The sequence below is a fragment of the Rhamphochromis longiceps genome, linkage group LG15 (assembly GCF_057381845.1).
Source record: "Rhamphochromis longiceps isolate RC_006_pf linkage group LG15, R_longiceps_female_GT1.1, whole genome shotgun sequence".
NCBI classification, from domain to species: domain Eukaryota; kingdom Metazoa; phylum Chordata; class Actinopteri; order Cichliformes; family Cichlidae; genus Rhamphochromis; species Rhamphochromis longiceps.
Genome location: NC_140571.1, coordinates 22,161,384 through 22,230,214, shown reverse-complemented (window position 1 = coordinate 22,230,214; position 68,831 = coordinate 22,161,384). Strand labels below are relative to the sequence as shown.

General features: G+C 41.6%; 4 protein-coding genes and 2 long non-coding RNA genes across 7 annotated transcripts; 3 read left to right on the top strand and 3 right to left on the bottom strand.

The window, feature by feature from the left end:
• Window positions 1-529: 529 nt before the first annotated feature.
• LOC146652644 (multifunctional protein CAD-like) lies at window positions 530-2,107 on the top strand. The gene is made up of 5 exons (XM_085382692.1): window positions 530-656; window positions 743-898; window positions 988-1,089; window positions 1,615-1,709; window positions 1,955-2,107. Exons 1-5 carry the CDS (start codon window positions 651-653, stop codon window positions 2,052-2,054), a joined length of 459 nt encoding a protein of 152 aa, XP_085238818.1. The 5' UTR covers window positions 530-650; the 3' UTR covers window positions 2,055-2,107.
• A 6,772-nt stretch (window positions 2,108-8,879) lies between these two features.
• On the bottom strand, window positions 8,880-38,462 carry LOC146652643 (multifunctional protein CAD-like). 2 transcript variants are annotated; one of them, XM_085383265.1, is made up of 44 exons: window positions 38,220-38,461; window positions 36,961-37,100; window positions 36,656-36,785; window positions 36,379-36,521; window positions 35,919-36,060; window positions 35,650-35,821; window positions 27,188-27,373; window positions 26,951-27,060; window positions 26,608-26,750; window positions 26,338-26,469; window positions 25,132-25,365; window positions 24,819-25,040; window positions 24,538-24,726; window positions 23,883-24,007; window positions 23,168-23,301; window positions 22,684-22,796; window positions 21,924-22,088; window positions 21,755-21,840; window positions 21,342-21,588; window positions 20,942-21,040; window positions 20,515-20,739; window positions 20,136-20,318; window positions 19,834-20,052; window positions 17,012-17,179; window positions 16,729-16,911; window positions 15,919-16,023; window positions 15,229-15,477; window positions 15,038-15,119; window positions 14,579-14,745; window positions 14,235-14,399; window positions 14,029-14,160; window positions 13,638-13,839; window positions 13,356-13,546; window positions 13,088-13,228; window positions 12,909-12,998; window positions 12,040-12,178; window positions 11,301-11,494; window positions 11,123-11,197; window positions 10,757-10,969; window positions 10,457-10,582; window positions 10,215-10,370; window positions 10,023-10,124; window positions 9,378-9,472; window positions 8,880-9,132 (listed from the first exon to the last, which is right to left on the bottom strand). In XM_085383265.1, the coding sequence occupies exons 1-44, from the start codon at window positions 38,299-38,301 to the stop codon at window positions 9,033-9,035; spliced, it is 6,696 nt and encodes a 2,231-aa protein (XP_085239391.1). In that variant the 5' UTR covers window positions 38,302-38,461; the 3' UTR covers window positions 8,880-9,032. The 2 variants fall into 2 exon arrangements, with proteins under 2 accessions (XP_085239391.1, XP_085239392.1); XM_085383266.1 differs by lacking the exon at window positions 20,942-21,040 and having other exon boundaries at window positions 38,220-38,462.
• A 373-nt stretch (window positions 38,463-38,835) lies between these two features.
• On the bottom strand, window positions 38,836-39,130 carry LOC146652642 (uncharacterized). Its single transcript, XR_014907546.1, has 2 exons — window positions 38,999-39,130; window positions 38,836-38,904 (listed from the first exon to the last, which is right to left on the bottom strand). It is a non-coding gene; the product is annotated as an uncharacterized LOC146652642 (long non-coding RNA).
• A 6,494-nt stretch (window positions 39,131-45,624) lies between these two features.
• On the top strand, window positions 45,625-51,485 carry LOC146652641 (inositol polyphosphate-4-phosphatase type I A-like). Its single transcript, XM_085382951.1, has 3 exons — window positions 45,625-46,233; window positions 46,299-46,509; window positions 47,557-51,485. Exons 1-2 carry the CDS (start codon window positions 46,021-46,023, stop codon window positions 46,350-46,352), a joined length of 267 nt encoding a protein of 88 aa, XP_085239077.1. The 5' UTR covers window positions 45,625-46,020; the 3' UTR covers window positions 46,353-46,509; window positions 47,557-51,485.
• Window positions 51,486-52,859: 1,374 nt separating this feature from the next.
• LOC146652640 (uncharacterized) lies at window positions 52,860-56,151 on the top strand. Its single transcript, XR_014907604.1, has 4 exons — window positions 52,860-52,997; window positions 53,716-53,815; window positions 54,910-54,954; window positions 55,513-56,151. It is a non-coding gene; the product is annotated as an uncharacterized LOC146652640 (long non-coding RNA).
• A 9,680-nt stretch (window positions 56,152-65,831) lies between these two features.
• Window positions 65,832-67,417, bottom strand: LOC146652639 (uncharacterized). Its single transcript, XM_085382016.1, has 2 exons — window positions 67,375-67,417; window positions 65,832-66,607 (listed from the first exon to the last, which is right to left on the bottom strand). Exons 1-2 carry the CDS (start codon window positions 67,415-67,417, stop codon window positions 65,832-65,834), a joined length of 819 nt encoding a protein of 272 aa, XP_085238142.1.
• Window positions 67,418-68,831: the final 1,414 nt, after the last annotated feature.

Genomic DNA, 68,831 nt, shown 5'->3' with positions numbered 1-68,831 from the left:
ATAAGGACAAATATAAAGCAGAGATGTGTTTCTGTTAGAGGAGTTAACCTGTGGAATAGTTATGACAGTGATTTAAAAAGGTGTAGTTCATTTTCCTTGTTTAAAAACATGTTTAAAAATAGAGTAATAGAAAAATATATAAATCAAGAATGAAAAGAGCAAAAAGGAGAAAAAAAAACAACCTCTTGATTCTTTTGCTTTGATGTAGTTACTTATCTAAGGTGGAAAGTTTTTTTTTCTTTGGTTTTTTTTTTTTTTGTTTGTTTGGTTTTTGCTTTGTTTTATTATTTTCTTCAAGCCCTGTGTACAGGAGCTGCATACAAAAAGATATTTTGTGAAAAGGGTTGGCGTAATAAGCAAATGCTTCAGCCAATACCTTTTGATTAGCCTTGTCTCATGCTTTCTTTCTTTATGGTAGATTTTTGTTCTGTTTTCACTGTTTTTTTTTTGTTTTGTTTTTTTTTCACTGTTTTCACTGAGATTTGAATTTGAATGCTAATCAATAAAATCAAAATCAAATCAATTCTCAGAGCGCGTCCCGTCAGTGCCGTAAGCCGCTGATCAATGCTGGCGACGGTGTCGGGGAGCATCCCACTCAGGCCCTGTTGGACGTCTTCACCATCAGAGAGGAGCTGGGAACGGTCAACGGCATGACGGTGAGCGACATGATTCCTTTTTAATTTAATCTTCAGCCAGAATAAAACTTTACATGAAAACATGTTAAAACTGTGGCGTCTGTCAGATAACGATGGTTGGAGATCTGAAACATGGCCGAACGGTTCATTCCCTCGCCAAACTGCTGACCCAGTACCGCATCACTCTGCGTTACGTGGCTCCCAAAAACCTCCACATGCCAGCAGAGATCGTCAGCTACGTGGCCTCAAAGGGCATCAAACAGGTGAGGACTAAACATGGTTACACAGCAAAGAGGAGTTTTCACAAATATGTACTAAAAACTGCTAATTTAAAAAACATGTTTGTTTGCAGGAGGAGTTTGACAGCATCGAGGAGGCTCTGCCTGACACCGACGTCCTCTACATGACGAGGATCCAGAAGGAGAGGTTTGCATCTGAGGAGGAGTACAAAGCCGTAAGTTTCATTTCACCGACGGGTTTTATTTTGTGACACAGATACTTGCATATACTCACAGCGCATCTGTAGTTAGGCCTGGTGCTTCCTGCCTCATGCTGGCCCGGTAATCGTTTTTGATATCGTTCAGTTGGTCTCATGGTGACATTTTCCCTAATCCACTATTCTGGACTGCAGACTCCACTGACTACATCTGGTGAAGCTGGGGTTTGTCTGCATTTGGAGTTCATCTTTAGTGGAAAGCAGCTGATTTGTTCAGTTATTCGTCACAAAGTTCTTTCCAAATGAAATATTTCTAGAGGCAAAACTATTAAATAGAATTGTCTTAAGAAAACAAGAAGATATGCGAGAAAGAAGGCGTTCCCTCACCCCTCTACAGATGTAAGCGTGTGGGGAAATATGGAAGTGGAACCCTTTAGCTAAGCATTCATAGGTGCAGACAGAACCAATCAGCTCAGGTCTCATGTGAATGGATGATCCCGGAGTATTTGTGATCTTTAACTGTGACTCTGTTGTTTCTCTCAGTGTTTTGGTCAGTTCGTCCTCACTCCTCACATCATGACTGGAGCCAAACAGAAGATGGTGGTGATGCACCCGCTGCCCAGAGTCAATGAAATCAGGTGAGACGCGCTCAGTCAAATGTGTGACAACAATATCAGTTCCAGCTGTGTTGTTTAAATGTTGCTTGAGCCCTTAAATGGGCTGCAAAAATGTAACGTTTTGTGTACAATGTCTAATTTCAGTACGATTTCTTTTAACAAACTTAAATTTCAACTGAATTTTATTTTAACCCACCTTACATTATTTGCTATTGTGTTGATTAAGTGGACTAATGATCTGTTTCTCTTTGTTATTTCTCTCTCAGTGTGGAGGTGGACACAGACCCGAGGGCGGCATATTTCCGTCAGGCGGAGAATGGCATGTACATCCGAATGGCCCTGCTGGCCACCGTACTGGGCCGATAACTCAGTGTGCTGCTTCTTTGTCAGTAGTAATATACCTATAGCTTTTTTGCCCCCCCCCTTCTGTTTCCCCCCTCCCCTATCCCCCTCCGCGTCCATGTGCGTGTGCACATGCGCGAGAACGGACTTTTTGCACATGCATGTGGGTCCAGGGGTCATATGAGTTCACATGTGTTTAATAGCGTATTATTTAATGAAACCATTATGTGTTTTAATTAAACTCTTTTTAAAGGATTGTATAGGTCTCAGAGTTCTGTTATTTAGACATAGATGATGTAATTTAACTACTTTAGGGGTATTTTAACTAGTTAGGAGCATTTTGCTTTTTTTAGTGCTATTTAGGAGCAAATAGTTTTCAAACAGAGGGCCGCAAATAACAGGTATCCCTTTAGAAATAAACAGTGATACTTCTAAAAACCGTGTATTCCCACACAGCATTTAATTTAGCTAGTTTAGGAAGATTTCACTTTTCTAATAGTTTCACAGGTTAATAGTTTTTAAATAGAGCACCACAAACAACATGTATTCTTTTAGAAATAAACTGTGATACTTCTAAAAAACATATTCACACCTAGCCACACTCTGTAACAGTTAGACAGAGGGTGTTGCAGCTAGGCTCCCAACAGTCTGCAAAAGAAGTCATGAAGCAACAAAAGAGGCTCCCTTATCAAGAGCATCCCAGCCCAAAGGTGTTTCTTCACAAATGGTTAATTCCATTATCTTATCATGTCAGAGGCCAACAGAAACCGTGTCCAACAGAGTCTCCAAAGGCTTTCCACCTTTCTTCTTTACATCGTGCTCTTTTATCTCTACATCTCAGAGATCAACTGAAAGTAGCTCCACCTATATAAAAACACCCCATCAGACACACAGTATTTTCCTCAGCACTTCACAACTGCCGCAAGGTATATCGTTTTAACTTGAGTCTCGTTTTAACTTGCGTTGGAGCCGACTTTGCTACCCGCACAGAGCGTTTCTGACAGTCAGGCGCTGCTTATACAATAGAGAAAAGCAACAATGCAGAGTGTTTCTCTGCTCCAAGAAATCAAAGGGCCTTTCACAAGGTAAGCATGTCTGTTATACCCAGGGCATAAATGTCTGTATGTCAGTGCTGATTATTCAAACCCTGTTTAAAATGTGACACATATGTTGTCCGAAAACATTTCCTCTAAATTTGCAAAGTTACTGATTTAAAAAAATATATATTTTCTAATTTTTAGTTGCATGTCAAACATATGATAGACTCTAGAGTATATTTATATAGCTAAATTCACAATGGTATAACCGTGCTAAATAAAAGAGGCCCAAGCACCAATGCACTCTAATCCACTCAGCTAAACTGTATGTTGATAAGTACATGAAGCGTACCTCTACCTCTACAGCTGAAAACAGTTTGTATCCGCACTCTGAGGGTCTGCTGAATTGTTTTTAATACGGCACTTTTTGACGAACAGATGATGAAATCCTCTTTATTGGAGAAACTGTCCCTAAGCTATTGTTGCTCATACTTACTGAGGTCCCTAGCTACTTCCTTACTATGTCAGTAAACTTTTTTGAAAAGGAAGCTGTTGTAGATTTAAAGAAACATCTTAATTGAAGCAAAAGCAAAAAAAAACTGGAATGAATTTTATGTGACTGTTCATATTAAAGCCAACAACAAGTGAAAATCCAAAAACAGCTCCAAACCTTTGTATTAATGATATCCCCCCTCTCTGTGTGTGTGTGTGTGTGTGTGTGTGTGTGTGTGTGTGTGTGTGTGTGTGTGTGTGTGTGTGTGTGTGTGTGTGTGTGTGTGTGTGTGTGTGTGTGTGGCTCATACAATGGTATAAATGTATTCTTTGCGATACTTTATAAATATGAAGCTAAAGATTTTGAGTTCGTGCACATTGTGAAGCAAGAATCTAAATATTTGTGTCACAATGATTTCTATAAAAGCATGTTGTTTATGGGGATAATGCAACAAATCTTTTGTGCGTCCTATCAATGATAATTGAAGAGGAACCCTGGCTCAGGACATATTCATGACAAGTGACAGCGCAGACAACTACTAATGAGAGAACATGTTTTATCATCATAAACACGGTGATATGAAGAATCGTTAAAGTGTCACTTCAGTAATGTTGACTCATGTTTTTAATAATGACTTTAAAACACTAAACTCTAATTTCTGTGGTTTGTTTTAAGTTTACAGAATATAACATGTGGTAAGACGACGAGTTTTACTTCTCACTGTCCGTGTTATGTGTATCTGTCACGGTTCTGGGTCGGTTCGACCCAGCATTCTGTGTTTATTGTTATTATAATCATTTGAATTCTATGTTTCTGTTTATTCATGTTTAAGGATTTGTTCTTGGGTTGTGTCTCACGTTAGTTTAGTTCAGGTTCCATGTGTCATTTTCTGTCTGTCTCTTTATGTCGAGTCTGCGTCTTAGTGTGATGGTTTCTTGTTCCTGTTTTATTGTGAAGGTCTGCGTCTCATGTGAGTGTGTTCAGTTTTACCTCTGTCTCGTCTTGTTGATTATTCCCAGCTGTGTCCACCACCTGTGTGTAATTCCCCTGTGTTTCTCTGTGTATTTAAGTCGTGTCCTCTGTCATTGTAGTTGCTGGTCTGTCTGTGTATCCACCATGTCTCTCCCGTGTGGTCTCCCTGCTGTCCATCGTCATTCTCCTCTGCTCGTTCTCATTCTTGTCCAGGTTTGTGCTCTGTAGTTTAGTTCGTGCTCCATTTGCTGTTTGTCTATATTTATTTCATATTTAATAAACCACCCTCACCCCTTTACAAGTGCCTGCTTTTGGATCCTCCTTTATTTTCCACATGGCTCATCTCTCTCGCCGTGACAGTATCTATTTATCATGTATGCTACTTTGCTCTGTGGACTGTAAAATGTTTCATTGTGTTCATGAAATAAACCAGACTTTCACTGTCTGCATCTTTTACGGTTTTTCTGCTTTTGTTCACTCCAAGTTTGACAAAACCTCCATGTATCCAGAGTTAACTCACTAACAATGTGGAGCAGTCACAGTGTATTTAGCTGCTTTTTCCCTGAACACAACCAACTGAGAGAAACGCCTGTAGTCCTCACTTTGGTCATTTGAACGCTGAAGGAGATTTGTTCAATAGACACCTTATACAAGTGTTTCCTGCACTACTATGTTCTATTTAAATCCAGATTCCTTTTATAGTTTGCAGTGAAATTTGTTAAACCATTGCTTAATGGGACAGAAGTACAAGTCACTCTTTACCAGAGATGGGCAGTAACGCGTTACTGTAATCTGATTACTTTTTTCAAGTAACGAGTAAAGGGATTACTATTGCAAAATCGGTAATTAGATTACCGTTACTTTCCCGTAGGAACGCTGCGTTACTAAAACCGTGATTTTTTTTTTTTTTTTTTTTTTTTTGCAAGAATGTCTCATGACAGTGACGTAAGCGAGTGCGCCGTTAGTGACAACAGCTGTGTGCAGATCAACAATGGATCACATATCGATTGTGGGAGAGTATGAGCGTGCAGCGTTTAAAGCGTGGAAGTACTGAACTTATTTTGAGTTTGATTCCATAAAAAGTGACAAAAACATTAGCGTCTGTTGTGCGTGGGAAGAAAACTTCTTTTTACAGCGAAAAAAACCCCTAAACTTCCAAGCAAGCACGAGTGCGCAACGACGTAATGGCAAATTCACAGAGAAACTCGCGGATTCTTCAACTGACCGCGGCACACCTGCACCAGGGTAAACCTCCGCCTACCCCCAGTCCTGCTTTACAGGTGAAAATCGAGCAACAAGACCGCTGAGTCTTTGACTTTATTTATTTTCTGCTGTCTTTTACTTGCATCTATTTGAAAGAGTGAGTGTAAACACAAAAAATATTTTATTTTATGTGCTGGAATGTGTAGAAAATAGGTTTAAATGTTAAACTAATTTATTCAAGTCAGAATGTTGCATATAATTAAATTTTTGCTTGATGCATAAAGTTAAAAGATTAAAACTGATAAAACAAGTTTAAAAAAAAGAGACTTTTCCATTTGATTACATTTTGTATGATGGATTATGCAGAAAAAGTAGAATTGGGCTGAAACATCTATCGCTTTATCACCTCTTCAGGTTGTAAATCGTGTTTTTAAAAAGTAACTAAGTAATTAATTACTTTTGAAAATAAGTAATCAGTAAAGTAACGGGATTACTTTTTGGGGGGAGTAATCAGTAATTAGTTACTGATTACCTTTTTCAAGTAACTTGACCAACACTGCTCTTTACTAACACATTTGTAGATGAGTTTAATGCTGAACAACACAGCTAGCAGTCTCACACACTCTTTAGGTTTTTCAAGTTATGTGTGTAAGGGTTTAGTCTATCAAACCTTACCCTTTTCTCCCCAGTATCACAACAGTATGACTCCCAAAGTACGGCTCAGTAAACAACCAATGATTCTAAAGCCAGAACAGAAATATACAGTTGGAAGATGAATGATTGCGTTTTTATGATGCGTAGTAAAACGACCCCCTCTTCTTCTTCTCTGTGTTGTTGTTCGTGTGTGTGTGTGCGTGTGTGTGCCTGCCTTAGAAGTCAAATAATGCATTAGCCATACTTAAAAAAAAACATCTGAATTTCATTTAGAACTGAGATTGTAAGTTGTAAGCAGAAATCTTATGCACAGCCAGAAACATGTTTCCCCACTTTCACAATGCGGAGGTGACAAATCCACAACCCCCAACACACGGTTACACGCGGGTGTGAAGGGCAAGCTTTACTTACACAGCCTCACACACAGTAGATTTTTAAAGTTTTTGGGTACAGGGGTTTAGCCACAGATGCAACATCCACTTTTGATAAAGATCACTCCACCTGTTTATTTCTTAAGAAATTAAGCATCTTTATTAAGCTCTTATTTATAAATGTCTACACAATAATAGACACCGTGTGCTCTGAGACATTAGTCTTCTGCTTCCATCGGTTTGCATTTTAAACTCCCAACCTTTCAGTTTGTTATGAACGACTTATATTTCTAACATTTTGTGATATAAAAGTGAACCATGCGACTTTTTTATTTTCTGTTTGATGGAAGGACTTAAGACACGAGTTATTTAAACAATTCTAAATTACAGTGTGATGGCCATAGCACTTTATGTGGGCCAAAAGTGTTAAGGATAATGTTTATCAATGTAAAATTGCAAAGAACTTGTGAATAGATTATAACATTTTGTAAACAGTTACCTCAGAAGCTGTACTGGCAGTTCTATGTATGTAAGGTAAAACTATCCACAGTGCTACCACTTAAGTAACTAAACACATAAAGTCACCCTTACCAATAATCCACTGCTCCTTGAAAAAGTAGCACAAACAGACAACTGACTGAGCAATGATAAGTAGAGCTACCCGAGGCCGAGACTCAAGCAGAAGAAAATTAAAAGTTGTTTTTGTGGCTCGAAAAATTAAAGAAAGTATGTTTAATAATTCAACAAGACCCGCACCTTCAACACATGTGCATTTAAATTTTGGAACAGGCTCAACATTGCTGCTGTTCAATAGTTTTTATTCGTTCGAAAAAGTCATTTTACGGCTTTAATGTTTCCAGCTGATAAGGAGAATGAGTGCATTTCAAATGTGCGTCCAAAGGCTTTAAACATCTGCTTTGTCTGTAACTCCAGTATCAAACTACAGAGTATTGTTTTTACTAAAATTCAACATTTGCAGATGAAAATTTGGCTGCTTTTTGTTTTTTTCACTGTAACACCCACCTCAACGCCGTTTTTAGGATATTATTGGTGATCCCACCTTTTTCATATTTATGCTTTTGGCACTGAGGGTATCTAATACGCATGTTGTCACTGTGTTTTTGTACTACCAGCTGTGAGGGCTCTGCTTTTGCTTTGAGCAGTCTGTTTTTATTTTGTCTCGTGATTGTTTTTTTCAAACGAGATCCTCGTCAGTTTGATTTTGTTACCACAAACTTTGTGTGAAGTTCACAGAGGTAAAGAGATTTAAACACCCCAGTTTAAGGAGGCAGGCAGGGGTTGGACCACCTGCACAGGACAGGTGAAGCAGAGAGTGTCCGGGGAGATGTGCAACAGAAGCAGAGGGAACATTTTACAAGATGATAAATGGCAGATTTAGATGATTAAGGATTTGTTGACAAGATTAAAAGACACGTCCGTCAGAGTTCAACAACATTACAGTTTGATTAAATAAAAAAGTTTTTAGACTACACAAGGGTCATTTTCTCCTCTGATCGTAAGCATATTAAACATGTCAAGAAAGAGAGTATAAAGAAAAATAGTAAATGTGTGTCTAATTAAACTCTTCCTGTGAACCTTATATCATCCTTTAATATGTTTGGTGTTACAAACTTGAAGCACAGAAAAGATCAGACATTAATCTAATCAGTTTTCAGCCTTCATTCATATTGAAAAGTTGAAATCTTCCCTGCTAGACCCAAGTGCAGCGTTTAACACCGTTGGCCATAACATTTTATTACAACTATTATTAAATGGAGAGTCCTCTTCACACACTGAGGTTAATTATGAAGCTCCACAGGCTTCTGTGCAAAGACCAGTTTTGTTTACATTATACGTGCTTTAGAAAGCATAGCATACATTTTCACCGCTATAGATATGATACCCACCATTATTGGTTAAACTGCCGGGATGTCTTAGACACATAATGAGCTTTAATTTTCTGCTTCTAAGTTCAGAAAGAACTGAGGTTATTGTAACGGGGCGTAAAAATCTTAGAAACACTGTGGCTAACAAGATCCTTACTCTGGACGGCATCGTCTTGAGCCGCCTGTTGTAGTGATTTGGTACATTATAAGTAAAATTGAAACATACAATCCCATGGCACAACATCAACATTTATTTATATACAAAAATAAAAATGCTTTTTCAGAAAAGAATTGTAACTTCACAATTCATCACCGATTACGTGGGTAGGGTTAGGGATATACAAGCTATAGGTATATTACTACTGACAAAGAAGCAGCACACTGAGTTATCGGCCCAGTACGGTGGCCAGCAGGGCCATTCGGATGTACATGCCATTCTCCGCCTGACGGAAATATGCCGCCCTCGGGTCTGTGTCCACCTCCACACTGAGAGAGAAATAACAAAGAGAAACAGATCATTAGTCCACTTAATCAACACAATAGCAAATAATGTAAGGTGGGTTAAAATAAAATTCAGTTCAAATTTAAGTTAGTTAAAAGAAATCGTACTGAAATTAGACATTGTACACAAAACGTTACATTTCTGCAGCCCATTTAAGGGCTCAAGCAACATTTAAACAACACAGCTGGAACTGATATTGTTGTCAGACATTTGACTGAGCGCGTCTCACCTGATTTCATTGACTCTGGGCAGCGGGTGCATCACCACCATCTTCTGTTTGGCTCCAGTCATGATGTGAGGAGTGAGGACGAACTGACCAAAACACTGAGAGAAACAACAGAGTCACAGTTAAAGATCACAAATACTCTAATCTTATTTTACTGCAAATACTCCGGGATCATCCATTCACATGAGACCTGAGCTGATTGGTTCTGTCTGCACCTATGAATGCTTAGCTAAAGGGTTCCACTTCCATATTTCCCCACACGCTTACATCTGTAGAGGGGTGAGGGAACGCCTTCTTTCTCACATATCTTCTTGTTTTCTTAAGACAATTCTATTTAATAGTTTTGCCTCTAGAAATATTTCATTTGGAAAGAACTTTGTGACGAATAACTGAACAAATCAGCTGCTTTCCACTAAAGATGAACTCCAAATGCAGACAAACCCCAGCTTCACCAGATGGAGTCAGTGGAGTTTGCAGTACAGAATAGTGGATTAGGGAAAATGTCACCATGAGACCAACTGAACGATATCAAAAACGATTACCGGGCCAGCATGAGGCAGGAAGCACCAGGCCTAACTACAGATGCGCTGTGAGTATATGCAAGTATCTGTGTCACAAAATAAAACCCGTCGGTGAAATGAAACTTACGGCTTTGTACTCCTCCTCAGATGCAAACCTCTCCTTCTGGATCCTCGTCATGTAGAGGACGTCGGTGTCAGGCAGAGCCTCCTCGATGCTGTCAAACTCCTCCTGCAAACAAACATGTTTTTTTAAATTAGCAGTTTTTAGTACACATTTGTGAAAACTCCTCTTTGCTGTGTAACCATGTTTAGTCCTCACCTGTTTGATGCCCTTTGAGGCCACGTAGCTGACGATCTCTGCTGGCATGTGGAGGTTTTTGGGAGCCACGTAACGCAGAGTGATGCGGTACTGGGTCAGCAGTTTGGCGAGGGAATGAACCGTTCGGCCATGTTTCAGATCTCCAACCATCGTTATCTGACAGACGCCACAGTTTTAACATGTTTTCATGTAAAGTTTTATTCTGGCTGAAGATTAAATTAAAAAGGAATCATGTCGCTCACCGTCATGCCGTTGACCGTTCCCAGCTCCTCTCTGATGGTGAAGACGTCCAACAGGGCCTGAGTGGGATGCTCCCCGACACCGTCGCCAGCATTGATCAGCGGCTTACGGCACTGATGGGACGCGCTCTGAGAAGGAGGAGTCACGTGCATAAGATATTAAAAACTCATCTTCAAACTAAACAAGCATCAAAAAACACACAACAGGGTGCTGCTGCAGTTACTTTTATGACCAATTAGTCTTTATTTTCTGTTACGTAAAGAAAACTTTTAATAAAAAAAAAGTATCCATCTAAAATCCACCTCTACTGCTCCAGGTGTTGGGTGACGCAGCACGAGGACGTCAGCGTAGCCACTCATGATCTGGACAGAGTCCGCCAGCGATTCTCCCTTCAGCGAGGAGGAAGTGGCCTCGCTGGAATGGACGACGGAGCCGCCCAAACGCTGCATGGCCGCTGCGAAGGAACTGCTGGTGCGAGTGCTGACCTCATAGAATATGGAGGCCATTACTTTACCCTGAACAGGAAGGCATGAGGAATGAGGGATTACTTTAAGGTACCTCATCATTCTATAACTTTGGTCATGTTTGATACGAACATCCACCATTGTAACAGCACATAACTGAAATTAGTGAATAGTGCAGTAACATGAGGCACGTTTAGGAGATACCTTGAGTATTTCCAGGCTTCGTTCCTTCTGAACCATCAAACGTAAAGTGTGAGCAACATTGAACAGGTGTGAGATCTGAAACAAACGAAGGACACAAAAATAAGCTTTTGTTCAGACCCGAGATCTTGTTTTAAACCTGTCAGCATTCCCAGAGTGTGTTTCATCTTCTTCGGCGTACCTGCTCCTTGCTGAACTGTCTGACAGACAAGATGTGCTGTCCCACCAGTGGGTGAAGCAGAGGAGACATCTGCAGGTGTGACACCTGACCAGGAGGCACCTGTCCTGACCCAGACTGTGGGGACAGCAGCCTGGACAGTGGGGGAGGATGGCTGTACCCGTCAACAGCAGCGGCTGGTGGGAGCATGACCATCTCTGTGGGGATAAGAGTCGCAGTGTATCAATGACTGGAACACAGCAAAGGTGTTTCACTGAGAATCAGCAGGAGAACATCAAACAACTTTAATTAAACTTGTTTTTATACGGCAATGAACAGTTTTGACATACTTGATTAATGGACATACCAGCTGAACATGTGAAATGATATGATAACATCTGCTTCATTTTTTAACCCCTCTTTCAACTTATTGATACCTTTTGCCTAAAGAAGGCTTTAAAAATCCCCTGTTAAGGCCAGTGTGGCGAGAATAAGGCACGGCGGGACCACGGAGTATCATTCGGCGCCATCTTTATTTACATCTCACCACAACCCACCCAAACCCCTGAGTCCCCGTGTTTTTAACTAGGCGGGCGTGATTAAGGATGCCGTGCAGGTACGTCCGCCCTCCCTGCACGGCACCGCAGACCACACCCCACCACAGCCAGGCAGGCTGATAATACACTGGTAGAAACATTGGGAGAAACCCTCGAGGTAAAACAAAAAAAACTGCTGTTCCAAAGCATTCTGGGAGCTGTAATACCTGGTGGCAGGCCGGGATCAGAGGCACGGTGGATGCGGGGCGGCAGCAGGTAGCGGCTTTCTCCACCAATGCGTCGTGGGCTCGCAGCTCGAGTCCGCACTCCATCCCGGGGTGGAGTTGGACGCCGACGCTCAGGAGTCTGATGGAGCAGAATTAATGTAAACAAAACACATGAAGTAATCCCCACATAGAGGAGTTCAAGAAACACTCAAAACAGTTCTAAGTACAGGCTTTAAATGTTTTTGTTTGTAATTAAACTCTGTTAGCTGTACGTTCACCAAATTCTGTGAACTTTTTAGATGTCATCTACGCTCATAAGAAAGAAGACCGGGGATATAAGCACCGGAAAAGAGCTTCCTCCAAACGGTGGCGTCTAAGACCTCTTTCTTAGAAATAAAGTGAGGAGCTGCTTTTCCTCCACATTTCAAAAGGAACAAGTTGATACCTGCTGTTTGCCTCCTACCAGACATTTCAGGCATGGAAGAAACACCAACTTTAATCACTGATCTGAACCTCTCGATTTTGCTTGCTGTGTCTTTTACAGCATTTTAAACTAATTACATCTAAGAAGTTCTTTTATTCAATTTGTTGAATGAAATTCTAGTGTTTTCTTTCAGTTACGTTTACTTAGCATCAACTAGCCGATATCTGCTGCTGTGTGCACGTTCTTCATGGCTATGGCTGCTAAAGAAGTGTGTTAGTGTTGGCAGATAACTTCACTCTCTTCTTAAATCTGGTCAATTTTGGCTCCAAAAATAATCATGGCGGTGGCCAAAACACCAATGTGATGTAATATTATTGTAGAGTCTTTATCTTACAACAGAAAGCATGGAAGGCAGCTGCATTATTACCGCATTCACTTTTATTACCATTGGAGTTTCTTTGACAGGTTCTGGAGGATGGGTGGAAGAAGTGGGCCAAGTCTTCACATCCTCACCGTAACCTGGAGGCACGAGCACCTGAAGGAGACAGGACACGTACTTTATTAGATCAACTACATTTATTCTCTTTGTTTTCTTGTTCAAAAGCAAAACGCACGAATGCTGACCTGGCCGTCGATGTAGGCCACCTCTCCTCGCAGGACCACACGGCGGACTTTACCTTTCACCTTCATACCTTCGAAAGGAGTCCACTTAGACTTAGTGAACTGCATGGCCTGAGGAATAACCCACTCCTGCTCCAGGTCCACCTGAAAGACACGTAATTGATAAATAATTAGGAACATATTTCATCAGAGTACGGATAGGCTGCTAATTACTGCATCAAAATAATGTCTCCTTAAAATGAATTCCCTTTAATTGTGTTTGTCTGTGTACCTCCACGTAGGTGTTTTCCTGAACGGGCAGGTTGAAGATCCTGCGTGGATTGTCATAAAGACGTCTGGTAATATCATCCAGAGTCAGACGTCCATCACTGACGGCGGTGAGCAGCAGAGGCAGCATTGTTTCCAGACCGGGGTAACCAGGAGGAGGACGCTCACTGTTCTTCTCGTCTACAGAGTGAGGAGCTAGCAAAACAAAACAAAAACCGTACAGTTCAGGAAGGTCAAAGACAAGTCTGTCTGCATGATCGGTGACAGAAAATGAATGCTCTCTGACCGTGGTCTGTAGCAAAGCAGTCGATAATGTCCAGATTTTCCCAGAGTGTCTCCATGTCCTCGCGTGTTCCCAGCATGGGTCGAACCTGCGCTCGACCGTCGCCGATCTGCGCCACATTATCCTCACACAGGAAGAGGTGGTGAGGGGCGACCTCGCATGTGACCTGGATGCCCTTCTGCTTTGCAGCTCGGATTACCAGGATCTGAAAACCATTAAGAAGTATTAAAACTGTAGGAAAGAATCCAAAAAATTAAGATAAGATGCACTTTAACAGCCAAAGCAATCGATAATAAAACAGACTAAAAGTAAAATACCTCAATAATCCACTGAAATAGTTTAAAATAAAGTAAAAGTTGCATAAAATTAACAACAATAAGAAACAGCTCTTTACCTCCTCTTTCTTGGCCACGTGACAGATGTGGACTGGCCGCTGGTACAGCTGGGCCACCATGAGGATCGCCGCCACCGTCTGCTTCTCAGCGTGAGCCACGATGGGCATCTGCTTGGGCCATTTCTCAAAGTGCTTTAAACAGATCCACACGGTTAGGGCTGAAGCATCTCTAATGGCCTTCCAGCAACACTTAAAATCCAGCCTACCTCCATCCACAGGGAGACGTTGTCCATCTTGAGGGTGGAGTATGTGTCATTCAGGTACATCTTCAGACCGGCGGTCTGGCTGGCGATGGGCGGCAGGACAGCAGCGTTGTCCGTGGCAGCGCCCACATACAGGGCGTAGTCGCAGCGGCTGCCTGCTTTGGCTAACTGGTGACACAATATAACAGGAGTCAATGTCATATCGCTTCAAATTTTACTGAATACTGAAGTACTCATTTCTAATCTTGTCCATTCTGGTCACTGCCAACAAAAATCTTAACATTTCTGCATTAACAGGATCAGCCAACAGATTAAAAAGTGAATACAATTTAAAAACGTGGGTTTACCTTCTGCACCAGAGCCAGATTATTAGCATCAGTGATGGCGGGGGAAGTGTTGGGCATCGCACACACCAGGGTCACTCCTCCTGCCAGAGCAGCTGCTGTGCCTGAGGAGAAGTCCTCCTTATGGGTGGCGCCAGGCTCCCGTAGGTGAACGTGGACATCGATCAGACCTGTGATTCAATCAAAAACCAAAATACTTCACCCGGTATCTTTGTACTAGTTTGTCTGCATAGCTCGACTTCAAATATTTAGAAAAAAACAGTACTATGTGAAAAAGAATTAAAATGAGAAGCTGAACCATTAGTGCAAGTAATTAGTAAAGCTTTTAGTAGGATGAAGTATTTACTGTTTAAAGAACCTCAGTCTTTGAACAACTTTGCTTTAAAGACTCAAGAATTCCTGTTTCAGAAACAAACATCTAACATTACATTAGTGTTGTTGTTGCCGTTTACGACCACTCACCGGGCAGACGGACGAGTGTCTGGGATGCCATGCTGTCAACATGAGTTTTCACTGGTGGAGTCCTTCCAATCTGACGAAGAGCCTGCAAACGAGTCACCCTTTATTAATCATGTTCCCATAGAACCACATCACACAAACATCCTAACAAAACAAAAAACAAACAACAAAAAAAAAAAAAACAGATCGCGTACCTGAACAAAGAGCTTGGTGCACTTGATATCGATGATGAGCGGGACAGAGTAGTCGATAGCCATACGCCTGGTCCTGTAGCCTTTGGTGACAAAGGAGGAGAGCCTTCGACCTCCACTGTTCCTCATGGAGAGGTTAATGACAAGGTCGAAGTGGTTCTCCTCCAGGTAGTTCATGATGCTGCGCTGCTTCTCTTTGGTGGCACATTCATCGCTGTCGTACTCCTCAAACGGCCAATCGATTGCAGTCACCTGTACAAGGAGACAAAACAAACTTAAAGACAATATCTTAAAGAGTCTTAAAGTTTCTATCCTGATTTCATCCTGTCATAGATTAATAACACTATATTTTAAGTATTAAAGTACTTAAGTGAACGCCACAATTATGAACAATGACATTTCTAAATACATTTCTGCTGTTTTTCAAAAGCTCTAGCAAAATAAAACATTTTTACAGCTACATTGTATCCATGTATAAGTGCTGCTCATCTGGAATCTTTGGTTTAATGTGCAATTCAAGAGGAATGATAAAGATGTAAAGGGTTACCAGGATTAAAGCATTTAAAAACAAATACATATAAACACGACCATATTCATGAGTCACTCACAGATGTGCCACTGCAAAATAAGTCGATTTTGATTTAAATAAAGTTTGTTACTCCAAAAAAACGAAGCCTGTGTTAAAAGAATTACCTTGACTCCATGCTCTGTGTAGAAGTCAGCCGTGCCCATGCTGGCATACAGGTCATATCCCAAAGACTCCAGGGCCTGCACGGTGGGCAGCAGCTCACTCTTGTTCTGCAAACACAAGTCAATGCAAATAGTTTGGATAAACAATAAAATCATAACATCAGTGCTGAAAGCTGGAAAAATCTATTTCGTTTACTATGCTTCACACAACCGGAACACTCTGCAGCTGCTCCTTAAAATCAGATCACTCTTAAACTTCTTAAATCTATTGTGGTAGACAGACAGTTTCAGTTTCAGCTCATCTTATCTGACATCGATGGCCTTTTCATACAGTTCCATTTGCTGTTTTTTTAACCCAGCATTCATATCTTTAGACTTCCCTGAACCACGGTCACCCCTTATAGTTTTTATATATTCAGGCAAACAGATCATAATATTTCAACGCCGCAGAAAAAAAATGTGGTTCGATGATTTTTATTCCATTTGTGTTGCTGAGATGGTTTTGATCGAGTTTAACTACATCTGGTCTCATGGTGATAATATTTACAGTTATCAGCTGTTGGTGGAATCATCAACAGCTGCTGCAAAAACAAATAATCAAGGTTTGTTGCTTTTCTCGTTAGGAAAGTAGCAGATGCATAAAATCTGTTGTTTATTCCCATGTGACTGATCAGCCACAAAAACATCTGCACCTTTAATGTGCCACTAAAATGCATCATTCGTACTTCCAGCTGCATCACTTGTGAGCTGAACTCACTGTTCACATCTGGATCCCTATCTGTTGTGTTTTTGTCAGTCGAAACCTTTAAGTACCTTATAGCTGCCGATGGAGAGCAGGATGTTCTTCTTGGGGATCTTGAAGCCTGTGGAGAGCATGGCTTTGAGGTAAGCCTCGTACCGGTTCTCCCCAAAACAGGCTACTTCTCCAGTGCTGGTCATCTCCACCCCGAGCACCACATCAGCTCCGGCCAGCCGAGAGAAAGAAAACTGAGGGACCTGGAGGACATTGAAGCAATCCGTGATGCTCAGTCAGATGAGAAGACAAAAGTGATTTAACATGAAGGGAAATATTTATGATTGCTTCCACACTGCTTACCTTGACTCCCACAATCCCTTTCCCTTTCATCAGGCCCACTGGCTCCACGTCCTCCCCCATAATGTACTGGGTAGCCAGAGCCACCAAGTCCACTCCCAGCGTCTTGGACACAAAGGGGAAGGAGCGAGAAACTCGGACGTTGCACTCGATCACTTTGAGCTGGTCATCCTGAGAGAAAAACACAGCGGTGAATGAATGCTCTGACCAGTGTTGATAGAAGACATAACTGTCCTTTGCATTATTGACACAGCTTAATTTTCACAACTTAATGAGGACTTTCAGGGTCTGTACTTTACAATGTAAACACCTTAAAGTAACGGACAAACAATGCCATCTGTGGTGGCTGTAAACGGGAAGAAACATATCTGTAGCTTGTTTTCCCAAATCTACAGCAAAAGCATCACATTTACTTTTATTTTTCATGGAGGTAACTTGTTAGTTTGCTTGCTCTGCATGAAGATGACATAACTCTTATATGAACGACTGGCACCAAGCTCAGCTTCTCTCAAAAACTAACACTGCATTAATCTTTGCTTTCCTGGTGTCCTTGGTACTCGCTCTAACGCAGCGGTCCCCAACCCCCGGGCCTCGGACCGGTACGCGAGTCGTTTGGTACCGGGCCGCGAGAGTTGAGGCTCAGGTGTGAAATGTATAGTTTTCAGGGTTTTTAATCAGTTTTCAGCGTTATTTTGTTATCGTTTTTATCGTTAACTCTGTTTTCCTGGGTCTTTTCATGTGTGTTATGAATAAATCTTTTTTTGGTACCGGTACTAGTTTTATTTTGTTGTATTTATCTGTGACACCTTAAAGGCCGGTCCGTGAAAATATTGTCGGTCATATTGCGTGGCGCAAAAAAGGTTGGGGACCGCTGCTCTGACGCATAGTTTGTTTTTTTAAATGACCCCAGCTGCCTTTTAAAAGCTTCAGGAGCACAACAATGAGGTCACCTGAAAAAAAAAAAAAAAATCCATGTAGCACTTGTATATTTCTGTTACACCAGAAAATAACCCCCAAACATTTCTAGGTTTTTATTAAAACCCCTGGAGGGTCCTAGAAAAATGCATACACTATTGGGCTTAGAGCCACAAATCGACCACGCCCAAAAAAGTGCTATAAAAAATTTATATATTAATATTTTATTCCACTTTAAATTAGCCAATCTTTTAGACCTACTTCTCCTTGAAATATTCATGTCAAGTTTTAATTACATTTCGCGGATTTTAACCCTTTATATCCCGGTTTCGTCACATGAGCGCACTGCTTTTTTTGCCCCAAAAAACATAAAACTTGAATATTTTCCAAAAAAAACATTTGAGGTAATATTCAATTGTTATTATAATTAGGCCTTTAGATGGACTAAAGATTGGCACCAACATTCATTTCGATCGCCTTTTATTTTTTTTTTTCCCAGGACCAGAAAATGGTCTCCAGGCGGCAAATGCTCCTCCTCTAGGCCGAAATAAGTGCATCGTGCCGGGGTAAGTCGCGACGATTACCGGGGCACGATCACCGGGGACCCGTTTTTCCAGCACACACGCCCGATACCACGTGACAACAAATACGTCATTTCCTGTTGACTAAAAAAAAAAAAAAAAAAAAAAGCACCCTCTCACGGTCCTAGGGACCAAAAAATTGTCCCGCCCGATCAGCGGGCGAAGCCGCTGCTGCACGCCGGAAATGAGGCTTCATTTCCCGCAGGTCTATCTAAGCAGCCCGCTGTTTTCCAGCCCGGGGTCAAATGTGGAGCAAGGGCGCCACCCGGTGGACAAATAAAAAAATTACAACTCTAAGGCCCGTCCTGCAAAATGAAAATGAACGCTAAACATCAACGATCCCTTTGACCGTAATTAATTTGCAGTGAAAAATAGCGTTTATAATGGGTTTCAATGGGGCACAAATCGACCACTAAGCACAATAGTGTAAGTTTGTCTGTAGCTTAGCCACTGAAGCTAATTGAAGGAAGTCAGACTTGAATTTTGAAATAAAATCATATCAAACTTTTTTTTTGGAGAATTTGGCTATAGTCCATTCAACACTGTGCAAATGGCATGTAATCAAAATTTGAAAATAGCCACAAATTGACCCAAGACCCTCCAGGGGTTTTAAGTACACGCAATATTTTCACTCTCACATTTTACTCTGTACTGGAAGACTTGTTCATTTTCAAGATTCATTCATCCATCCATTTTCTTCCACTTTATCCGGAGCCGGGTCGCGGGGGCAGCAGCCCAAGCAGAGAAGCCCAGACCTCTCTCTCCCCAGCCACCTCCTCCAGCTTATCCGGGGGAACACCAAGGCGTTCCCAGGCCAGCCGAGAGATATAATCTCTCCAGCGTGTCCTGGATCTGCCCGGAAAACCTCGCCCAGGAGGTATCCAGGGGGCATCCTTGTCAGTTGCCCGAACCACCTCATCTGGCTCCTTTCGATGTGGAGGAGCAGCAGCTCTTCAAGATTCTCTCAAATAATTTTTCACCATATAAACTAAGGTTTTTTTTATTTAGGCGTCATAGTTCTGAAGAGAGATATGTGTTTTTTAATAGGTGGACATTTCTGCCAGCAGGTTGGGGATTAAAAAGGTCGATCATGCTTGGCTAATTTGAGCAACTGTGCCAACTTTACAAAACTATACGTTTTTATACCACAACTCCCCGTTCAGCCTTAAATGCCAGAAGAAGAAGACTAGTCTCCCTAAATCTGACTCTGTTTATTACCGGAATCTGGAAAATACTGTAAGAAAGCTACATAAAGTATCAGCATTGAGTAACAATTTAAATTCACGTCCTCAGCAACAGCATTTAACAGTATTTCCATGTACTTCTTACCTTTGCAATTAACTGCAGGTTAAACGGCCCGGTGACTTGCAGCTCCTGACCGATGGCGTGAACGATCTGCATGATCCTCTCTATGGTTTTCTGATTGAGGTCCTGAGGCGGTGTCACCAAGGTGGCGTCACCAGAGTGAACTCCAGCGTTCTCCACGTGTTCAGAAATCGCAATGCCCATCACTACACCGTCACATGCGACAGCGTCCACGTCTATCTCCTGCGAAATTTATAAACAGTACAGCCTCAACTCAACTTGATAATAATCAATAATTCTGCTGTAATTATCGGGTCTTTAACTACCTTAGCCTCCTGAATGAATTTAGAGATGACCACAGGGTGTTCCTTGGACACTGCTACAGCGTTACTCAGGTATTTCTCGAGGTCGCTGTCACTGTAGGCGACGTTCATGGCCGCTCCGCTCAGAACATACGAGGGGCGAACGAGGCAGGGATAACCGACCGTCTCGCAAAACTTCACAGCAGACTAGAGCAAAGAAGAAACGTAAACGTCATCGAAGCTGGCTTTGCAACTATTTTTCTTAGTGTTGTATGTACAATAGTAAATAACAGTAAATATAATTTACTAGCATATTAAGGCAACATTTGAGGGTTAAACATCTTTAACTTTACAGACCGAGACATCGGTGACATAAAACGAGCTCATCGTCAGTCTGCTGTACCTCAGTGTCTGAGAGCTCCTTCCACTGCGGCTGGCTGATGCCGATGGTGTCCAGCATTCGGGAGAACTTGAACCGGTTCTCAGCGCTGTCGATGAACTCGGGCGAAGTCCCCAAGATGTGGCACTGCTGGCGGTGCAACGACATGGCAATGTTGTTGGGAAGCTGGCCTCCCATAGACAGGATCACTCCCTCTGGGTTTTCCCTTTCATAGATGTCCATCACCACCTGAAAGATGCATAGAAATACTCATCTCTAACCACGAAACACTGCAGATTAATACGTGTACAAGGAAATTAATAACAGTGTTAGAAAGTTTGAGGGGATGACTTGCAACAAAGAGCCCAGAGGCTACTTTCACCCAAAATGTGAGACTTGAATCAAGTCACATTCACCACAATCACACTTTCCCGTATCAGCTAAAACTTACCTCAAAGGAGATCTCATCGAAGTAGAGGCGGTCGCACATGTCGTAGTCTGTGCTGACTGTCTCGGGGTTGTAGTTCACCATGATGGTCTTATAGCCCATCTGCAAATGGTTTGATGCTTATTTCGTAACATTTGGATTACTGGCTCTGGGGTGTAATAATAAGTGTAATAATCAACACAATAAATGACAAAAAAAGATCTAAATTTGTATGTTTTTTCATAAATAAGTAAATTAATCCTCTCAAGCTAAAAAAAAAAAAAAAAGTTTAGTAAAGGAAATAAAGAGATGAACTGAACATGGAGGCGGTTCTTCCTGCTCCCTGGATTCAATTTCAGTGAGGTAAAAGACTAACTCAGTCATAAAGAGAGCATCCGGTATTAAAGTCTCACGTAGGCCTTACCTTCCTGAGCTCGGTGATGCACCCAACAGCGCACCAATCAAACTCCACGCTGCTGCCGATGCGGTACACGCCCGAGCCGATCACCATGACGTGCTGATCGTTGAAGCTCAGGTCGTCCTCTGTGCCGTGGTAGGTCAGGTACAGGTAGTTTGTGTAAGCCGGCCATTCAGCCGCCACTGTGTCAATCTGCTTCACCACTGGCAGGATGGACCAATCGTGACGCAGCTTTCTGACGGCCAGCTCTGTGCTGTTAGAGGGAAACGTGGATTCAGTGATAGAGGACAAACCAAGGAAGTTTGGATTCTTTAATAGCACTTTATCTAAAATAACATTTCATGCTGATAATACCCTAATCACAGAGAAAGTTACCATTAAGTTAAAATAAGACAGTGATTATTTCCTTTCCTACCCACCTCTGTACAGCCAGTGCTATCTGCTTGTCTGAGAAGCCCAGCTGCTTGGCCTTAAGCATCACCTCTGGAGGCATGGAGCTCTCATCCTGGACGGAAGGAAATTAATCCAGCATCTTAATCCATTTCGAACAGCTCTTAGTTTTTTCACGTTATGTCTTATCGGCCTTACCTGATTGTAGGTCTCCAGCAGCAGCTCGTGGTCGGCGATGTTTTTCATCTTGTGCAGGAACCAGCGGTCGATTTTGGTCAGCTCATACAGCTTTTCCACAGTGTAGCCAGCTTTGAATGCTGCCGCCAGCACAAAGATACGCTTATCTGTAGGAGTCTGCAACTCCTGGTAAGCAGAGGGAGCACAACATACTAACTGTGAAGTAAAGTGCTGCTAGTTATTTGCCAGCCATGAGCATCAGCTCAGACATTTGGGCTTATTTTCTCAAAATAAATAAATAAAAATAAATCAGCCACACACATAGTAGCAGAACATGATTAACAGCATGCAATGAAACATTCCTCAAAAAACCCAGAAGCAGGAAGCATTACAGTAGTAGATCGCTCAGGGGAGATCTGGCACCATCTACTGGTCCCGTTAAGACAGAACAATACAGTTTTGACCTTTTAAAATGTCCTTATCACAATCATTTATAGGGTCACCATCCTAATAGAGGCGTAGTAAAACAGATCAACATGCTTTAATGTGCAGCACCATCACTCATCCTTAAAAGTCGATGGCATTGCATAGCAAAAGCACTAATGTTGTGTTCTGACCAAATATGAAGCAAATCATTGCATGTTTGGCTGAAAATGGTTAAAAATCTTTCAACCTGGGATAAAGTATTTGCTGACACTGTGCACTGAACAGGTCGTGCAGCAGCAAGGCATTTTTTAACCAGTACAACCATTTAACCTGGACTTCAGCTATGGGAGGTTACCTTTTCAGAGACAGGCTTGATGGTGTGGTCAAAGCCAACACAGTTCTCATCCACCATCCTCAGAGCTTTCTGGAAGGCTTCCTCAAAGCTACGACCAATAGCCATCACCTCCCCTGTCGAGGAAAAGGTTCAAGCACTGAGCACAATATCCATAATAAGCACCTGACTTACTGGCTTCTCTGCCCGCACTGGTAAAGGTTAACTTTATAATCAAACTGTGAAATAAAGCAGTAGAGTAAAACTTTAATGCCCTCATGGAGAAATCTGCTGTGATAGCAGTGCAGAAAAAATGAATAAATAAGAATAAAAAAGAAAGAAAAAACATAGTAGGTGCAAAAAATGACCATGTGAATTTATTGTTAGCTTTACTGAGACCAAACTAAGTATTTTTAAAATGCTCTGGAATACTAACAGTACTAAATCTACTACCTATTTACAATTTGTTACAACATATTTTTGTTCCAAGCTCGCTTTTGCCTCTTACCAACACTCTTCATGGAGCTGCCTATCTTGGTGGAAACCCTGAGGAACTTGCTGAGATCCCAGCGAGGCACCTTCACCACACAGTAATCCAAACTCGGCTCAAAGTTTGCCGTCGTTGAGTTTGTCACTGAGTTTCTGGACAAAAATACAGACGCAGTGCAAATATTTTTCATTGGTGAATCACTTAATTTAAAGGCGCTTTACAGTTAAGACATTTATGCCAAAAAATAAAAAAACTACAATGCTTATGCTGCAACTGCTCAAAGCAGCTTTGTCAAAACAATAACTTCAAATTAACCAAACTGCCAGCTGTGCAGGTGATGAATATCATCTTGTTTCCAAATTTCTTTGCTGATGAAAAATTGTGAGCACGTTTATACTAAAAAAAATGATTGAATTTCAATGATCAGATGTCTTTAAGTGTAATGATTGACTAGCTACATGTTTCCTGGGTCTGTGTGACACTGTGGGGTCCACATGCAGTGAAGGCAGAGAGTCTGTGCTGCCTTACTTTACAGGCATCTATGCATCACAATTATTTTTTGGTCGTTTAATATACAAAAATTGATTTTAAGCTTGAATACTTTAAACCCCACTTTTAAAAAATGTTCAGTTTGGCAGAATACTGGAACGTCTTTGTTGGATGTCATCATTCTGTAAAAGCAGCGATGCCCCTGTTAGTTCATTATCCGCCGTTCTTAAGCTGAGAGACGTACTTGAGCTGTGGCAGCGGGATCCCCAGACCAAGTTTAGCTGCTACGTAGGCCAAAGGATAACCAGTCGCTTTACTGGCCAGAGCAGAGCTCCGTGACAGGCGGGCATTCACCTCAATGATGTAGTACTGCAACACATTATACATAGAAGATACAATTCAATCACAGACATTACGGGAATTAGACCAGGAGCAGGAATACCAGCTCCCCATGCACACAAGACCTGTTTAAAGGCCTGTTCTGATACATAAAGCCTATTCATACAAATCTATTCCTGGTTTGTATGAAATGAACTTGGTCACATTGATACCTAAAACAATTTTCTTTTAAAACTTATTGAACTAGGATTTACATAGCAAAGACTTTTTACAACCTTGTTATGGAGCCAAAACAGTAAATGTAAGCCGTTGACATACCTGGCTGTTACATTATCTGCAGATCCAGCCGCACACTCTGTACATCCTATAGCCATATAAACTGTATATACTTCAAGTCATGTTACCACCCATGCTTATTTCAATATACCTACACTTTCTGTACTATTCATTATAGCATGTCACTGGCTTTAAAATAAGGAAATGCAAAACAGATCCACTTTATAGGTGAACACAGTCCTATTTGTGCTTTTCATCACCCAGGTCTTCACATATATGCTTACCTGTTCAGATTCGGGGTTAAGAGCGTACTGGATGTTACACTCTCCCACGATGCCGAGATGTCTGATGACTTTAATGGCCGTGTTTCTCAGCATGTTGTACTCGCGGTCATTAAGCGTCTGACTGGGAGCCACTACAATGGATTCCCCAGTGTGGATACCCAGTGGGTCGATGTTCTCCATATTACACACCTAAACAAGAGGAAACAACAGCCACTTTAAATCGCCCTCAGTTTTTTTTTAGTGAGTATAAACCGTTTGTTCTCTGGTCTCCTTTTACTCACAGTCACACAGTTGTCATAGGCGTCCCGGACCACCTCGTACTCGATCTCCTTCCAGCCTTTCAGGGATTTATCCACCAGCACCTGAGAGGTGTGAGCGAATGCTGCCGTTACCAGAGAGGTCAGCTCCTCTCTGTTGTTGGCAAAACCGGAGCCGAGGCCTCCGAGAGCGAACGCTGAACGAACCAAGACGGGGTAGCCAAGACGCTCAGCAGCTGCCACCGCCTACAGCAGAGTTAATCAGATAAATTTAGACTTCACTGGGGCAAAAAACAATCCAGAAGCTATTAATTTATAAGCGAACACGTCTCCTCACCTGTTCCACCGACAGAGCTGCTTCACTGGGAGCTACATGCTCATTGATCTCTTCCATTTTCTCCACAAAGATTTTTCTGTCTTCGGTCATCTCAATGGAGGAAACAGGAGTTCCCAGAACCTGCACTTTATATTTCTCCAGAACGCCCAGCTTGGTCAGCTCTACACCGCAGTTCAGAGCAGTCTGACCTCCAAAAGTCAGCAGGACGCCGTCCGGGCGCTCATTTTTTATCACCTGTAACAACAAGATGTAATGACACGAAGCACTCACAACACATGAAAATGAGACAAACAGCTCTGTGGATTTCACACTGGGAATTTCATCCCGTCCAAGACATTTGGAAGTCTGCAACTGAACTAAAAGCAGCTTAAGTGATCTTTGATTTTTTACTGTAAAAGCCTTTTAGCCTCTTCGTTTCCACTCTATACTGCCATATGATGGATGCAGGTAGAAAGCTGAGCAGGGATTTTTATATCTTTGAGCCAGCACATTTTTACAGAAACGTATTATGAACACTGAAATTTAAAAAGAAAAATAATAACATAAACTACATTAAATAAACCTGGGCAAAGACGGTAAAAATCTGAGGGAATATTTGTCCTCAAACTTGTTTCTTTTCATTATCATTATTAATCCGCACTCTTATTTTTCCTCTCTTACTAATTACTGGCTGTTGTCTCTATATTGCATCTATATAAAAACCAGAGTGGAGCAACGAGCTCTCTTTAGTCCACCAGCACCACCCTTTATCTTACATGATGACTTCCATGGAGCCGCGGATTTAAGGGCTGCAACACAAAGCTCATGTTTTGCCTTTGCTTTTAAACACTTGTGCTGCATTCAAGTGTTCAACCAAACAAAGTGATGGACCACGTAAAAGTGTATCTTATCCACAGTAAAGAAATAAAAATAAAGGTTGTCCTAGAACCCACTGTCCCAATTCCTACAATACAGACACAAAAGAAGACTGAACTACCTTCAACAGTCACCAAAGCTACAAACACACCTGTACAGAACTGCTCTGTGTTCTTTGGTGGGCTGTGATTATGTGAGACCCCTCAGTCTTTTAGACAAACACAATCTGGGGTCAATACTGACTGATCCGAAAAAACAAACAAACAAAAAACAGTTGACCTACAAATTTCACTGTGTCCACAGTTTCTCTTCTTTCATCAGTCACAGAGTTGCAACAGAGAGAATCCATACCTGAGTGACGTACTCTGCTGTAATCGGCAGAAAGTAGACTTTGTCAGCCAGATCTTTGGAGGTCTGGACAGTGGCAATGTTGGGATTGATCAACACAGTCTGGATATTCTCTTCCTTCAGAGCCTTAATAGCCTGGAAAACAGAGCAGAGTAACATCAGGAGGCACAGAAAAAAGTCCTCTGCGTTCAAGTGTTCTTCTTTAAATCCTGAATTAACCCTCCGCTTTACACACAGCCCAAAATAAGACCAAATAGCTCCTGTTTCACAGACCTGCGAGCCGGAGTAATCAAACTCTCCAGCTTGGCCGATGGACAGTCCACCTGAGCCTAGGATGAGGACTTTTTTGGATCTGACATGCCCTTCAGCCTTTGGGGAACCAGTGAAAGTGAGGTGGTCCATCAGACGCTGCTTCACTGGAAAAATATCACACAAATTGCTACTTATTAGTTGTTACACAAGCCAGACTTACAAGGGTTTCTCTTCTTCACAGGCATAGTTACATTACTACTATTAAATACCAATTACTACTGAAAACTACAAAAGTACTTTAGACATAAATTAATATGCACCACAACATTTAAGATGATAAAAAATGAAAGTTAAATTGGAATACCAGATTTTCCAGTGTTGCCCTCTTTATGGTCTTTCACCGTTTCAATGAAGACATCAAACAGGCCGACCAGATCTGTAGGACCAGCCATGTGCTCTGGGTGGAACTGAACACTGGATGAAAGGGACCACAAATGATTTAATTGGGTTTTTTCCGGCCAGTACAGAGGCACTTAAGGCAGCAGAACCAGTCACTTCTAGAGTGAATCACCACTGGACTCCATCTTTCACAGACTGTTACCTGAACAGAGGCTTTGTGTTGTGTACGATGCCCTCGTTGGTGTGGTCGTTAGCATTTGTGAAGAGCACGTCCCAGTCTTTGGGCAAAGTGTCAGGGTCGACAGCGAAGCCGTGATTCTGACTGGTGATGAAGCAGCGCTCTGTCCCATTATGGATGCACGGTTGGTTGTGTCCACGGTTACCGTACCTGAGAAACAAGAGGAAATAACACACTAATTAAAAGATGGATAAAAGACATTTCCCACGGTTAACAAAATCTATAATTATACATTTAGCTTAACCAAGGTGCCCTCTAATGAGGCATTATTATAGCAGAAGCTTTAATTAACTTGGCCTTTAGATTGTTCATCCAGGTACAGACAAAGCACATTTTAGGACGACTTGTTTGACACTTGTAGTCTTTCAGAAAGAATCTCCACAAACAACCTGTAATCTGTCTGATGGGATGCCAGCCACATTCCAGCAGGACACATGCTGCCCACTCCGACCTTCAGACTCTGCCGATGGCAGCTTTATTAGGCTGAGTCTCCCATAATAGATATGGCTACAGAATTTGGCAGACGTGTTTATTCAGCCTTTTTCATAACAACGACGCTCAATCCAACCCTCTAGTGATCATAAGGGAGACGCCAGAGTGCTGAGAACAGCAAAAATCTGCATTTCACAAAGAAAGTGAGAGCGTGAAAACCTGTGTATCTAGAGAGAGTAGAGGGTGCCCTCAGTCACCCGAGGGCTCAGCAAAAGACAGACGTCAGTGAACGCATCACTACAGATTCACTCAACTTTTTACAGCTCAACCTTTAAAAGGTGCGTTCAGGCTGGCTAATGTGTGTTGCGTAATCTTAGAAACAGTTTGAAGGCAATATTAATACTTGCTTGAGTCATGCAATGACTGGAATGTCAGCGACAGGAACACAATGTGTCACGATCCTGTGTTAGCAGAGACGGGTCTTCCAGCGGAATCTGCATGAATATTGAAGATACTTATATTGTCTAGACGGAGGAATAATCACACGTGGGGCATCGGCTTTTCACCGGAACAACACTTAGTTTTTATTATTGAACTCTCGCGTGCACTCTGCAGCATAACAGGAAGCATCCTTTCAAAATAAAATCACAACAGATGACAACGAGGGCATACCTATTAACTAGCTCAACACCCCCACTTGCACTCACGTTGTCAGCTTTACATGCATTCCAAAAGAAACAGTTTCTTTACTATTTGTTTACACTCCAAACATATATTTCTCAAACTTCAATAACTTCCCCTTTGTTGCTGGCTTTGTCATAACATCGGCCACCATCAGACCTGTCGGACAATACTCCAATATCAAATTTCCAGCATTAACTGTTGATCTCACAAAATGATATTTGATATCGATATGCTTACACCTCTGTCTGTTAACAGGATTCTTTGCCAATGCAATAGTCCCTTGATTGTCCTCAAAAATCTTTGGCGGTCTCTTTTGATGCTCATACATGCTTTGCAACAGTTGTGTCAAGTACAAACATTCTTGTGTTGTTGCTGCCAAAGCTATGTACTCTGCTTCACAAGTTGACAAGGCAACAGTTGGCTGCTTCTTTGTTCGCCATGACACCAAAGTACCTCCTTCATTCAGGCTTACGCAGTAACCTGTAGTACTCCTCCTGTCAGTCACATCCGCAGCCCAGTCTGAGTCACTGTGACCTTGTACTCTCAAATCTTTGTCACTTTTCCTGTAGCACAATGTCTTGTCTTTTGATTGTTTCAGGTACCTTAGAACATGTTTCACAGTAGTCCAATGTTCCACAGCTGGTTCTTTGAAGTGCTGTGACAGCTTACTTACAACAAAACTCAAATCTGGTCGTGTGCAAGAGGTCAAGTAAATAAGGCTACCTACTGCCTCTCTGTACATTCTGACATTGTTCATTTTCTCAGCATCATCATTGTAGTTCAACCTTTGTTCACAAGGAGTTGATCTTGGTTTACAGTCTTGCATTTGAAATCTTTCCAGTATGTTTTCTACATATCTCTCTTGTAACATTTTTACACAATCTTGGGTTTGCTCAAAATCAATACCAAGAAAATGTTTGAGTTTCCCCATATCTTTCATTTTGAATCTTGCAGTTAGCATTTCCTTCACAGTTTTCAAAACCCTTTCATCACTGGCTGCAATAATAATATCATCAACCCATATGATCATGATCACTTTTTCTTTTCCTGTTTTCCTTGTGTAAACACAATGATCTACAGGACTCTGCATGAAACCGTTCTCTATCAAATAGTCATGTAATGTCCTGTTCCAGTTTCGGCCTGACTGTTTAAGCCCATAAAGTGACTTTTCCAGCTTGTAGACCAGTTTCTCATCTGTTTTTCCTTTTACTTCATAGCCTTCTGGCTGCTCAACATACACTTCAAAATCTATTGGTGCATGCAAGTATGCGGTTTTTACATCCATCTGATGCAAAATCAGGTTTTCTTGTATTGCACACTGCATCAATACTCTTATGCTTGTCAGGTTAGCAGTCGGAGAAAAAGTTTCATCATAGTCTATCCCAAAACACTGGTTGTAACCTTTAGCTACGTACCGTGCTTTATATTTTTCTGATCCATCACCACTGTTTTTCTTCACATATACCCATCTACCCCCCACTGCTTTCTTTCCCTCAGGTAAGATTGTTAGGGTAAAGGTGTTGTTCTCTTTTAAGGATTGCATTTCTTCATCCATAGCTGCTTTCCACTCTCTAGAGTTGGGTGACCTTGCAGCTTCACTGAATGTCACGGGTGAGTTACTTATCAGTCTGTAACAGTAGTCTATGTTAGTCAGCACTTGATCATCAATGTCTTCTCCTGACTCATATTCATTTAGATAATCTGGTTTCTTTCTTGTTCTAGAAGGATACCTTCTGGAGTTTTCAGTCTCATCACTAAGTGGCATCTGACTGTTCACTTCTGGTTGGTTGTCAGTATCTGGTTCCTGTGAACTGGTACTGGGGCTTTCCCTGTTCACGTTTGGTCTCTCCCTCACCTGTATGTCTTCATCCTCAGATGTCGTATCAGTTTGTGTTTGCTTTTCCTCATTGTGTTTGGTTACAAACTTAACCAGCCTAAACTTTTGCACTTTGGCGCTGTCTGGGAAATAAACCTTGTATGCTGGACTGTTTTTGTCGTAGCCTACAAAAATCCCTTTTGTACACTTAGAATCCAGCTTACCCTTGTTTTGCTTGTAAGCATAACACTCACACCCAAACTTTCGCATTCTGGATAGATTGGGCTTCCGCCCAGTCAGCAAAAAGTAAGGTGTCTGCCCTGTCCGGTTGTTAAAGCATCTGTTTCTCACGATAGCCGCTGTTTGAACTGCATACGTCCATAATTCCTTTGGTATGGCACTCTCAATAAGCATGCACCTCCCCATATCAAAAAGTGTTCTCCAGCCACGTTCCGCTGTACCATTCTGGTGAGGGGAATATGGGGCTGAAGTTTCATGTCTTATTCCATGTTTGTTTAACAATACCTGGTAACTCTTTGCTATGAACTCTGTGCCGTTGTCTGACCTGATACACTTTACCTTCCCGAGTGGGGCTGTATCGGCCAAAAAGATTTCAGTTGCTTGCATTGTTTCACTTTTGTTTTTGAGAAAATATACAAATACTGCACCGGAAAAGTCATCGGTAAACAATAATGCATATCTGTGTCCATCTCGTGATTCTGGATCTATCGGCCCTGCTAGATCCGTATGTACCAGCTCGAGAGGTTTCTCAGCTCTCCTGTCAGGGTTTCTATTCCTAGTCTGGACAAATTTTCCCTGAATACACACCTCACAGTTCAAACTTTCTTTGTCAGTTTTCCCTTTGATTTTCATACCTTCAACCACATTTTGTAGCTTCAGAATGTCACTATGATTGCAATGTCCCAAAATTTCATGCCATGTCTGCACATCAAAACAATTATTACACTTATCATCATACTCACTTACAGTCTCAAGGTAATAAAGTCTGTTGTGCTCATGGATGTGAAACTTTGTACCGTCTCTGTGTTGAAGGACGTTCCTTCCTTTCTTAAAGATGATAGTGGCTCCGTTCGTGGTGGCCGCTCTCACAGAGAAGATATTCTGTGGAAATGAGGGAATGCATAGGGCGTCTTTCAGTGTTGTTTTACACTGTCTCCCTCTGCTGTCAATCAAGCACACCTCTGCATCTCCTCTGCCTTCAGCCACTCCTTTACACCTGGTGCCATCAGCTAATTCCACACAGTGCGTTCCCGGCTGGAAGTCGTCATTAAATTTCTTGAACGCTGTTTTATCATTCAGGATGTGTGATGTTGCGCCAGTATCCACCATTAGGCCTTTGGTCCTGATGTCTTGTGGCTGTTGAGGTGCCGCGTAGTCATCGCTCATCCGGAAGACATAGGTGTCGTCGCTCTCTGCGTTGTCGCCCTCCTCCGAGGCTGTGCGTGCTTCATCATTCCGTTGTCGTCTCCTGCAAGTCGACTCTCGATGGGTGTTGCTCCTACAGTGACCGCACCACTGTCTGTAGCGGCATGCTCTGGCCTTGTGTCCCCGTTGGCCACACTTAAAACAGACTATGTCTGACATGTCTCTCCTGTGGTCATTAGCAGCTGCTGCGGGTCTCACGCTGGGTTGCACTCTCGCCTTCATGATGTTATCCTCTTGTTCCATTAAGCGCATTTTCTCAGTGTCCTCATAGCTGCGGAGTTTCGTTTTAAATTCCGCAAACTTGATTTCTGATTCACTTTGCGTAATGTGAACGGAAAAAGGTTTAAATGTTTCTGGTAAACCTTTTAACACCATCGCTACAAGCAGACCATCACTAAGTGTCTCTCCAGCATTTCTCAGGGCTGTAATAAATGTCTCTGCGCGTATGATGTACTCAGTGACGCTCTCACTGCTTGCTTTCTTCAGAGAAGTCAGTTCGGTATAAAGGCTGATAATTCTTGGTTTACCTTTTCCTGCATAATAGTCTCTTAAAATTTTCAGTGCCTCGCGTCCATCATCGGCAGCTTCTCTCATCACGAGCGATAAACTCTTATCATCCAGGAACTGTATTAACTCTGCATAGGCCTGGGCATTCTTATCTTCGTCGTCCTCATCGTCGTCATCACTTTTCAATATTGTGTCTTTTAGACCTTGTAATCTAAGATGTCCCAAAAATTTTGTCTCCCACAGTTCATAATTCTTCTCATCTCCGTCAAAAACCAACCTTGCCCATCGGCCACTGGGTTCACCAGCACGCTTATTCATGGTGCTAACTTAGCACGCTAGCCCTCACCGAACACGCTGTACTTTGCGACTTTTCTGGTGGTAAACTTTCCCCTGGCGTAGCTTCAATGTTTTCCTGGGCCCATAACCTGTTAGCAGAGACGGGTCTTCCAGCGGAATCTGCATGAATATTGAAGATACTTATATTGTCTAGACGGAGGAATAATCACACGTGGGGCATCGGCTTTTCACCGGAACAACACTTAGTTTTTATTATTGAACTCTCGCGTGCACTCTGCAGCATAACAGGAAGCATCCTTTCAAAATAAAATCACAACAGATGACAACGAGGGCATACCTATTAACTAGCTCAACATCCTGGGTCTTATGACCCAGTGTTTTGAGTTTTAGTTCATTTTGATGTTTATAGTATGTTTAAGCTCATTAGGTCTCCTATGTTCATTTGCTTATTAGTTCCACCTTGTGTTTCCAACCCATGTTAAGTCTCCCCTGCTCTTCATGTGTTTCATGTCTGTGTCTTACGTTGTCAAGTTCTGGTTGTCATGTCTGTGTCCCATTATGTTTCCTATTTTATTTTGAAGAGATCTCGTGTTTTTATATTATGGATTATGTTTTGAGTCCTTTGTTGTACTGTTTCTTGTTTCCCTAGGTCTCAGTTATGGTTATCATAGGTTTAGTTCTTTGGCTTTGTAATATGGCTTCCCTGTGTTCCATGTTGTGTCCACTGTGACGTTTTTGTACCATGTGTTGAAGTGAAATATTATTTTACATTTATAATCTATGTTACTATCCTTAATCAGTATTATTACTGTGACATCACTTATGATTCATGATTATTATGATTTGATCAACACATTTATTGAAACTGACGATGTTATATTAAAGTCTGTACTTCAGGTGTTAGCATAAGCGCATAATAATCTTTCATTGCAGGTGCAACTGTAATCATGTTATACACATATTGCATAATTAAAGGGTTGAAGCTTGGTCAAGTTAATTAATGATTTGAAGCTACGGGCAGCGCGATGTCTGGCCGATCAATGGAGCAAAAGTTCAAGCTGGAAGGATTGCTTATATATATATCCAATTTAACAAATGTTTTCTATGATTGTTTAAGAAAGGAAATAAAGGCCGTGTGCCCTGTGCTGTGGATGTTTGCCTGGTAACAAGTGATGTAGAGGAAGGTCATGCACTTAACGACACAGACACATAGCCTGTCTGGGTGAAAGGATTGCAAGTGTTGTTTAAGTCTAGACAAGTAGAACAACAGGATGCATCTAGAGGGACTGAGAGAGGCAATGTTCTGTTTTAGAATATGGCCAATGTTGTTTTTATCTGGGGTGACGTATGTTGTTGGTCATCATATGTATAAAATGATCCATCTTAACTGTTGTAAGGAAGTTCGATGCTCTTTGGGTGATCGTGCTCGACTTCCCCAATATGTTTTTCAATAAAATCCTGTTTTGACGCACCTGAATGGGACTCTGCAGTCGTTTGTCTCTCTCCTCAAAAAAGAACAGGTGACACATGTTTCAGGTTCCTATGTTCTGTCTCCCCAGTTGCTGTTAAGTTTACATGTCTAGAGTTCAGTCAGTGTGTTTCCTGTTTTACTTTGAAGGTCCGTGTCTCATGTCAGTGTTTCTAGTTTTGCTTCCCTTGTCTCGTCCAGCCTGATTACTCCCAGCTGTGCTCTCCTTCTGTGTCTCGTTCCCTCGTTATCCCTCTGTGTATTTGAGCCCTGTGTTTCTCTTTGTCAGTGTCGTAGTCTCCCTCATGGCTGTGTTTCCCTGTGTGTCAGGCTACGTTCACACTGCAGGTCTTAATGCTCAATTCCGATTTTTTTGATCAAATCCGATTTTTTTGTCTGCTCGTTCACACTACAAATAAAATGCGTCAGCAAATGCGCTCTAGTGTGAACGCTCAAAGCGGCCCGCATGCGCAAAAGAAGATGTCACACACAATGCGCTCTGTTTAGACCCAGAGCAAACAATATTTGACTGATGGCCCTTAATATAAAGACTTCACGTTTCTCAATTTTTGCTTTAAGTTATTTTGTTATTTACATAATAATGTAGATAACCTAATAATGATCCTTATTGCTGTTTTAGAGGAGCGGTGCTTCAAAGGATAGTTGCAGATTTCTGTCAGAATCTGCAGGTTATGCAGTACAAATAAAATGTTCACGTTTCTCCAACGTTGTCTTCCCAACAGTTTCACCGGATGGCCAGGAAGCGTTCGCAGTGTCTTCTCGGGCGCTTCTCTGGTGCTGATAATTGGCGTCTGTCTTGTGTCAGTGACGTAAAAGACGGATTTAATGCGACACGACCATTCACACAGCAGTCGCTTTCTGAAACATCGGATATGTATCGGATTCAATACCACATACGAAAGTGACCCAGATCGGATTTGTGCCGTTCACACGGTCAAACCATGATCGGATATGGGTCGCATAGGGTCAAAAAAATCGGATTTGATGCGCTTTCGCCTGCAGTGTGAACGTAGCCTTAGTTATCCATGTCCCAGTTTAGTTTTCCATACCATTCTGCAATAAAGCATCTTTTTGAGTTTAATTTGGTTGTCGTGAGTTTTGCATTTGGGTCCTTCTCCTGCCTGTACACAGCCGAAACACAACACAATGATCCTGCCAAGGAGGCTTGCAAAATATGAGGACGTCCTATTTCACAACTGTAAGACAAGTCCACATCTACACTAGAACATACAGTGAGTTCTTCATTCACATGTGCTCACCCTTTCCACCAAAGGTCATGAAATTCAGCTTCTGACCAGCTGTTCTCACAACAGTGCAGCTGTGGGCCCGGAGTAAAAAGATTGAGCAAAGGTAACTTAAACAAATTTAAATAAAATGTTTTCACACCATCCACCTTCACAAAAATTTCACTCTGGATCTTTTTTTGTTGTTGCTCATGAAGGATATTTTTTTCTTGTGCTTTTAAATCACTTGCTGTTTAGTCCAGCTCCAGCTAACAACACCAGAGCAAGCACTGGCTAACAAGCCTGCGGAAGGGTTTCGAATTTATTACAAAGAGAAAGAGGTGTGTTAAATTGAAGAAATTAGTAATCATGTTAAGTTTACAGGACTGAAAATAATTGAATACATTTTTCTTATAATGGAGCACCATTACTTTTTGATAGTAAACGTTGGTAAAAGTTTAAAATCACTTAAGAATCAAAGTTTAACAATTTATCTTTCAGGTTACGGAGGTGTTGAGTTTGAGGTACTCACTTCATCTTGTAGGTCTTGGCTCCAATGACCAGAGAGAGCAGCTGGTGTCCGAGACAGATGCCAAAAACTGGCTTTGGTTGGTCCACAGAGATCACCTTCCTCACGTTGTTGATGGTGGCCTGACAGAGCTGGGGATCCCCGGGACCATTACTGACGAACAAACCATCAAAATCTGGAAAAAGATGAGAAACAATTATTTATGTAACCACTGATAAAAGTGGTACGAGTTCCCCTGAAGAAAAATCCCCGACATAGCGCGTGTTCCTGACCGGCGGTGTCCAGCGGGTGGTCCCAGGGTACGACAGTAACACGGGCTCCTCTCTGAGCCAGGCAGCGGATCTGGTTGTACTTGATGCCACAGTCCACCACTGTGATACGAAAGCTGCCGCTATGATTGAACACTTTTGGCTCCTGGAGACAACCAAACAGAGAAACATCTAAATATCTGACAGGCACAAAACAAGCAGCAAGCTACCTGCTAAACAATATGTTTTGAGACAACTACAGACAAAAGCTTTTTATTTAGTTTAAAACCTCTTACTTGAGCTGAAGTGTGAGCGCTAAACTTTTCCTATGTTTTAGAGCTTTAAAAAAAACCTTCACAAAATTAGATCCACAGATCAAATCTCCAAGTTTCTAGTTTATCAGTAACATAAATAACGCCCTCCATTAGCACTCGAGAGCTGGCAGAGCTTCGATGGGACTGTAACAAAACTCCTGGTGGGTTACCTTCATGGAGACCTCTCGGACCAGGTTCCTCTTGTCGGGATTATCGAAGGGAATACTTTCCTCAGGAGTCCCGTCCACTATCAGCTTCCCCAACATGGTCCCCTTCTCTCGGATCTTTTTGGTCAAGCAGCGGGTGTCAACACCTGAAGAAAATGGAAACAGTTTGTAGCATTAAATTGAAAAGCTTGCATCTGATTATTTTATGCATTAATATATATTACAGATGCTGAGCAGTTTTCCAATTAAATTACGCCCATTTTTATTCTGGGTTTCTGACCTTGTAATCCAGGAATGCCTTGCTCTTTGAGCCACTGGTCCAGTGACTTGGCTGAACTCCAGTGACTGGGACTTTCAGACAGTTCTCCAATAATCAAAGCAGCAGCGTGGATCTTGTATGACTCAAACCACTGAACAAGACAACAACAGATGAGACAGTGTGTTTTATCAGAGTTAAGACTTCTTTCATTCAGATAAAACCGTCCCACAGAAGAAAAGAAGAAAAATCCTGACTCGCTTTTCCACTTTAAATATGTTAATAAGTTTGCAAATTAATTTTCACCTGGAGTTTAAATAACCGCTTACCTTGCTCAGCCCGAACTCTCCCTCTTCATCCATTGGCACACCATAGTTGCCAACCAGAGGGTAAGTGAGGGTCAGCAGCTGGCAGCGGTAGGATGGATCAGTAAGAGCCTCGGGGTATCCCACCATCCCCGTCTGAAACACTAAACACACAAAACATTCTTGAGTACATCATATCAACTACAAGAGCTTAAATCTGCCAGACAGTTAATAATAATTAGGTTTTTTCTTTAGAGTCAGAAAATACTAGCAAACTGAGTTCTTTTCTTTTTAATGCACACTGATGCACTTTCAATAACAATGAAACTCTTATGGTTTAGGACTTGGATGACTTTTTATCTCATAATTATGATTCTCTCATATTTAGTACAATTATATCTTTGTATCTCAAGTGTTGTATCTCATGAGACGATATCCAATTTTTTTCTTGTAGTTCATAATAAACAGTCTCATTATTAAGACATCCCATATTACCTGATATTAAAATTATTTCAGTCGTTGCTGTTGGAAAATACAGATAAATGTGGAGTCTCTTGTAGTCTGAGTGATCACTCAGACTAGAAAGTGCATTAATTACCAGTATTTCCCATTTGATTAAATGAACTCATGCGGCATCTTTAACTGTCTACATATGATGACTGTTTATTGAGAACGAAATGTGTTTTTCGATCTCTATAGTCGATTATTTTATTGTGTTCTACCTACTTGTGTTTCTGTAATAAACGTTTGAAGGGATTATAACACCTGGCTGGAATACAGTCGCATTCCACCCGGGTATACGTCCTCCATCCAGCATACGCTTAAATTTTTATTTATCATTTTAACGTTGCGTGACTCATCTCTGCAGTCACGCATACTGAATGTCAAAATCTGACCTGATCCAAAATCACTATTATCTTATCTTTAATTCGGCATGCTTATTACGACACAGCAAGCAGTTTCCTAGTCACATCTGCCTGCCAAAATACACACAGGTGGGCGCTGAAGGTAGAGGTGGGCGCATGGCTGTGATGGCGTCACTAAATTCCACTCTTTTTCAATGGAGTTTGGCACTGGGGGGGAAACGTTAGGAGGATTTGGCGCTTTACAACTCTGAACCATGAGCGTCTTGGAACAAAGGGGCAAACCACACCACACATCCAGATTACACAATGTACCAAAGCAAATGTTTAACCCATGCTGAGTTATATTATACACAGGTGGACTATGCACAATAATAAACTGAGAGTCTGAGGTAAATTAAAACAGTATAAATCACGTACCAACTTCTCCGGATACCGACACGCTTGCACCAAATTGGCGGCCTTTGAACGTCGTCCCGTCCTCCAGGATCAGGGTTGCCATATTTTGTAGTGATTACAGCTGAAGCTAATGCCGGTCTCTGCAATTCTTTTGGTCCTGGTAGAGATCACGCTGAGATGTTTCCAAGTATCAAAGTATCACTTTATTTCCCAATCCCAATACAAATGCGCGTTTGGAGATCAACACTACATACAGTGCAGTCCTATTCTAAAGTTGATCTGAAGAGTTTTACACAGCAGCTACAGTTATAGTCTCTGGTCTCCTCCTCCTACAGTAAACCCCCCACAGTGGAAAAACACTGGTACAGTGGCCAGGTATGCTAACACCCTGACCCCCATCTCCTTTTAAGGAAATGTCCATCCACCATTGTCTGCCCCTCACCCTCAGTAACTCTTGCTACTGTCCTGAGGGTGGGGGTTAGATGTCCCACTGCCCTGCGATCCAGTTCTTTGTTCCCCCCTTCCAGGACTATTTTTTATTGTGTATTGCTACATTCTATCTACAACAAAATCCTACTATGACACCCACTAATAAACTACATTCCCTATGACCTCAATACCTAATAAACAATCTATTATTTCTACACTAACTGCAGATACCGATAACTGAAGCATTTGTGACGATCCCAGTTTCCACGTGAACGTTCTGCCGCGCAGAAGCAAGAGATGTAGATGAGACTGAGTCACAAAATACTTCAAAAAACACCAATAAACATGAGATCTGGTGGCCAAAAACAAACCTTTGAATGTTGAAACGAATCCAATTTCAATCCGGGAGAAGCAAAACAAAGGAAATATGTTTAGGTTGACAGTTTAGAGTTTGTTCGGACGGGACGATGAGACCAATGTGTTCCACACGCGCCGCCAGCAGCGTGGAAGTTGTTTGTTTGGTTTTTTTAATCATATTTGGTATTAAAATAAATAAATAAAAAATTTACAAATAGACTTTTCCATAAGAATATAAAAGCAAATTTTAGCTAAATAGCTAAATGTCAGGTTAGGAAAATTACATTAAAATAACATCTTGATGCATTCTCAATCATCCAGGAAAGTCTCCAAAAGTTGATTCTGTTCATCTGGACGTAGCGTTTTGTGGGAGAAACGTTTCGTCACTCATCCAAGTGACTTCTTCAGTCTCAGCTGACTGCAGGTTTCCCCAAATCTTATAAACAGTAAATTTGTATAATGACTGAAACAGTCACAGAAGCGTTGGAGGTAGTCCGTAAGAGATTACAGGATGACCCCAACCTCAGCAACAGGACCACTCTCAGCAACGACCAAGTGTGTTTGCTTTTGGAGCTGTGTCTTCATTCCACCTACTTCACATACAAGGGTCAGTTCTACAGGCAGAAACACAGGTGTGCCATGGGCTCCCCAGTTTCACCCATCGTTGCTAATTTGTACATGGAAGAAGTGGAAAAGAGGGCTTTGCTATCCTACCCTGGAACACCACCAAGCCATTGGTTCAGATATGTGGATGACACCTGGGTGAAAATCAAATCTCAGGACGTACTACATTTCATGGATCACATTAACTCGGTGGACCGACACATCAAATTCACCAGGGAGGATATGAAAAGGGGCAGGTTAGCCTTCTTAGACTGTGACGTGTACCGTAAACCTACACATACGGATCAGTATCTAAGGTTTGACTCTCATCATCCACTGGAGCACAAACTGGGTGTCATTAGGACGCTACAACACGGAGCGAACACCATCCCCACAGACACAGCGGCCAGGAAAGCTGAAGAACAGCACATCAAGAAGGCCCTGAGTAAATGTGGTTATCCCAGCTGGACTTCTGTCAAAGCGGGAAAGGCACCTAAAGAAAGCTCCAGCTAATCCAGGAGAGAAGGACAACCACTGCCCAAGCAAAAACCTGTAGTGATCCCATATGTGTCAGGAGTATCAGAGCAATTGAGACGCATTTTTTCTAAACACCAGGTCTCTGTGGCTTTTAAACCCCAAAACACGCTGCGCCAAAAATTGGTCCACCCCAAGGATCGGGTCCCCCGACACAAACAGAGTAACATAGTAATGCCAGGAGGATTGCCAGGATTTATACATCGGGGAAACCAAACAACCTCTGGCGAAGCGGACGGCACAACACAGAAGAGCTACCTCGTCAGGCCAGGACTCTGCGGTCTATTTACACCTACAGACCAGTGGACACTCTTTCAATGATGAGGATGTGCACATCCTGGACAGGAGGAACGCTGGTTTGAGCGCGGAGTCCAGGAGGCCATTTACGTGAAAAGGGAAAGACCATCTCTGAATCGAGGAGGGGGCCTAAGGGTACATCTTTCGCCATCTTACAATGCTGTGATTGCAGCCATTCCCCAACTCTCTGTGAATGGTACTCATGGCCATTGATCAGTGGTCTTTGATCAGTGGGTTTTGGTCAGTGGTTGTTGATCAACGGTCATGAGAATTTGCATAATTATGATTAAGGAACTGACCTCCCAGCCCATTGTTCCCTCGGTGGGCTGGTTTCAGTCATTATACAAATGTACTGTTTATAAGATTTGGAGAACCCTGCAGTCAGCTGAGACTGAAGAAGTCACTTGGATGAGTGACGAAACGTTTCTCCCACAAAACGCTACGTTCAGATGAACAGAATCAACTTTTGGAGATAGAAAAACATAGTTTTTCATATAAACTTGATTATTGTCTGTTGTAGGGCTGCAAACGATTATTTTCATAGTCGACTAGTCATCAATTATTTTTGCGATTAGTCGACTAATCAGATCATGTATCCATTGGACGTAAAACATACGGCTTATTGCACCAGCATTCATCTGCTCTTATATAACTATAATTAGCTTACTGCTTGAAGTGTTTAAAGTATGTGCTAACTAAAAATAAAGACAAGATGATAGATTAGACTTTTCATGAAATTTGAAAATTGTCTCAGTGGTTTAATAAATTAAGTCGTCTGCTCTTTGCTCCCTAAAATTTAACAGGACATTGGAGTAAATTCTCGACCATCTCAAACTTCTGTTTAATCAGTTTTCTGTTTGACGTTTATTCAGATGTGTAAAATCTATAACTTTAATCTCAGCCAAACCGAATTACTCCGGAACAAATAAAACACTGAAAAAAGCCAAACAATAAAATTTTTAGGTTATCTAAGTGACTTATATATCATGTTTAACCTGAGTAGCAAAAGACCGCGGGGGTTTGAAAACGATGTGCCGGGTGTTCGCTGTTCTCCACGGATCTAGTGAGCCTTACCCCGGCTAGCTATCAAGCTGGTGGGTAACAGACGTCGCCGAAAACGTCGGTGCACTTTTGCAAATATGTGGTGTCTTGATAAACTGAGCAGATGTTTGAGGTTTACACAGCTACATTCTCTCTGAAAATATGTTAAACGTTTATTTTGTGACCCAGAAACAGTCATAAGAGTAATATTAAAACTAAGTAGCTGCCGCCATTGTTGGAAACTGGAATTGGCTGGGCTGCGCTATGAATCGGGTTTGGCCACAAAGGATACACCCGACCCATCCTTCAAATCTGGGGAAATGAAGAATGCATTGTCGACCACATTTGGAGGCGTCTTCGAATTTGGACAGCCTTCCTCCCGTCGCTGTAACGTAATCGGCCTCGTACACAGCTACGATACCGGAGACTGCTGCTTCTTCTTCTTCTTCTTCAGGGTTTAACTGCAGCTGGCATCCTTGTACATGCAGTGCTGCAATCTTCGGTTTCAGTCTGTTATTACACTGCTGTTTACCTACTGTTTATTCCTGCGTCTTTCGGGATCTTACAAAGTTTCAAACGACACGTCGACTAGTGGTGCAACCGATCGAAAATCTCTCGGATCGGATCACTGTTTTAAGTCAGTGAGCTGACCATAACTATTGCTTTTTCGAATCTTTGGATCACGTGCGTTTCAGCATCAGTTCGGATTACGGATCAACCGTGATCTGCTGCCCCACTAGCGTCGACTATTAAATATGTTGTTGACGATTTTGATAGTCGAAGTAATCGTGACTAGTCGAGGAATCATGGCAGCCCTATAGTCTGTAGCCCACATAATTAAACACTTTAGTTAGATAAAACGTGAGTTTTGATCTTATGTACTGTATAGCCTGTATAATAAATAAATATGTAGGCCAATAAGTACAAAATCCAGAGAGCTACACAACATGGGACGGTTCATTTACAAAGAAGTGGACAATTTTACAGAGTTTCATTAACTCTTCCAGTCACATATCCTGAAAAGGTTGAGTTAAATTGATTGTCCCCGGTGAATGGGAGGTGTCTGTTTACCTCGGAGATTGAGTGGCAGTCCACAGAGAAAAACTTTGGTCAGATCCGTCTTCATCTAATCCCAGCTAACTGAATTTTGTGTTTCTTCAGTGTTTGGCGGCATGATGTCGAGGATGTGCCGCTTCCTAACCACTGATGGGAACCACCTACGAGTGCTGGAGCAGATGGCTGAGAGTGTCCTGTCTCTAAACGTTCCCAGACAGCCTTAGATGTAAACTGGGATGGTTTGCATCTAAGAGTGAAGTTGCAGGAATGACAGTGAGCACCTTCAAGTCAAGGGCCATGGTCTTCAGCAAAGAAAGAGCAGAGTCCTATCTCCAGGTCAGGGATGACTCGCTGCATCAAATGGAGAATTTTGGTACCTCAAGGTCTTATTCACAAATGAAGGGAGAACAGAGCGGGAGGTTGACAGACAGATTGGGGCTCTGTTGTTTTGAAGTAAGAGTTAAGCATAAAAGTGAAGCTGTTGATTTATCGGTCAATCTACCTCTCCACCATCAACTATGGTCGTGAGCTTTAGATAGTGACAGAAAGAATGAGATGGCAGATATAAGTGACAAAATAACCCTTCTCTGAAGGGTAGACAGCCTTTGCCTTTGTGATAGGATGAAGAGTTCAGTCATTGGGGAGGCATTTGGATTAGAGCCACTGCTCCTTCACATCGAAAGGAGGCAGCTGATGTGATTCTGGCATGTGATTTGGATGCCTTCTGGACACCACCTGCATGAGGTGTTTTAGGCATGTCCTGGAGGTAGGAGGCCCCAGGGCAAACTGAGGGCTCGGTGGAGAGATTACATTTCACAGTTGGCTTGGAAATAATTCAGTTTTCCCCTAGATGAGCTGGAAGAGGTGGCTGGCAAAAGGGAGGTCTAAGTTTCTCTCCTTAGATTGACCAAACCCATGACCTTGAACCTGGATATATAGGACAGGGAGGATGAATAAAAGGATGTTACATTAAACCAGTGGTTCCCAAACCTTTTTTTTTTTTTTTTGCTAGGCCCCTGTTTGTTTTACAAGAAAATCTTCGCAGCCCCCCGGCACAAACACATCCTCAAACCACACACAGCCATTTATTGTTTTCAAACTCCACTGCAGTTTCTTTCACACCTCAAACCTTTAAAAAACCAAAAGCAAACAAATAAAAGTAAACTACAATAAATTACAGGTTGCAACAAAATAAACTAATACCACCTTTATTTTAAGTGTAGTTGTTTCATTCCCCCTTTGTAAGAATAATTTTTCAAAACATGCCTCTGTGCAAAGTGGGTTTAAAAACATAAAACGTGATTTGGACAGGGGAAATGGGTTTTGGTTTAGACACAAATACATATGATTAAAAAAAAATCGTCTTGTGATCGCACATACTTCTTTTTGTGCCTCTAAAACATCCTTGTTTGTCTTTCCAGAACAGACATATGATGTCATAACTGTCGGAGCACCGGCCTCTCACTGCCAGGGTTTCTAAAAATGGCGTTCTGAGGAAGCTCATCCAGAAGTTTGAGGAAGCAAAGAAACAGTAAGTTGAGAGTAAAGTCGGGCGTCACATTAGGGCTGGGCGATATGGCCTAAAATCCATATCGCGGTATAATTTGAAGCACGTGCGGTAAAGATATATATCGCGAAATATTCTTTTCTTCTGTATAACATATTTTCCACACTATATGACACACTTAATTAATTTTCTCAAAAATCGAAAGTGTGCCTATGAATTCTGGTTGTGCTTATCTGACCTCGAACCGATTTTGGCGTGCAGAAATCTGTTAAAAAATGTTTTAGTACAACTTTGGTAAGCTGCACTGCTTGATGGATTGTCAGAGCATTACGGCTGCCGTAGTGAGGAGCTTCACGGAGTAATCTGGGTCCAAAACTCCGTGGGCTTCAGCTCCCAAAGTCAAACGAACACTGAGAGTTAAAAACGGTCTAAATTCTTTCATCTTTAATGAAATCATCAACCTTGCTGCTTTACCAGGTGTAACAATTAAGTTTAACATCCATGAATCAATGAAAACAGAATTTATTAAATTTAACGGAGTTACAAGTTAACAGGAAGTTAGCTTGCTAGTTTCCATCTAAACATTTCATACCATGTTCTGACTGAGAGATTTTTTAAACTAATTAAAACGTACAGCTCTGCTACCACTTCCAACATAAATGAAGACAGAAAACTGGCGTTTGCAGGGTTACTGAAGTTGGACTACCTGGTATATAATGTTGTGCTACGTGATTGCTAGCGACACAGCTTTGTTAGCATAACATTAGCACAGTGAAGCTGGAGGATGAACGCCAGCTTCACTTTTTTCCACTTGATAAAAGTTAACGTGAGGGACAAATGCAATCGCATAGCGATGACCTCTGCTCCTGGTTTTGGGGTTTTATATTTTGCTTTATTCGTCTTGTGATTTGTCGTTTTTGGTCATCTTGTTTCTTCAATTTCTGCATTAATACTTCAGTTCCCATTTTATGGCTTCCTCTTAATTTTGCTTTTGTTACTTTTCCAATCAGCGTAAACGAGGAGGAATGGTGAGTCCTTGCACTGCTTTGCTTGTTTTCATTTGACTGAACTAACTTCATTAGAGTTATTTGATATTGTATTTTGCACTATCCTACTGTATATTACTGTAATAGTAGTATTCTTATTGTATATATGGTATATCTTATTCCTCTGTCTCTCTTGCTGCATTGAGTATGTGTATGACTAAAGAATTTCCCTCGGGATAAATAAAGTTCTTCTTATCTTATCCTTAAGATTTGTACAACAAAGTATTTTCAGTTTTAAGCTGGAAGAATGGGGTTTTGCACAGCTTATCATGTTAATGCAAGGAAAAAAGGGCACGTAGCGCATCGGTGATGTGTTCACTAATATAGAACTAAAATGTGTGTTAGCTTAAAATGAGCAAATCCTTTGTCACAAAGTTGTATATGAATACTGCTCATTGTATACATTCAGTCATTTTAAAGTCTATCAAAAACATGTTTCTGTGCTTGGAAAGTCAAATCCTGACAATATTAATGAGACGTTTCTAAAATTCTTCTACACAGATGGTCTGAATTTGTGAAGCGAGTGGTATCGCATTTATCAAAGTCGGCTCCTCGTTGTTTTTTCTAAGCCACGATTAGGCTCATTGAGAGCAGGCATGTGCATGCAGACAGTGTTTGTTTTTACATCTGGTGGGTAACGTCCCTCCCTATATTTTTGGAACAGTACCTCTGAAGCTTGATTTAGATTTCTGCAGGAAATTTACGTTCTAACTTCAGATGTAACACCTCTTAACACTAAACCGGTCCATCATGCTGTTGTTTCCAGTTACAGCGTATATTTCCTGCTGAAGCATATTTCAGGCATAAGACAGAAACATTACAAAAATATACACCTGCAGGCCACTCTATTGTCTTTATTTGACTAAATGCACTAAATTGCTGCCACAAGCTTTTGAACACATGTACCTAATAAAGTGGCTGGTGAGTGTCCTCAGTCCCAGCTCGGATACAGATGTGTCGGTGTGTCTTTGTTCCCTGCAGTAGTGCCCTCTCCAGCTCAGTCATCATCCACATACCCCAGGACACTGTCCGAGCCAAAGAGATCATCGCCTACGTCAACACGCTGAAGACTCAGGTCAGCTATTACGCAGAGAGGCTGTCTCAAGCTGCCAAAGACCAATCGGCCAGCGGACTGGAGTGGACGCTCGCCAGTCTGGTTGACAAGGTACTAAAAGTGTTTGACGTTACGTGGGGACGCTTCATATTTCATTCATACCCTCTTCCTTTCAGACCCGTCAGCTGGTGGCAGTGTGCGGCTGCAAGCTGCTAGCTTCAGCTATTTAGGCCCTGAACGCAGTACGAGTACATCGCAACCAAAGCTTCTCCTTCCGCTGAGTCTGAACAAGTAGTGCTCCGCAATGACAAGGATACGCTGAGAGCAAAGTACAGCGGTCACAACAGCCAGTCGTCACTGCACGTGGACTGGCACGAAGAGGAGTGGGTGAGTTGATCAGCAGTTATTGGCTGTTTTCTGATTCCAGATTTTTTATTTCTTTAGCATGACAACAGACAAGCTTAGTTTCTTGGCACACATTGTGGATACAGCTTGATATCTTAACTACACTCTGAACTCTGTTTTTCTTTTCTTGTTGCTTCTTCTTCTTCTTGAGTCATCCCTCTCATGTTGATTTCCAGCTCAGGTCACTCCTTACTTTTAAGAAGTTGGAGGATTCGTGAGCAGATTTTTCCTTCACCATATCAGCCGACTTTATTCTATGAGAAAATACTCTTAAATGACTCGTCTTTAAAAAGTGTTCAGTGTTTTATGTCTGGTCTGTGTGTCATCTTTGTCTTTACAATGTTGCAGCAATACTTTAGTAATGATATGATATGATATGATATGATATACCTTTATTAGTCCCACAAGGGGAAATTTAAATGTTGGTTTAGTGTAAGCTCAGCTTTTTAACTAATGTAAGAAGTGTTATGACTGACTCGTTTTTAATACCTAAATCTGGCCTCAGTGCACAAACCTAAATGAATCGGTACATATGAAAGCGCCCAAGTCACGAGCTGTGTTCAAGGACATGGATAAAACAAAAAGGTTCAAATTTGTGCCCAAAAACCCCACAAATCAGTGTCACTGTTTTAAAATCTGCTGCGAGACCGCTCTAAATGTCAGCTTTTTCTTTACGTAAAGACTGGGGTCTGTAACATATCAGCTCGTTTCTTATTTATTAAAGAACATGCCTGACACCAGGCTTTTGAGTTAACGGCTCCATTCGATCTCTGCAAGTATTTTTAAGTATTTTTAGGTTCTTTCCAGCAGGATTTGTGGCTAGTTCTGGAGCTTGACCCTAAAAGATTTCAGTGTGTCGGTGCTTCTGCTTTCCCTGTTGTCCTTCTCTTCCGTCTTTATTTCTGTTTCTGTCAAATTTAAAAACAACTGCACTCTGAAATACACACTCTTTGCAAGATGTTGTCTAAACTAGTGGTTGGAAGGCATATTTGTGTTTGGTCTCTGATGGTTTATTTACACTTTTTGCAGGCCACGCCCACGGACTACAGCGCCATGATGAGCAACAAAGCCAAGAAGTCTATTGACTTCCTTCTGATGCAGGACACCGCCCCGACGATAGCCACGGACGTGTCACTGCAGTACCGCCTCGACATCGTCTTCTGCCAAACGGTCACCTACACATATTTTAATTATTGTATGTCTGAGCTGATGCGTTTATCCTGGAGTGACTCAGAGTGAAGGAGAAGGCCAAGAAGAAGTGTAAATATCATAGAAGCAAGGAGTTCAGAGCTCTACGACTTAGTGTCTTTATGGTATTTATGTGTGTAATGGAGACCAGGGGTTCCATTACCCTTACTTGTATTTTTATTAATTGACTGACTGATTTGTATTTAAAAACCGTAATGAAGAAAAACACACACTGGTTGATTGTGATTCTTTATTAGGCTTTTTGGGTTGTTATTTAAGTGACTCGTTAAAGGTGAAGAGACAGGGGGACTGGCCATCCTACCTGTGTCAGGAAAAGAACCTGTGTTAGAGCTGTTCACATTTAATCATTTGTCTGTAACCTAAATTAGTTGTATATGTAAAAAGAGAAGTGTTAACAGTACTCACTTTGTAAAGAGTAAAAGCAGCTCAATCACCTGCTTATGAGCTCCTGGAGAAAACCAATGTGCCAGGCTAGGGGAGTGTGTTGGAGTGATTTTGTTAAAAGTTGTCATTATTGTGCTTGGACCTTGTCTTGAACTGTATGTTCAGATATTTTCTGTTCCTCCCCCACATGTAGGATGTTGGGGATGTTACTAGCTATAGTTTTCAACTGCAGGCACAATCTATGTAAGATTCTGGTTTCCTTATTTGGTAAGGAATGTTCACTTCCTGCCCTTTATGGGCTCACCATGTAAATGGTGGACTGTTAGAGAGGTTAAGCCATATACGAGGTTGAGGGGAGATGACCCTTTTATGACTAGAGATGCGGTTAAAACGTTTGTAAGCAGGAAGTCACGTATACAGACACACATACACTCTCTCTCACTCACACACACACACACACACACACACACACACACACACACACACACACACACACACACACACACACACACACAGTGCCTTAGCTTTTACCACACAACATATGGGGTTTACAATGGGCGGTTGTGTAACTGTTTTCATTCAATAAAAGGCTGCGAGTGGAGGCTGGAGTTGGAGTTGTCTGAGTTTGGGTGTAGAGCTTGCAACTCTGAGAATCCGACCAGGCTTCCCCTGCACAAGTAAAAACCAATCGAACTCTGATTGTCTTACTTTGTTCTGAGTCAGCGAGGGCTGAAACCTAACTGTGTGGTTAAGGTGTTTTAATGCAGCGGTCCCCAACCGCCGGGCCACGGACCGTCGTTTGGTCGAGAGATGAGGCTCGGGTGTGAAATGTATGGTTTTCAGAGTTTTTATCGTTTTTTATCGTTATTTTGTTATCGTTTTTATCGTTAACTCTGTTTTCCTGGGTCTTTCACGTGTGTTATGAATAAATCTTCTTTTTTTCCGGTATCGGTACTAGTTTTATTTTGTTGTATTTATCTGTGACACCTTAAAGGCCGGTCCGTGAAAATATTGTCGGGCATAAACCGGTCCGTGGCGCAAAAAAGGTTGGGGACCGCTGTTTTAATGTATATAGAAGAGACTGAAGTTTATATGTTATGGAGTTATTTATAGGACTTGTTACAAATCTTCATATGTCTATGATGTGTTATATCAGCCCGTTCTCACTCCCGAGGCGTAACATGTCGACGTTTTGTCACGTCCCGCGGCGTTCCTGAGGAACGTGAAAGGAGACCTTCGGCGTTCTTATGGTACGCGGCGGGCTATGGCTGGAATCCAGTGCAATGACGCTCCCGCGGTAATAGACGTTCCAGCCCTGTATTCCAGCCCTAAACCTAACCTTATCCCTAGCCCTGACCATAACCTTATTCCTGACCTTAACCAGGACTTTAATGATGTTAAATAGCGTGTTTCTAAGCGATTTGAAGAAAAAGAGCAAACATGTGTAGATTCAGTCCAGACAGTTCTCATATTTCCTCTTTTTTCCGAGGTTGTCATTTAGGAACGTGGTGGGTAGCCGAAAACGTAATATGGTGACGATTTGTCACCTAGCGTAAAATGTTACGCTTTGGGAGTGAGAACGTGTTGGTTATATTGTAGTGGTTTTCTTATGGGGAGGGTTTTGTTTCCCTTTGGTTTGCTGACCCCCAGACTTGGTCTATTCCAGATGCTCACCTGAATCAGGTAGAGTATAACAGGAAGCCATTTGCTTTTCAGAAGGGTTGGATTCTTTGCTGTATCACCATGTGTTCTCATTAATAAAGTACATTTTACTCCAGTCTCGTGCTATTTTAGTGGAAGTGACCCATGACCGTCGGCCAAAACTGACAATATGACTATTAAAAGTCTGAGTAATACTGTAATTTTCTGCTGCTCATTCCTGTGCAATATCCCATCTGACCTCCCGTCATATTTCTTTTCAAGATTTTCTTATTTAATCACTAGTGTACATATATTTATAGATACATATATATATATATTTAGTCATCTTTTCTCTTTTACCACGTCTCTCTAATATTTTGCTCTTTACTATTTTTCTATTTTTTATTTTATTTTATTATATTTTATTATATTTTCTTCTACTGTACCATGCTGCTGAGTGACTGCTGCTCGTCAAACACATTTCATTGCAATGTTGACCCTGTGCTAACTTGCATATGACAAATAAAACTGAAAACTGATAAAACTGAAAACAGTAAAGGCAAAGGGAACACATCAAGTAAGGATTTCACACTCCCACTCACAACGGCACTTTCAAAGCATAAAGCCAAATGCTTCAAAATTTCATTTTGAAGCATTTTAAAAATGAATGTGTTTGAGTTTCATTGCTCCAAAGCAATGTTTTCATATAAGCAAGATAACCAGTTTGCAACCATGTAAGTACAGTCCTCTATTGTGAACAGACGTGTTGGCAATCTGTCTGCGTTTATAAATTAGACAACAGTTATTTGCAGATCTTCATCAATCTGCCTGAGAGTGATTGCAGTCGGTCTGAGTTGGACTGCAACTGTTTTGAGTCAGGTTGCCTCCAAGGAGGCAGTTTATTATTTTCCTTTCCTAGTTGGACAGATGGCTGTTGTTTTGTTTTTACTGTAGTGTGCTGGGCCATTAATGGCTCAGGGGCTGCAGCGTATCCGCGCCAACACCTAAGGCCAACGTGGAATCACCGGTCAGACTAACATAAAGAAAGAATCTGTTAAATTACACATTTGTATTCATTAAGTCACAGACAATGAAAACAAGCAGAAATCAAGATGTAATATTTTTATAATTTTATTGATGTTAAATTAAAGTCCCAGCTTAGTTATGTTATCAGTGCAAGTCACTTCAATCTGTATAGCACCAAAGGAAACAATGGTGTTTTCAAGGTGCTTCACACTGTAAGGTAACAACTTACAGTATTAAAAAGAAAACCCCAAAAGAACAAACCCCTCTGAGCAAGCACGAGGCGACAGTGGGAAGGAAAAACTCCCTTTTAAGAGGAAGAAACCTTCGACAGAACCAGGCTCAGGGCGGGGTGGCCATCTGCCGCGACCATTCCTGGGGATTTCAAAAATGACTTGATCTGATCTAAATGTAAAACTAGCTCATTTAAAGTGTCCAGTGAGTTTTAGAAAATATTTTGCTGTTGATATCACGATGTCACTATAAAGTGGAAACTTTGTTTCTTCCCTTACACCTCCCAAAAAATGCCCGCACCGATGAGAAGCACTTAGATATGCAACTTGGTTCTGTGAATATCTTTCTTTTGAAAGTTTTAACAATATCTTCATCAAGATTTTGGAAGTTTAATTGCCAGAATGTCACCAAAGATGCATGCTTCCATCTTTTACAGAGGGATTTGAAAACCCTCTCGCTGAGTTTCTTGAACTTCTCTGGTGGGATTTTGTCGTATCTGGCCCTGATTTCAATCCAGATTTTCATGGTAAGCCGGTTGGAGATAGCTTCAGCACTTTCAATGCTGAAGACTGTGCCTGATTTTTTTGCAACCTGGGAAATCAGTCCTTCCACAAAGATTTCCACTGAAAATCTGCATCTTTCTTTCTTTTCATATGATTCCAGTCTATCAGTAACTGTTACTGCCAACAGGTGTTCTTGGAATACTGAAGTAGTTATGATATTAAATATTGGTTGTTCCATTAAATTCATTGAATCCTCCTCCCCACTCCTCCCCATTTCCAATGATATTAGTGACAATTTATGTAATTTGTCACAAATATCAGTGAAAATCGCATTAGCAATGCAGTCAAAATAATTCTGCACTTTTCGGTCTAAATGCAAATCCATCCCCTTGAATTTGTCCAAGAGTAGATCCAACAAACGTTTTTGGTGAGAATGAGGGCACTTTAAAAGTTTACCAAGCTTTGAAAGCACAGCCTGAATTAATGTCTCTAACCATCTTTCAAAGTCTAAGGTTTTTTCAGGTGGCTCACAGTCTACAGAAGATCTGTGATGCTGTATCTTTTTATATGACTCCGTTTGACTTACGTTTGTTAACGGTGGGATGCTGGCTTCATGTTCAACACAGGATTTCTGCTGCTGGGGATCTGGAATTGGATTGTTTTCTGCTTTTGCAGCACTGTGTTGGTCAGCATTTTGACAGCTTTCTTCTGTGTTAGCTGTTTCTTGGCTGTTAGCATCTATATTCTGTGCTGTATCAAACTCCTGCTCAGCAGAATCGTCCAAAAATTTCACACGTGACAAAACCGTTTTGCCAGTAGTGGTGTGGACAGAACAGTTTTCATGTACAGGGGAGTTCTGGGAAGACCTCAGTGGTGATACTGCTACTGACTGTTCACACAGGTCCATTACGTCCTCTACAAAACCTACAAGCCGCTTAGCGGTGAAGCAATCCGGATAGCCTGAGATAAGCTCTCCCCACTGCTTGATCGAAAAACTACTGAACAAGTTATTCAAGAGGGATACCAAAGCATGTACTGTAGAATTATCCCCATTGGTCTGAACTGTTTCATCATTTGTCATTGTGTTACAGTTCGAGCTTGCCATTTCACTTTTTTGTTTTTTATGTCTAAAATGTTGTTTTGTGTTAAACTCCGTGTTTGAACGTTTAAAGCGCTGCTGTCCCGCTGTGTGAATGCGTTTCAACTGAACAGCCAGGTCTATATATAAGGTCGGTTTAAGGTTTCTTTGTAACGTCACCTGACGTTTCTTTGTAACGTCAGGTGACGTTACAAAGAAACGTCACCAGTCAAAGGACTGGCCCGCCCCGTCATAACGAAAGGGGCGGGACAAATCTGTTGCTTAGCAACTGAAAAAAAGGCACACCGCGCTGAATGCTACATCCGGCCTGCGACGGTACACCGCCTCCGCACCACCGTTTAAACATGAAGTGTGGATGTTAGAAGATCCCAAATATGGTGAGCTACTGGGAAATTACTCACGTTTTTGTTCTTGAGAGTGAGCGATAATAAGCGACATTTTATTGAGAAATTACAGTAGTCTGTCTACAAAAACTACAAAAATGACCTAAATAAGACAGAAGTACACATTCATTTTTATCGTTTTGTCAACAACAGGGCGCATGAGGTTTGTTCAGTATTTGTTGTGTCTACAAGGCTCAGGCGCCCCCATGAAGTGTCTTATTTGTATAGTTGAAAGCATTATAAAGGAACGCAAAACTAAATTACATATAATTATAATTCTTGGCACTTTCTGGTGTGTGTGAGTTAGTGTTTCTCTTTATGATTTGTGGGTCCAGCATCAAATTTAGAATCCTTCCCATCACACATGAGGTCTTGAATAATCATCTTATTTTAAAGACCTCGTAGTTTGATAGTTTGCTCTCAGACTGTGGGCTTCCTTGTGGTTTTTAGGATATTTAGAAGTAGAAGGGGATCATCCTTCTGTGGAACCAGCTCCCAGTTTGAATGCAGGAGACGGACACTATCTCTACTTTTAAGATTAAGTTTCAAAGTTACCTTTTTGCCAACGCATATAGCTAGGGCTGAATCAGGTGACCATGAATCCTCCCTTAGTTACCCTGGGACTACCCTGCTGGGGGATTCCCACCATGTGTTTATACACCTCTCTGCATTCAATAATTAGTTCTTGTTCATCTCTGGCTCTCGTCCACAGTGTGTCTTTTGTCCCCTTTTTCGTCTCCTCATCCCCAAAGGGTCGCAGCGGGCCGCCCCTCCCTGACCGTGGTTCTGCCAGAGGGTGCTTCCTGTTAAAAGTGAGTTGTTCCTTCCCACTGTATTGAGGTTTTTTCTTTTTAATTGTAGACTTTCTACCTTACAATCTATACCACCTCGAGGAGACTGTTGTTGTGATTCAGCTCTGCATAAATACAATTAAATCGAATTAAGTGGGTTCAGCTGTTTTGTGAAATAAATGTGAGTGACATGGTAAGTAATAGCCTGCATGTAACTCATGGTAAGAAGAGCAATATCGCCCCCTCCTGGTTCAACCTTTTTTTCTTTGCAGTAATCTTTCCAATAATAATACATATGCACTAACCTCATGCTTGCTGTTAACAATAGCCTAAAGACACAAAATCAAGTTTAGTTTTTTCCTTAAGTTTATGTTTTTTTTTATATGGTTGGCATTTATTTTGTTTCTTTTTAATAATTATATTGATTCTATTGATTGTTTGCCAAGCACTGAGGTCTCTGCTTAGACTGTGCTACTGGGATCACTGATTTAAAAATGAGGCAAAAGCACCAAAGTTGTGCTCAAAAATAGTACAGTGAGCTACAAGCTGTTGCTGTAGTAATTCTAACACACTTATTGTTTTTAAATACATACATGTTTAGTTCTTTTAAACCTAATTATATATTTTTTTTTGCAAAAGTGTCACCTAAACACCCAAATATACGTAATTCAAAACTTACTTTAATTATTACCCATTTGGCTGGTAACATGGACCCAGTCTGATGGATAGTTACTGAACAGATAGTCTTTTCTTTAAAGGCTGCATTCAGAGCAAATCATTGTAAAAACAAGACAAGTCAATAAAAAACAAGTAATAACTATAATACTAAACTACAATAGAGAGAAAATCCAGTAAATATAATTATATTATGTAAAAAATATACAAATATTTACCTCTAATTTAAAAAGACATTACAAGGGTACTAGTTTCATTTTAATCTAAACATAATCTAAATTGACACTAAATCAGTTTAAATATTACAGCTGAAGGTGATTTTAATAAATGTACTGCTGCTTGACTTTGTTTTACTACTGCAGTATAATTTATCATGTACAAAAGCTCCAAATGTTGTTTCTCTGACTTAATGTTCTGATGACGTTTGTGTTACTTTGCAGGAAATAGTCAGGACCCAGATGAACCTGTGCTGGAATTCAGTGTGGGTGAGTAATATGAGCATTTATGAAGGCTGTCCATGACCTGTAATTAAATTTAGCGTCATTAGTGCCACTCATTGCAAGTGACAGTGCACATGCTTTCAGCATGGAGTCTGCTCTTATGGTAGCAAAATAAATTCAGAAAATCTCCATCAAAAAGCAGCTCAGCAGCAGAAATATATATGGTCAGCTGGTTGTGAGTTAATGAGCATGTGAAATCAGTGTGAACATTTTGAAACAACAACTCTCCAACCTCGTAATTGTAAGACTGCCTGTGCAGCCACAGGAGCCTTCAGAGAGTCTTCCTGCTTGTCTCTTGGGTTGATTTGCTCGTGTTTTCTCACCCAGTCAATGACTGTAAAAGGGCTGGACTAATTGGAGGCAGGTGTAATTGATTGCACTGATATGCTAGTCTACTTATAGCCCACATTACAAACACTGCTGTGTTATTTTGTCTCTCAGTGCAGGTATGTAATGTGACAAAACCTCTAATGATCTGATATGTTTGGGATGGATGGGCTGTGAATTATATAGTGAATTGTCTTATTTTGTCGCTCTGTGCAGGCTTTCTACTTACAGGGTGGTGGGTCTCAGAGGACAATTGCTACCCCTGTTGAAGTGAACAACGTGTGGAGTGCAACTGGCTTTGTGGCATAGCTGGCTCTGGCCTTGGACTGTGTGTTTTTACTTTGTACCTAAATGGGACACTGGACTTTTAACTACTATTCATTGTGTTTATAAATAAAATTTTAGAATTTTATTGACTGTCATCTTTTTGCCCACGGTGGAGACGGTTGGTCAGACCTAGAATCTGTGTGTGTGTGTGTGTGTGTGTCATCAGCAGGGTTTTGCATAAAAGAGTGTGAGCAGGTCAAAAGGTCAATTCATTTATTGTAGTTTTATGGCAGCACCCTCTAGTGGCCTTGAAGCAAACAGTCTCCTAACTAAGCCATGGCATCTCTGGTCTCTCCTACTTTTGTGTGCTCTGCTGGAGGAGCAGCATTGGATCTAGTGATACTGAGTAAGCTGATTAGGACAGGCCTGGAGAAATGTGGTTTGCATGAAGTATCAGGAAAAAAACAACCTTGTATTGTAAAATAATAATACACGAATAATAAATACTTTTCATGACATTCAGATTTCTGGACTCACGAGTTCATAGAACATTAATGTTACGAAACATTGAGAAGTCTTAAAACTACATTGTATACTTATTATTTATTTACTTTAATCAGATTTGACTGGTATTTTTAAACATTACGTTTTTGTTCCTTCAACTATTGTATTTAAGCTTATGACTCACTCACAGTATGTTTATATAACTGCCTAAAAAACGGTGAGGATGTGGCCGCAGTGGCTGAGAAGCAAGAACTTTGCTTTGTCTTTTTTTTTTCTTTTTTCTTTTTTAATTGGGAAGCATAAATGAACATACCAGAAAACCCTGCACGAAGGAGCCATATTTGTTTTTTGTGTGTGCATAAGATGACGCTTTAGTATTATTACACATATGATAAGGATGTTAGCATGCAACACACAAACTCAAGTGGTGTTGCCAAGATAGTTGCTGACTGGCAAGAAACTTCTAGAAGAAATCTGGTGACAGTCCAAAGCACAAATTAGATATTCACTGAGATATTCAACATCTCTTTATCTCAGTCGGTGATCCCCACATGCTTCAAAGAGTCCATCATTGTTCCTGTCCCGAAGAAACCCCACCCTGCTTCTTTCAATGACTATCGCCCTGTAGCCCTCACCTCAGTAGTGATGAAGTGCTTTGAACGCCTGGTCAGAGACTTCATCATTTCTTCACTACCAGACACACTGGACCCACTACAGTTCGCTTACCGTCCAAATCGTTCCACAGACGATGCCATCTCTCATCTCCTCCACACATCACTCACTCACTTGGACACTAGAAGGAGGAATTATGTTAAAATGCTCTTCATAGACTACAGCTCTGCATTTAACACCATAATTCCCTCCACACTCACCACCAAGCTGGAGCATCTGGGACTCAGCTCATCTATGTGTCAGTGGATCTCCAACTTCCTAACTGGCAGACCACAGGCAGTAAGGATGGGCGGACATGTCTCAGCCTCCACCACTCTCAGCACTGGAGCCCCCCAGGGGTGTGTTCTGAGCCCCCTGCTGTACTCTTTGTACACATATGACTGTGTGGCCACTACCAGCTCCACCACCATCATCAAGTTTGCTGACGACACCGTCGTGGTGGGCCTGATCTCTGATAACAACGAGACGGCCTACCTGAAGGAGATTAGGAATCTGGAGAACTGGTGCCAGAGGAACAACCTCCTTCTAAACGTCAGTAAGACAAAGGAGCTGATAGTGGACTTCAGCACTAAGCAGGAGAGGAACTACCAGACCCCCGTCATCAACGAGTGCCCAGTGGAGAGAGTGGACAGCTTCAAATACCTCGGAGTTCACATCACGCAGGACCTGTCATGGTCCTGTCACATCAACACCGTGGTGAAAAAGGCCCGACAGCGTCTCTACCACCTCAGACGCTTGAGAGACTTCCAACTGCCCTCCAAGGTGCTCAGGAACTTTTACTCGTGCACCATAGAGAGCATCCTGGCGGGAAACATCTTAACCTGGTTCGGGAACAGCACCATGCAGGACAGACGAGCTCTACAGAGGGTTGTGCGGTCAGCTGAGCGCACCATCCGCTCCGAGCTCCCTGACCTGCACTCAATCTACAGCAGGCGGTGCTGGACCAAGGCCAGGAAGATGGTGAAGGACCTCAGCCATCCCAACAACAGACTGTTCTCTCTGTTGAGGTCAGGAAAGCGATTCCGCTCCCTGAAGACCAACACAGAGAGACTGAGGAGGAGCTTCTTCCCGCAGGCGATACGGTCTCTCAATCACACCACCACACAGTACTGACCCACACATGTGGTTCTTACACACACACTGGACTTTCTGGACTTTGGTTTTGCACAACACTGGTCACTATATTCTTCATTTCCGGTTAATACTTGTACAGCTGCTGTTATTGTGTATATATTTATTTATATTTAGATTTCTTCATACATTCTTATATAGTTCTATATTGTGTATTGTGTATTTTGTTGTACAGTTATTTTATTTTCAACTTTAATTTATATACACTCAACAAAAATATAAACGCAACACCTTTGTTACTGCTCCCATTCCCCATGGGATGGACGTAGAGACCTAAAATTCATTCCAGATACACAATATAACCATCCCTCCCAAACAGTGGTCACAAATCAGTCCAAATGTGTGGTAGTGGGCACATCTGCTATATTGAGATAATCCACCCCACCTCGCAGGTGTGCCACATCAGGATGCTGATCTGACATCATGAGTAGTGCACAGGTGTACCTCAGACTGCCCACAACAAAAGGCCACCCTGGAATGTGCAGTTTTTTGCGCTATTGGGGGTCTGGGGACCCAGAACCGGTCAGTATCTGGTGTGACCACCATTTGCCTCATGCAGTGCAACACATCGTCGCATGGAGTCTATCAGATTGTCAATTGTGGCCTGTGGAATGTTGGTCCACTCCACTTCAATGGCTGTGCGAGGTTGTTGGATATTCGTGGGAACTGGTACACGCTGTCGTATACGCCGGTCAAGCACATCCCGAACATGCTCAATGGGTGACATGTCCGGTGAGTATGCTGGCCATGCAAGAACTGGGACATTCTCAGCTGCCATCTGCCCTGAACAATGTGAACCATGATTCATCCGTGAAGCGCACACCTCTCCAACGTGCCAGACGCCATCGAATGTGAGCATTTGCCCACACAAGTCTGCTACGGCGACGAGCTGGAGTCAGGTCAAGACCCCGATGAGGACGACGGGCATGCAGTTGAGCGTCCCTGAGACGGTTTCTGACAGTTTGTGCAGAAATTGTTTGGTTGTGCAAACCAATTGTTCCAGCAGCTGTCTGGGTGGCTGGTCTCAGACGATCTTCGAGGTGAACCTGCTGGATGTGGAGGTCCTGGGCTGGTGTGGTTACACGAGGTCTGCGGTTGTGAGGCCGGTTGGATGTGCTGCCATATTCTCTGAAACGCCTGTGGAGACGGCTTATGGTTGAGAAATGAACATTCAATGCACGGGCGACAGATCTGGTTGACATTCCTGCTGTCAGCATGCCAATTGCACACTCCCTCATTGCTTGTGGCATCTGTGGCATTTTGCTGTGAGACAAAACTGCACATTCCAGGGTGGCCTTTTGTTGTGGGCAGTCTGAGGTACACCTGTGCACTACTCATGATGTCAGATCAGCATCCTGATGTGGCACACCTGTGAGGTGGGATGGATTATCTCAATATAGCAGATGTGCCCACTACCACACATTTGGACTGATTTGTGACCACTGTTTGGGAGGGATGGTTATATTGTGTATCTGGAATGAATTTTAGGTCTCTACGTCCATCCCATGGGGAATAGGAGCAAAAACAAAAGTGTTGCGTTTATATTTTTGTTCAGTGTATGAAGACGTGGATTCTCCTTTTCACATGTTAGCATGTTGTTTGGCCAGCTGTGGCTTACATTACCACAGCTGTGATAAAATTATCAGGAGTACTTCTATGTCTATGAGGGGAAAGCTTTCCTTGTTTACATATAATATAATAATGATACAGATAATGAAAGTCAGACAAAGTGGATCATGTCTTTTACAAAGTGCATAAATAAATCAAGCAGATTTTTTTTCGGTTGTGGTTTCTGAGTTGTGAAATGTCTGCAGCTCCGGAGTGGACTGTATTTGATTTGTCACATTGAAAGAGGGCCAGAAAATTACATAATCAGTGAAGCCAAACACATGTCTCTTTCCTAATATGGGCAATGTCTTTAGTAAAACTCAGCTGTAAGCATGTCTCCAGGCTCTGAATTGAAGGATTTTAGCACACAATGTTATGTGTTTTCAAACTCACAAAATCATATTTTACGTTCTTGAAGCAATAACCACGTGAAACTGAAATTTAAATACTTTTCTTCCCTACATCCTGTGTGCAAGAGTCAATTATAGCATCATTTGGAGAGTTATATTTCATTTAGCATGTTATCGCATATCTGAAGGGGACCTAAAATAAAGCACAGTTCAGTCAGAGGGTCTCTTATTGATTGAAATCAACTTTTCCTGCTTTTAGGAGATAACTGAAAGTATACATGAAAGTGCCTTATCTTTTATAACCACAGGGTTTTTTTTATAATGGGTGTTTGTGTAAACTGTGTGTCACAGAAATAAAAGGCTGCTGTGGCGTGATGGTTCTTCGTTGTGGTCTGACACCGAGGGCAGAGGGGCTGCTCTGAGATCCTTCCCTTGCTAGCATGTGAAAAACCGGTTGAGATGTTCGTCTTGTTTCATTAACGGGAATAAGTCTCTAAAGCAGCGGGGCCTGTGGAAGCGCAGACCCAACACTTTCCAGTAGCATAAGATTTTTTGCCAAGAAGTGCGACAGCAAAGAACTGATTGTCCAAATATAAGTTTCCTTACTTTTTCTATGAAGTTTATATGTTTGTAAAAATAAAGTAAACCATCTGCTCTAAACAGGTTTACATAGACTCAAGATTCCTTTTATCATTTTCTTGAAAATGTGTTTTTGGGGTGTTTTGCAAAACTAACTTTCCTCAGTCACACACTTTTTTCCTTCAGTTAAAAAACTTGTAGATCTGGCATATTGATCGATCACAGGTTTGATAGCTTATCTCTGGACAGTCAGCTTAAAGAAGAATTTGCAAAGTTCATTGTATTTATTTAAGATCATTTTTGACAGCCACAGCTGTGACACATCAATGATTTTTATAAGATATTTATCACAGACTGACAGAACTACGAGAAACACCTTTTAGTTATCGTCCTTTTTAGTCGTCTGAAAAGTTCATATAAAAGCAGAGGTTTCTCTGTTTTAAAGACACAGAACATTTTTAAGACACAATCACACAAGTAGATATTTCAAGAAGACAGTGTAAACAAACATTTAGGGGCTGTGGTTTCACATGTTGCTCCACCTATCATGCGTTAGAGTCACCTTCCAGTAAGTTTCCAGGTCACTTACCCAGTATATGTACTCAGACTGGAACCAGTATGTTTGAGATTCATACAACCAGAAAACTGTCTCCTCTGTTTATTGTGTGAATTCACACTATTGAGATCCTGTTTCTCTTTAAACTTTATTCTACCTTATTCTAGTTGCTCCGACCTTTGCTGGTTAACTACTCCCTCCGTTTTCAGCCGATTTCCACCATTTAAACTTGAATCTGTTCTGCTCCCTGTGCTAATGCCAGCTGTATCTTTTGGTGGTCATACCTTTCATACTTTTTGAGATATTACAGTTTTTGCCCGTTGCTTGAACACTACAAACCCATGCTTAGACTAAAGTAACACAACTTGAAGCTTTTGTTACCATACCTCAAACACATGTACCCCTACCTTAAACAAAAGCGCTGCTTTGCACCCTAGTTGCAATTATGCAACACACTTACTCCTTTATGCAACACACATGGTCCTGCATGCTACACTCTATTTCATACATAAGACACTTTGTTCACAAAATGAAATTTCAGGGTGCCATTTGGAAAACACATGTACCCAAAATACAAAACACATCGGGTAATTGCAACCACTCAAATACACACCTGAAGGCACTTACTTGTAAAACTGAACACCAATTAGCCAACTACAAAAAGCCCTCAGTTTAGCCAATTCAAGAACTTTGCAAGCATGGATGGAGGGAGAGCAAGAGGAGGAGGAGGAGGAGGATGATGATGAGGAGGAGGAGGAGGAGGAGGTCGAGGTCGAAGTCGAAGAGGCCATGCACGGACCCATATTTCTGATGATATAAGAGCAACTTTGGTGGACCATGTCATCAACCATGGCCTGACTATGAGGGAAGCTGGGCAGAGAGTCCACCCACATCTAAGCCGCTTCACAGTGGCATCTGTAATAAGAACATTCCGACTAGAAAACAGGTCTGTCTTCACCTCTCTACCTTCTACTCCACTCAGATGGTTTTTATAGCACTGTTCTACAGTATATACCATTACCATATCAAGTGTACAGGGTATTGCAGGGTGCTAATGCTCCTTTTGCAGCCAAAGTGGTAGTTTCTGTGAAACATAGCATGATTACTTATATTGAAGTACAGTGGATGACACAGTACATACAGTAAAGTACTGTAAGAAAAATAAGCAAAGCGATGACAATATGTGGTTGTATTTCTCTAGACTGACTCGAAGACCTTCTGGGGGAGGACGCCAACGCCTGTTCACACAACAGCAGGAACTTGCCGTTGTGGACCTAGTGAGGGCAGACAATGCCATCCGTCTCCACCAGCTACGAAAGCAAATACTTGCAGACAGGCAAGTGTTCAACAGCATAAACCATGTGAGCATCACCACCATCAGACGCATCTTGGGAAAACACAGCATCACCATGAAGCAGCTCTACAGAGTCCCATTTGAGAGGAACAGTGACAGGGTCAAAGGACTTCGAGCTGAATATGTACGGGTAAGTGTAACTGTCCTTTACATGTACAATACAGTATTGGTGAAATCCAGTAGCAGCTGAATATGTACCATATCAGTACCACATGGATCCATTCTGAGAGCTACACAGGTACCTGTGTGATGGGGTTCTGTATGTGTAGCACTGTAGTACAGTAATATGTTCTCTTGGCCATGGATGGAGTTGCACAGCCTCATGAATTCATTTTCATTGATGAAGCTGGATTCGACCTGTGCAAAACAAGACGACGGGGTCGTAATGTCATTGGTCAAAGGCAATTGTGCACGTCCCAGGGCAGCGCAGGGGAAATGTCACATTGTGTGCCGCCATAAGCCTTCGAGGGCTTCTGCATCATCATGCAAAACTAGGTCCATACAACAGCCAACATATACTCACATTTCTAGATGCTCTCCATAACATAGTTGTACAGAACAGACCAGATCAGCCCAGGTTTGTTTCCATCAGGCTGCTCTGGTCCAGGCCTGGTTCTCCAACCACAACCAACTTGAAGTGGTATACTTGCCCCTTACTCACCATTTTTAAACCCTATACAGGAATTTTTTTCGGCTTGGAGATGGCGTGTATATGACCGCCAACCACATGCCCGCATACCTCTTCTGCAGGCAATGGAACAGGCCTGCGGCGACATTCAGGTGACAGCAATCCATGGATGGTTTCGACATGCAAGAGGATATTTTCCCCGGTGCCTAGCGAGAGAAGACATTGCTTGCGATGTCGATGAGGTCCTGTGGCCAGACCCCAACAGACGGCGGGATCCATGAGCCCACGTATGCACAATTGTCATGATTTTTTGTGTTTACAGTATGGTGTTTTTTCTATTACTGTATTATGGTGTTTTTTGTTTTTTTTGCTTTCTCTGAATTCATGGTAAATGGCCTGCATTTGTATAGCGCTTTACTCAGTCCCTAAAGACCCCAAAGTGCTTTACACTACATTCAGTCATTCACCCATTCTCATGGTACTGCAATGTACAATACTGAGTAGGCCTATTTGTTGTTTTGGTTGTTTGAAAATGTGTCTCCTGAAAATATGCCTTCTGAATAAACAATGAAAGACTGCAGTGTTTTATATAAAGTAGACTAGTGTGCTCCCCCTGATCTGTAAGTGTTTGCATATGATGCAAGTATGTGTCATTTTGTCAACAGTTACATTTTGACAAAGGAATGTTAGGTTTTGACAGCAGAGTTTAGGTTTTGAGAGTTTCAATTTGGCACAGATGTGAATGGTATATTTCCCAGTGTTGTGTCGTGTGTACCCAGAGGTTGCCCTTTGTTACAAATTAAAGTCTACAAATCAATGACATCACACTGGCCTATGTTTATTCAGTCTATGATTACATGTCAGTGAGATCTTGGAGCTGCCAGCATGCAAAGCTGCAGCTTTAGAATTTAGGCTCTAATCCTTTTTTCCACCATTTTTTTTATTTTTCTTCTTCCTTTGTTTCTCAGACATGTGTTTTTTTTTTTTTTTCTCCCATCATTTCCTCTTATTGTCCCTTTACATACTCTTTGCCTCGCTCCAGTCTACTGCCAGAGTTTCAGTATTTTATTCACTTAATAGCAGGACAGAATACCACGTGACTGTGGCCTTGTGTTATACCCTCTCTGCTGCAGTGATGCTGCAGACAAACACAAACATCGTGATCAGACATTTAAGAAAAGCCTCTTACAGATGAAGGTCTGTGTCTCTTGACCTAAACACATAATCAAGTTAAATCTAATTTATGTTCATCAGTGCCCCTCACACTGTAACTTAAAGTAATACATTTGTTACTGGTTAATTACAGAAGCACGTTTGTGAGCATAAAGATGTAAGCCTTGGACCATCGGGATGAAATGTGGTTGGGAAACTTAACAAGCATTGATAAAGCTTCATCAGTAGTTCGAACAATGCCTCAAAACCTTCGCTCACCACAGGTGGTTAGCAGACTGTGGTTGTACCATGCAGCCTAATAACATGCAGTAAATTGCAGGTTAAAGCAGTCTGCTTACACATTGTTAAACGAGGGAAGGGAACTAATGTGGCTGTCACATGACCCTTTTGTCCCATTTCATCCCAGCATTTGATTAAATTGCTGCTCACTACTTAAAACTGATCACATAAAACTATTTTTCTTCATCTTTTAATGATTACCAAAGTCTGTGAATCCCCAAATTGTTCAGTTGTTCTTTTTGCTCCCTATGAGGTCACTTTTACCATGTGACAAAAACAACACCCCACTGTACACACTTGAGCCACCAGCAACTTTATAAATCCCCAATAAAAAGCTGACAGGTTGCAATGATGTTCCAAATAACTTATTAAGAAAACAACTAAATACACAGAAAATATTATGAAAACTGGTTTATTTTATATCTCCTAGTTTGAAGTGAAGCAATAAAAACATGTATAAAACATCACAAACTGTAATATTATACAAATGCTTACGTCCTGCTGATGCAATGGAGACATCTTCCAGTGACAGTCTTCATCCGTGTGAGTGTGAGGAGGCTCCTAAACCCACCGACACAGAAGTGCATGTTCACAACTCCCTCTGTGCAGGTGGGGTCAGGGCCCTCCTCACCCTGGGTGAAGAGGGGTGGTGCTGTGGCCAGTCAGGTATGAAGTGCTGAGAGTGGATCTTTGGTCCTCTGTGCAGCTCTGTCCACTCTCAGCTGCCCTGCAAAGCAATAACACGAGAAAGACGTCATTTTAACACAAAACAGCATTTCCATTGTTGGTAGCTGCAGCATGTTGTTAAAATGCAATTTTAAACTCAACATATACACACAATAACTATAACTAAACTTAAACCTACAGTACTGTAGGACGATGATTTACACCAGCTATTGGAAGGATTTAGTCTTCAAGACAGTTTGTAGCCAATGTGAGGTGATAACTTACATAGCTGGAACACAGCACCACTCTCCAGTTTGTCATTTGGTCATCCATCCTTCTCATCGGGTTGGGGTAAGGCTGTCTTCTGGGTGGAGTATCTCTCTGTGTTAGCTCCGTCCTGGGCGTTGAGTGTCTGAAGTGCTGAATGCTGGGAGAGGACAAGTGTAAAGCACCTGAAGACAAAAAGACAAAGAGAAAAGCATGAATTCACAGATCACAGAGTTGTTCACTTTACTTTTCTTCTGTTATGTGTTTTTACCTTACCTCTGATCCCTGAGCCACAGGCTATACCTTATGTAAAAACAAGAGACTACAGTCAGTTCACGACATCATTTTAAACCTTTTCTACTTATTTGTGTTGACATTAAGTACGGACTTACCTTTGTCCTGCATGGTGAGCTAGAGCTTGAGAAAAAAATGTTAGTCATTTACAAACACTGCAAAGGCCAACTTAAACATTTAAAGCTTAAAAACAAGTTCTAACATAATCTAGTCAGAGTCGCTGTCATCAAGTGAAAGGTTAAAAGGCCTTTCCCAGAAGCGTCTGACACCAACAGAACCCGAGGATGTTGAAGGGCCATAAAACGTGTCATCACTTACCTTGCACCTCTTTGCACTTACCTCATCAGTGCAGGTGTCGTCTCCGCTTCTCTTTGCTGAGGAGGTGAGAGCTGAGGTTGAAGGAGAAGCTGAGAGAGTAGCGGAAGAAGGAGCAGGAGAGGAAGGAGCTGAGGGAGCAGGGGAGGAAGCAGCTAAGGGAGCAGGAGAGGAAGCAGCTGAGGGAGGAGCAGAGGAAGCAGGAGAAGCTAAAGGATCACCAACCGGGAAGAGTGGGGCGTTGGCCTGGCCGAAAGGCGGCATGGCGAACGGGGCAGCACCTGGAGCAATAGGATGTTGCCAATCGTGCCAAAACGGCTCTGGAGGGAGCTCCTGGATGAGAGGGGAATCAGCTCTCTCATCCATGGTGTCATACCCCGAGTCGTCACTAGGCCAATCGGCCCACTCTTCTGAGTTGTTCCAGTCAGAGGAATTGTCAGTGTCTTCACTCACCTCTTCGACGTCCTCGGGTATGTAGGGAGGGTACTCACCTTCCTCTTCACTGTCATCAGGATCCTGTGCTTCAGGAGAAGAGGGTGAGGATGGGAGAGGGATATACTCACCATACTCACCTTCACTGACACGCTCGGTATCAGAGTCATCCAGGATCCTGATGACCTCTGGAAGGCCTTCTTCTGCAGGACGCTCAACCACGTAGTCGAGACGACCTGTGAGGAAACAAGTTTAAAATAACATTAAGAATGTAATAAACATCAAGTGCTAAAGGAACAGAGCTACATCTGTTAGTTTGAGCAGGTGATGAGAGAAAAGCATTTTAGGCTACATTTATGTCAGACTGAATGACACTTCTACTTGTTCATGCAAGCAAAAAACAGCTAAGTCAACTAAGTTCACATCATTAACTGCTATATAATAAGATATAGTAGTGGCATAACATAAGGATACCATTATTACTACTGTACTATGATTACTGTTTTCATATTCTTTTTTATATTCATTTATTTTTGTTATTTTTTATTATCATGTTTTGTAGCAGGGGAAAAGTTATAGTTTATTTCAATAAAGCCTTTGATCCAAGAAGAACAGGATGTTAGGAAGGGACCGGGATCTGGTGTGTTTACACCTGTGTGTTCTGACGTCATGACATGCTGAAGATGCTGTTACCACAGAGACTGATTTTGGGGCATTTTACAAATTTTAGTCCGTTAAGCTATTTTTAACCAAATCATTAAAAAAGTGTCAAATTTGAAGCCTTCAAATCAAAGTAACACCTTTTTTTTCAAATTCATACACCAGTCGTTAATAATTTCTACACCTCTCCCGGAAAATTTAAAGCATACAAACAATTTACGGGGAAAAATCTTGGAATAAGCATATTTTGATAACATTAAAACTTGATATTCACACTGGAACTTATTAAATTATTACAGTCATTTAGTAGCTCTTAAAATAACTGAAGAAATGTTAAAAGTACCTGCAGCGAAGTCCAGGGGGCTGTCGAGTCCACGACGAGCCATCTTCAGGCTTTGCTGTATGAAAAACAAGTACAAACAATCCAAAGATGAAGTACTTGTTGTGGCGAGCAAGTCAAATCCGCTTTCAGTAAATATTTTCCCGAAAACTTAACTTTCCACAGGCTGAGGTTGGAGCAGGTCAAAACAAGTCCAATAGCAAGTGTAAAGGGACGAATGGAACCTTGTGCAGCATTTATATACCCTCCGCAGGCCATGGTTACGGTTGCCAACATTTTTCTTTTAAAAGCTAACAATAACTTAGCGTTCTCGCTACTCACTATGCTGTTAAACAGCTATATGTTAGCAATGACAACATTTAACAATGCTAGCCGTGCTGATTAGCCTTAGGATTGCTTGAGGTTGTTTCCAGCTCTAGTGGTCATAAGCGAACTTAGTTCTGTGCCAGCTTTTAGCACGAAAATCAATCTTGTAAAGCTCACTATTAAACTGACAAAGCCTTAGAGCCTAGAAACTATGATACTTACAACTGTGCTATGTTTGTCTCATAGCATATAGCAAGACACCATAACTGACCTTTGACCTCTTCTCAAGATTAGATAATGCTATATAGAGCTATTTTAACACTATGTTTCTTACTGCCATTGTTTGACAACATATAAGCATAAAGGAAATGATATATGGAGATTCTAAATATCAGGTTATTATGACTTTATTATAAACTTTACAGTAACAGTTCAGAACTATTAAGCAAGCTTAGTTTTGGAAAAATCCCATTTGTGATCAAAACTTTTTACTTCATATTTATTACTGGTTTAAATCTTACCTGTCCAGCCAAAGTTTTTCTGTTAGATTGGGGGAAACATCGTCCTCAGAAGCCTCACTTTCTTGTGGGGTCCTCAAGGAGTCCAATCTTGGTCCAGTTCTCTTTTCTATTTATATGCTCCCCATGGGTTCAATTTTTTGAAAAACATGGGATCTCATTCCATTGCTATGCAGACAACTCACAGATTTACCTGCCACTGAAACGTGAATCTGTGAGTCGTCTGAAGGGTTTGCTAGATTGTTTGGAGGATGTTGAGGATGGCATGGATGGCTTTTAACTTCCTTAACCTAAATGAACAGAAAACAGAGGTGATTGTGTTTGGTCCCTGTGACCGCTGTGACTTTGGCCCTTTAGGAATTCATAATAATAATAATAAAAACCTTTGCAAGGAACCTAGGAGTGTTTTTTTTTACTCTAATCTAATGTTTGATAAACAGATTAATGCTGCCTTTGCTGTAACTGCTCCTAAGCTCCCTTCACGTCAGGACTTCCCCAACATTGGACACTTTTAACTGACCATTCATCCTCCTCTTTCTCTCATTTTTTACATTCATCAGGTCCTCAGAGTACTCGTTCCATCTTCCCAACACACTCTTTTCACTGTTTAGCACATTTCCATCTTTATCCATCTTA

Excerpts from the sequence above, each read along its gene's own strand:
- LOC146652639 (XM_085382016.1), bottom strand. The coding sequence starts at position 67,417 with ATGGCTCGTCGTGGACTCGACAGCCCCCTGGACTTCGCTGCAG. Across the intron at positions 66,608-67,374 it reads CCCCCTGGACTTCGCTGCAG|GTCGTCTCGACTACGTGGTT; the intron begins GTACTTTTAACA and ends GTTTCCTCACAG.
- LOC146652641 (XM_085382951.1), top strand. The coding sequence starts at position 46,021 with ATGTGTCGGTGTGTCTTTGTTCCCTGCAGTAGTGCCCTCTCCAGCTCA. Across the intron at positions 46,234-46,298 it reads TCGCCAGTCTGGTTGACAAG|ACCCGTCAGCTGGTGGCAGT; the intron begins GTACTAAAAGTG and ends TCTTCCTTTCAG.
- LOC146652643 (XM_085383265.1), bottom strand. The coding sequence starts at position 38,301 with ATGGCAACCCTGATCCTGGAGGACGGGACGACGTTCAAAGGCCGCCAA. Across the intron at positions 21,041-21,341 it reads GCATCACCGAGCTCAGGAAG|ATGGGCTATAAGACCATCAT; the intron begins GTAAGGCCTACG and ends AACCATTTGCAG. Across the intron at positions 10,583-10,756 it reads CAACACCTGGAGCAGTAGAG|AGCGCGTCCCATCAGTGCCG; the intron begins GTGGATTTTAGA and ends CCTCCTTCTCAG.
- LOC146652644 (XM_085382692.1), top strand. Across the intron at positions 899-987 it reads CCTCAAAGGGCATCAAACAG|GAGGAGTTTGACAGCATCGA; the intron begins GTGAGGACTAAA and ends GTTTGTTTGCAG. Across the intron at positions 1,090-1,614 it reads CTGAGGAGGAGTACAAAGCC|TGTTTTGGTCAGTTCGTCCT; the intron begins GTAAGTTTCATT and ends TGTTTCTCTCAG.